This window comes from Salvia miltiorrhiza, chromosome 7 (genome assembly GCF_028751815.1).
Source record: "Salvia miltiorrhiza cultivar Shanhuang (shh) chromosome 7, IMPLAD_Smil_shh, whole genome shotgun sequence".
Classification (NCBI taxonomy): Eukaryota; Viridiplantae; Streptophyta; class Magnoliopsida; order Lamiales; family Lamiaceae; genus Salvia; species Salvia miltiorrhiza.
Genome location: NC_080393.1, coordinates 38,721,861 through 38,793,949, shown reverse-complemented (window position 1 = coordinate 38,793,949; position 72,089 = coordinate 38,721,861). Strand labels below are relative to the sequence as shown.

General features: G+C 38.4%; 2 protein-coding genes and 2 long non-coding RNA genes across 4 annotated transcripts; 2 read left to right on the top strand and 2 right to left on the bottom strand.

Annotated features, from left to right (window-relative positions):
• Positions 1 to 12,789: 12,789 nt before the first annotated feature.
• Positions 12,790 to 18,292, top strand: LOC130992915 (uncharacterized). The gene is made up of 3 exons (XR_009091475.1): positions 12,790 to 12,925; positions 17,184 to 17,244; positions 17,860 to 18,292. It is a non-coding gene; the product is annotated as an uncharacterized LOC130992915 (long non-coding RNA).
• Positions 18,293 to 25,282: 6,990 nt separating this feature from the next.
• LOC130992912 (uncharacterized) lies at positions 25,283 to 28,469 on the top strand. Its single transcript, XR_009091472.1, has 3 exons — positions 25,283 to 25,692; positions 27,057 to 27,117; positions 27,736 to 28,469. It is a non-coding gene; the product is annotated as an uncharacterized LOC130992912 (long non-coding RNA).
• An 11,001-nt stretch (positions 28,470 to 39,470) lies between these two features.
• Positions 39,471 to 41,752, bottom strand: LOC130994203 (uncharacterized). Its single transcript, XM_057919237.1, has 2 exons — positions 41,310 to 41,752; positions 39,471 to 39,837 (listed from the first exon to the last, which is right to left on the bottom strand). Exons 1-2 carry the CDS (start codon positions 41,750 to 41,752, stop codon positions 39,471 to 39,473), a joined length of 810 nt encoding a protein of 269 aa, XP_057775220.1.
• Positions 41,753 to 57,671: 15,919 nt separating this feature from the next.
• LOC130994202 (uncharacterized) lies at positions 57,672 to 59,318 on the bottom strand. Its single transcript, XM_057919236.1, has one exon. It carries the CDS (start codon positions 59,316 to 59,318, stop codon positions 57,672 to 57,674), a length of 1,647 nt encoding a protein of 548 aa, XP_057775219.1.
• Between the last annotated feature and the right edge of the window lie 12,771 nt (positions 59,319 to 72,089).

Here is a 72,089-nt window from a genome sequence, read left to right as displayed (position 1 = left end):
TTCTTCGAATAGATGAGAATATCATCTATGAAAATTAGGACCAATTTATCCAGTTATGGATGGAACACTCGATTCATGTGATCCATGAAAACTACTGGTGCCTTCGTCAAACCGAATGGCATAACTATGAACTCATAGTGCTCATACCTCGTTTCAAAAGCTGTCTTAGGTATATCCTCTTGTCAAAATTTCAACTGGTGGTAATCTGATCTCAAGTCAACTTTCGAGAAAAAGCTCGCTCCTTTTAATTGATCAAACAAGTCATCTATCCTCGGTAAAGGATATTTGTTCTTGAGTGTCAATTTATTCAGTTCTCAATAATCTATGCACATTCTCAACGTACCATCCTTCTTTTTGACAAAAAGGACTGGTGCTCCCCAAGGGTATACACTAGGTTTGATAAAACCTAGCTCCAACAGTTCTTGTAGCTGAATCTTCAGTTCTTGTAGCTCCTTAGGTGCCATTCTGTAGGGTACCATCGACACTGGTGCTGATCCATGTTCTAGATCGATAGTAACCTCCAACTGTCTGGTTGGTGGCAAACCTGGTAAGGCCTCGGGAAATACATCTCTATATTCCCTTACCACTGCTACATCCTCTAAGTTTTTACTTGATTCTCCTTCATCATTCAAGTAACTAGGTAAGCTTGTGCTCCTTTCTCCTTTACCAACTTCGATGCTTGGAGTGCCGAAAAGATTGGAACTCTCTTCTTTCTATCTATGCCGTGAAAACATGTCTGTTCCTTCCCAGGTGGTTGGAAAGTTATCTGTATCTTCTTACAATCAATCAGGGCAAAGTTTTCTGCTAACCAGTCCATCCCTAGAATAATGTCTACGTCCCACATAGGCATTAAGTGCAAGGTTCTTGCTTTCATCTTTAGTGGTCCTAACTCAAACTCTAAGTTAGAAATCATGTGAGAAACTGTAGTAGCTCTTCCTACAGGAGTGATTACTCTCAACTCGGGACTAGCTCGTTTTGGCTCGAGTTTGAAGGTATCTACTTCAAACAATTAAAGAATGCGAGGCTCCTGTATCAAACAGAATCCTGACTGGTACATCCTATAACTTGCCTATACCTTTCAGGTTTCCCTGATTTTTCTCTCAGGCTGCTTCTAATTTAGCGCAAAGGCTCTCTGATGCTGTGGCGGGTGTGGAAGTTGTTGCTGCTGCTGCTGCTATTTTTGTGGACATTGCGGTTGACGCTGCTGTTGGGGCGGTTGGGGATATCCCATGATGGCGCTCATGGGTTGAGCCGAATTCTGATTAGGGTTCCCTCCCACCATTCCTTGTTGTCTACTCGGGCAGTGTGACGAGTAGTGACCAGCTTGTCCACAGTTGACGCAACTATTAGTTCCAGCTTTGCAAAGCCCCAAGTTCATCTTGTTGCACTTGGCGCATGGCGACGTCCTCTGTTGTCCTGATGACTGTCCAGGATATTGTTGTTTACCCTGTTGTTGATGGACTTGTCCTTGCCACGGCTTTTTGTTGCCATGTGCTTTGTCCTCCCACTTTCTCTTTCCATTATGTCCTTGAGGTACAGTCTGTTGTCCTCTAGGTGTTTTTATCTGAGTCAACAGCAGTGTGGGTGACTGCAGTATTTTCTCTGGCTGTAAAGCCAACCCCATATCCAAGGCTCGATTCAAAGCCTCGGTGCATGACAATGCACTCTGACTTGCCAATACTACTTTAAAGTCTTGCCTTAAACTGGCACGTAAAACTCAGACATCTTCTCATCAGTATCCATCTTCTCATGAGCAAAATGTGATAGCTCACAGAATTCTTGGTTTATACTCTACAACCAATTTCTTTCCTTGCATCAAACTTCGATATTCAGCCCCTCGCTGCTCAGGTAACTCCTCGGTACATACTTCTCAAAAAAGAGTAGCCTTGAAACGTTCTCAAGTGTAGTTTACCAGTTGCTCGGGTGTCAGAGTCTTCTGACGTGCCTCTCACTAGTCTTATACATCAAAAGAATCTACTAGGATAACTCAAAAGTTGTAAGGGTTCAACCCTAGAATGACATCAAAACAAATTGTTGCAAACAAATTCGTTCAAGAGACTCAAAAGAATGACTAGAGGGTAGAATGAAGTAACTACCAGGTCGAACAAAATGACCTAGAGTAAGAACCCCTCTGACTTTTTCAACCGAAAGTTGAAACGAGTGGGTTTATAAACCCAAAGGACATCTACTGAGATTGGGATCATGTGGACTGGCCAGGTCCAACATAATCACTCCCCAGTCACACGGCGCAACAGCAAGCTAAAAGCTTCATCTTTGAGTCCTATGTTCTAGACTCGTGTTCCGAATGTTCAACATTATTCAACTCTCCTCTCATGTTACGGTAGTGGTGGCGGAGTATTATCCCGCCTATTCTTCACATCACACTCTTGATGACATCTTTGAGGCATTTTGAAATCACAAAAGGAAAACTCAACTCAACCAACGCTCTAAGCATCCTTGAAACTCAAGTTCAATTTACTAACTCAACTTTAAGGAAACCCTCACAGTCACCTTAACATTCATCTGTAAGGCAATAAGCACTCATGAATTGCTAATCATAAAGACCACTCTGGTCCACCAAATATATCCATCAGTAGAATGCCTCTTTTTTGAGGACTTTACATCAAGGGGTCATAATGACCCTACAAAAACCATAGTATCTATCGTAATGTCCCTTCTAAGCCGACACCATTAATAGTACTATGTCTCGGTCTAGACCTCCTACGGTAATTGCTACCAGCTAACTCATCTAGTTGCTACTTTAGCACACTAGGAACATCCATCTATCTAACATCAGTAGGGTACTATATTCATATGCTCATCTATCATCATGTCAAAAGCTCAAGTACCAGTATCTCCTAAGTAAGTTATATACATCGCAATGTAATTGATAACTAATCAAAAACAAGGGTGTACCGCTCATACTCTCAAGATCATCCTTAGCTCTAGCCTACATCGGCTCCTCTTCTCATCCTCATCAACTCTAGTCTTCCTCGGCTCCTTCTCATCATCCTTATCGTTCATCATTTTATCATCTTCGGTAACTGATACACAAGGATCGACTCGCTATTTACTACACTCTCCTGGAGCCCCTGGTAGAAAATAGGCATGCGGTCAGTAGATGTCGCAGCCCTATCCCGATGCTAGTGATAGCGGGGTACGAGTATCGTTACGACTATTTTAAAAGAATAAAAGATAAGAAGAATAGATTGAACATCAAGCAGAAGCTCGCATGAAAATGTGTTAAGGAAATCATCATAAATCAACTCCAGGGGTATAAACGTCAACATCGTCATAACTCCATAAATATCAGGAATTTCAAGATAAAAAACAAAGCATGTATAACTTATTTTTCATAAGGAAGCATAATATTCAGAGTATCGCAGCAAAAGGCGAACCGATTATATGTATGAAGACACATAACCATGAGTATATATTACTTGATTCAAAAGAAAGTAAAGTATTTCAATCATCAAGACTCTATCAATCATAAGGGCAAATCAAAACATGAACACATCGATTTAAACGTTCCTCTACCAGCACCAGACCAATCTCGCTCCTCGCTTAGCCTGCATATTTAGAAATACATGCAGGGCATGAGTACATAATACTCAGTGGGCAAATGCCGAAAAATAAGAAAGGTGCTCTTAGAGCTATAGGTTTGAAACTTGCCACATCTCAGCAATACACAGGAATAAATTTAGCGTAAATGAACCTGTGTAAGCAGTTTTAGTAAACATCATAAAGAAATGAACGAATGACAGCTGTCAAAGATCTCATCATGTATGCACCACATCTGCAACTCATCGTTACCAAAGGTACTGAGAAGTAGGCCTCCCTCTCAAGTACCGTGACTGGCCGACCCGAAGACGGCTCGCGGTCACCTCTGTGCACATTAGTCCTGGCAGGATAGCTATCAACTGCCCAGGACCCGAATTCGTCTTATCTCATCAGTAGAGGGTAACATACAAGCTCAACATCAGAAATTTGGCAAGTCAAACAATTCTCAAACATCATTTATCTCAAAGCATTTGATAAACTCATAACATCATCAAAGCATTTTAGAAAGCTCGTATGATATATGTATACTCAAAATATTGCCCACTTGAAGTCCTTCGCTCAACCTGGAAAGAAATCAGGCGACTTACTTCTTCGTCTCGCTCGGGCCTTCATATATCATCATCATTGTCATCGAAGGTTCATGTGATAAAACAAACCTTAGTCAGAAACTCATTTACTAAAACCAATCTCGTCTCAAACTATAATTTCTCACTCAACGTCTATTTACCCAAATACATCTCGATCCCTAGGTATACTCAACTTCTAAGGATTCACAAGTCCTACTCTTGACTTAACTCTCAACTCGGACCAAACTCGTAGGAAACAAGCACATAAACAAGCATAAACACATAAGCATATCAAAACACAAATACACAAGTTAAAAACAAACTTCACTCTGCACTGACTCGATTTCAAAACCTCACCAGACTCGGTACAGAACTCTACTGGAGTCATAACCTATACCAATTGAAACCTCTTTGAGTCTAGTTTCATTAAAAAAAAATAGATTAAAAAATCCAAGTAATTTAGGAGATATGACTGTTTTACTACAGTCTACCATATTCGGCAGTTTTTAGCAATCGAAAGCTTTGATTTTTGAAAAATATTAAACGTTGTCAAAAAGGTCTGAAATTTGGTGGGTACATAGCTAAGACACTCTTGTCTTAACAATAAAAATTTGGGTTCCAAAACGTTAGGGATAGATACTGAAAAAGGTGACTCTATTGGCTACTCACCGAACATTTCGGCAGAACGTAGCAGTTTTGGTTTTACATTTTATAAAAATAGTAAATGAAGTCCAAATTTTTATTAAACTAAACTCTCAAATATACTTACCATAAAATTTTCATGGTGTTTGGGTAACAATAACCCCTCGAAAACAGTAGGTCAGTGCGTCTCAAAAATGACTCCTAACTCAATCACACAAGCAAACATGCTTAACTCAACATTCCTTCAAAGAAAACTTATCAAAGTTCTTCTTAAACACTTATAGAACTAAAAAACATTCAAGCCCAACATAATACTCATCACAACTCAAATTGACTCTCCTCTTCCATCTCAAACTCAAATCTCAAGAAAACGTTTCAAGAACGCATCGCTTCAATACTCATCTCATTTTCATGCTCAAAATTTCTCAAATACTCATATATATATGACCTCATACATCATCTAACTCATTATACACACATAGACTCTCTTTAATCATGCAAACTAAACTCGAAGAAAAACTCACACATCAACGTAGACTCTTAATTAAAGCATGACAAACGTTCACATAATGATCATAAAGCAATTAGACCTCATTATACCAATCATCGACCTCTCAAAATATGAGAACTCAAAAACTTATATAAACTAAACTAAGTAAAAATTTTATTTAGTCAACAAAAGACCTAACCAAACATAATTAGACACTAATATCATGCTCAATTACATATATCCTAAGCCAATTCACTTATTAAACACATAGGCAAGAAAGTCCTAATTTTTATTAAACTAAACTCTTTGAAATTCTACAAACACACATGAAACATTAATCCAATCATGGATCTATCAATTATAACCATTTAATCACACATATAAACCATCAATTAACAAATTAGGGCATAGATACACATATCCCTAATTTTATCAAACTAATTCACATCAAAGTCATCAATTAATATCACATCCTCAATCTAATCCATCAATCATCATCTTAGACATCTCATAGACTCATTCTCATCATCAATTCATCATTTAAAACATCAACTCACAAATTCCCAATTTTTGGGTAAACTAAACTCATTCAATTTTCACATCTCAAGGCATAGCTTTTCAAAACACACATCAATCATCACCAACATATCATAGATCACATTTCTCACCCCAAATCAAGGAAAGAGAAAGAAAATTTTTTGAAGGGTAGGAACCCTCAATTTTCGAAAATTTCAAGAAAAGAAGAGGGGGTGATTTCTTGCTTCAATCTTCCATATATTCTCACATATAACATCATACAAGCTAGATCTATTAATTTAAAGATCACTTACCCAAGCTTACACCAAAAATCAAACTTTCTCTTTCTAACTTTGAAATCAAACTCTAAGGATTTTCTTGAATTCAAGGAAATAGAAGGTGTTTAAGTAAGATTTAGAAGTGGATTTGTGTTTTTGGTATGATTTTATGAAGCTCCGAAGGTTCTCATCAATGATTGTCAATGGAGAAAAAGTGAGAGATGAGGGAGAGAGAGAGAGATCGAAAATGGGGGAAGTGAGGAGTGAGAGAGATTTTGCAAGATATGAAATGATTTGGAGATCTTAGGGAATATTAGGCAAATCTTAGCAAATATTTGGCAATTAATACCTTGATCTCCCAATCTCTACATCCTTTAAAATAATACTCTAATCCACTTGGCAATTGGGTATTTAAGCACATGGTTGAGGGAATAAAATAATCATGTGAGAGAGAGTAGTAATTGAATAAATACACTAATAATCATGGAAATGTTACTCAATAATAAAATGCCATAGCATAATTATTCATGTGACCAAAATAAAATAATTATAGCACTAATATTAGTGCACTCACTCAATTATAATATTCCTCATCGTAGGAAAAATAATTTGAAAATATTATGCTTGGAATTTTTTTTCTATAAACCGGCATTCTTTGATTTCTCGGTAAAAATAAACCGCACTTGCTTTGGAAACTTAATTAAAATTCCAAGTGCTAAAGTTCTCAAATAAAAATCATAATAACTTGCTCATAATGACACACGTAACAAAAATCACATAATCAATCAGTCACGTAAATTCACATAATATCACGTCAAAGCAGTCGGCAAACACAGACAAACTAGACGTCTCTCTGACCGACTCTTTTCATCAAGGTTCTCACTCTTTCTTTCTCGACTCTATTTCCAACTCATTATTCCTATTTTCTTAATAGGATAGTCAACCTCTCTGACATCTCGGTATCCGGTAACTCTATTCCCGGTAGTCGGAAATAAAATAAAATCTCAACTCAATTCAATCAGCATCTCTAACTCAACTCAATTCTCAAATCTCTTCACTCTAACTCTATCATTGGTTTGTCCGCTCATATCTCTATTTAAAAGACAATCTGTCTTATTTGGTCATAAAAAAAAGTAGTCTCGCATCTCGACATCTCAGTACTCTCAATAGTGTTAAGACACTACCTCACAACATAAGGAAAAGTACGGGGTGTTACAGTAGATCCACATAGAAAATTTGGGTATCTGTAACAAATCCCATCTCCTGTGGGTCCAACGCTCAAGACGACACGTCCCATCATATTGTGAGGCTTTCTTCCTTGCTCAATCCTACCACTCGATTGGTAGCACAGGGACTAGGTGCACGATGTCATCCAGTCTAGTAACAACCATAAGGCTTTCATCATTTCATAGTCTATGGACATGTGTTTGAAAATCTGCTAGGGTATCTCTGTACCACATACTGTACGCCTCGTCCTCGTATCCGATCTTCCCTCAGTTCGATCTCACAGCAGTCCACTTTCGTGCAGTGCCAACAGTCCTGGCTAACCTATAAGGAGAACTTAGAGGTGACTCTAGGAACTAACTCTACTCGGCTCAAACAACAGAAATAAACAAAACATAACTTAGCAAAACTCCTACTAAGTAGTACTGTTCCCTTAAAACTCAAGCTCAAAACATCTAAATTCTCACCTCGTCCCATCTTTACATAGTAGGTAACCTCTCTGAACAATGATATTAGATCCCTTAATATAAATCATCGTGACTCAGTAAGACAACTCAAACAATTCTCTCTCAAAGCCATCTCCAAAGACTATGGCTCATGATACTTTTTCAAGTACCATTCAAGTTGCGTGCGCAAATAACTCGCGTCATAAAACATCTCAACATATCATACAATATCGCATTGCAGCATGCTAATAACTCATCATTAATCATGCTATTATACTCGAACTCATAACTCATAATTATGCATCCTCAATCATATAACATCATATGATATAAACTCTCTCATGATTCAGCATGTAACATCAACATCATACTCATGCAACATAATAACTCGTTATTAATCATGTTTTCATCCTCAAACTCAAAGCTATGCATCTTCAAAGTATAACATCATAACTTAACATATAACCTCAACATCATGCTCTTCAAAATTTAACGTCAAATAAACTTTAAAATTTTACATACCTCGTTGAGCCTGGTGTGATGGTGCGTTGAGCTCACGGTTGTTAATAACTATTAGTCTAGTGACTCATTCTAGACTAAACTCAAGACTTCTAATTCAGAGCTTTGGCATGCTCTGATACCACTCTGTCGCAGCCCGCCTTAACTAAGGATAGTTAAGCCGAGTGATCTACGACTAGGGATGGGGTTAAAGAATAAGGGGAAGAAAGGGGCGTCTTTTGGAATCGTAAAACTTGCTCAACTTAAGAAAACTCGTCGTAATTACTCATTAATACTCTTTTAAACAGTCTATGAAAGACAACATAAAACTTAATTAATATCATTAATCAAGTTGTACATCATATGAAACCATTCTCTTAAAACTCAAAGTATGACATAACATACTATGACATCAACAACATCTTGCAGCGGAAAGTAGCTAGACATATGTATGAAGACATATTCTAGTCAGGTTAACTTCATTTATTAACAACCCTGAAGACTCCACTCATTGCAGCACCATCACCACATCGGCTCAACCTGCACATTTAGAAAACATATGCAGGGCTGAGTACAAAAGCACTCAGTGAACACATGCCAAACATCTCATGCATATAAAGCTCTAAATATTGTCATTGTCGTTCTCATGCAAAACATAAGGGATTTATCTAAAAACCCTTATGTTCGCTAAACTCATTTTCATTTCTCAAAGTTGTCTGCGTAGACTTTTCTCATCAAGTAAGTATCGTATCTGTTAACTCATGTACTGAGAGGGAGGCCTTCCTCTGCAGTACTGTAATCGGCCAACCTGAAAGCTGACTCACGATTACTGTGTACACTAATTCTACCTCGCGTAGAACCGATATCATTTCTCATACAGAAAGATAACATACCGAAACATAAAAAATTTGGCAATACAATAACTTCAAAATATATTTTCAATTCAAGCTTTGAAAGGAAAATAAAACATCAATGCATTTAAAATCCGTTCAATCATACATCAATACATAAAACGCATAAACATCTTGATTTTAGCGTAGAAAAGCCCACCTCGTTGCATCTCATATAAACGGGGAATATCACTCTCTCCCCGCATCTTTACTTCCCAAAAGGACCTTCATCGCTATGAAGAATCGATGAGAAGAAAGGTCATTACAAAGGAAACTCATTTATTAACCCAAACTCAAATAAGGAATTAAAACTTAACATCATTAACTCTACTGCTCTGCCAGCGCTGGCTTGGCAGCCAGAGCTGACCATAGCTCGACAGAGCTGAAGAAAACTCGACAGAGATGAAAACTCATACGCCAGAGCTGACCACTCGGTAGAGCTGACTCGGCAGAGCTGACCACTCGCAGAGCTGACCCGACAGAGCTGACCACTCGCAGAGCTGACTCGGCAGAGCTGAACTCAGCAGCCAGAGCTGAGAACCCGACAGAGCTGACCAACCCGACAGAGCTGAACTCAACCGCCAGAGCTGACCAATCCGACAGAGCTGAACTCAACAGCCAGAGCTGACCAACCCGACAGAGCTGAACTCAACAGCTAGAGCTGAAGTTCAACAGCCAGAGCTGAACTCAACAGCCAGAGCTGAACTTAACAGCACTTCAACTGCCAGAGCTGACAAGCTCGGCAGAGCTGAAATCCACACGTCAGAGCTGAACAACCCGACAGAGTTGAATTCCGACACCAGAGCTGACTAGCTCGGCAGAGCTGGAATCCACATGCCAGAGTTGACCAACCCGTCAGAGCTGGATTCCGCCGCCAGAGCTGGAATTCACACACCAACTCAAAAAGCTCAACACTCACCACCCATGTGTTGGATTTGTATACTGAAAGTAAGAACCTTTTATGCCTGTATACAATGATTTCTACGTTCACTATTTAATCTCCTATCTGATTGTGTTCATGATTGCATATGTATGTTCCTTATCTCTATATAAGTAGGTTATATGGTGTGTTGTAGATCACAGAAGACCATATAATTGGAATAAGATATAAAATGATCACAACCGAAATGACTCTAGGACGAGTCATTGGTTTAGGCTGCAGTATAGATGAAAGGAGTTTGTCTTGACTACTTATCTATACTGGTACGTCATAACGTATTGATAGGATCACAGTGAGATGTATTCTTCTATCTGACATAAGTGAAGAATCAAGATCTCGGTGACTTAATAGAATCTTACTACTAATAAGTATTCAAATATATATGTTGATTCGTATATCACTTTGATTTACTATGGGTGAGAGTTATATAGTAACTTGAGTACTCTGTATCTTGGGTGATAGCGGTTAATATATGATATTTGATTATCTGTATTAGTACCCGTATCCGGTATAGGATAATAGCATCCCCTTAAGGAGCTCAATAAGGTTTATTGCATTAAACCCTGCAGGTTGATTAAGTTCAGACGCAATAATAAAGTTTGAGTGGTACTGCTTAAGGATTACAAAGATATTAATTAATTTAAGCTGTCAGAGCTCTAATTAATTAATGAATGTCGGATATTTTAAATACGGAGATTTAATAAGTCTAAATACAAGCCCCGACTCATCACCTGCAATAAAGGGTAAGTCAGTATTGATTCTCTAGTGGAATGAATTAATACTTATGAATTAATTATGATCTGGGCTGATCATAGAAATTAATTCATTGGAGGCCCATCTTTATTCCTTGTATCTGGTCCCTGGACTGGCCCAAAGTCTCCTTGCCCTAGCTGGAGAATTTCGCCCAGCACAGAATTAACGCCCCCAGCGCTGTATTTTTGTATTTAAATACAACTGTTTGCTCTCAGGAAACACACACAAAAATTATTTGAGAGCAGAACAGAGCGGCGCTAGCGTGCAGGACTGAATTCTCTCTTGGGACTTTCATAGCTCGTTGTCCATCCAACGATGAAAGCTGAGCAGGATATAGTTCAGAAGGTCAGAGCTGGAGTCGTTCAACTCGATCATCGACAGCCTTTGCATACAGTTTTCAAGTAAGTAATTCTAACTCCTATGTGCAGCACTTAAATTCATAGGAGCATGTTAGGGATTAATCGTTGTATGGCAAATTAAGATATCCAAGAAACGATCTCGTTGGGGCTAATAATCCTTCAATTGGTAATAGAGCCTGGATTGCTTTTCTTGGCTCTGTCAGTTAATTCGCGTACGATTAATAATATGCGTTGTTTTTATTTTGCTGCTGTTGTTCTTCGTGGTCTGATGATTTGTGGGATACGTCGTTTTGACGTTGTAATCATCTTTCCACCACGAGAAAATCCGTGGTAAGATTAGAATTTCAAGTTGTTTTTTGTTTTTCGGCTGTAATCTGTAATTATGGTAAAACGAGACGAGAACGACGATGACAGACAATGAACGGAGAACAGGTCGTAGGAGTGGAAGGCGGAATAGGGCTGTGCTGTTGCTCAAAACCTAGGTTTGCGCAGGGCAGCGCTCCGAGGCATAGCTGCGCTCAGCAGCGCTTCAGCGCAGGGCTGCGCTAAGAGGCGCTTCGGGGCAGAGCAGAGCATCGGGGCAGAGCACCGCTACGGATCAGAGCAGCGCTCTAGGGCAGAGCTGAACTCAGCAGCGCTTCGGCGTAGGGCTAGCCTCAGCTATGCTCGTGAGCATAGCTGCGCTGCGCTCCAGGGCAGAGCTGGACTCGGTTGCGCTTCGGCGCAGGGCTAGGCTCAGCTATGCTCCAGAGCAGAGCTGCGTTGCGCTCTAGGGCAGAGCTGGACTCAGCAGCGCTTCGGCCCAGGGCTGGGCTCAGCTATGCTCTAGAGCAGAGCTGCGCTGCGCTCTAGGGCAGAGCTGGACTCAGCAGCACTTCGGCGCAGGTGTAACACCCCGTGTTTTGAGAAGCTATTTGTGCCCTAGCTTGAATTTAAATTGAGTTTTAAATAGTAGCTAGAGGAATTATGCACGTGGGCGAATAAATGAGATAAGAAATTTTTAGAGTTTAATAGGAGGCGATATTATTTTCTCGAGTCTTATAAATTCTCTTATTGAGAAACCTATCTTCGCCGTATATTTTTATTAAAATGTCTGTGATATAAATATTTTACTTGGTAGAATATTCACATATAATTTATTGATGCATTGTTATTATGATATTAGTTATATCATAATTGAAATATATTTTTCCCACATACTAAATAAGAGTTATAATTATTCAAGTATATATATATATATAGAAAGATATATATATATATATATATATATATATATATATATATATATATATATATATATATATATACACCTCTCTCTCTTTCTCTCTCACTCTCTATCTCTCTCAAATCTCTCTCAATCTCTCTCACTCTTTCTCTCTCACTCTCTCACCCTCACGCAACACTCCCTCCCCACTCACCCACATTATTCTTCTCTTTCCCATAATCAACACTCCCTTCCCACTCTCCCACATTATTCTTCTCTTTCCCACACTTTAAGATCACATGCACCTAAAAGGCTAATCTACTAGCCAACACATCCCTACACACTTTAAGCTCACAAGCACATGCACACCTCTCCCTCATCTCCCTCCCTCTCTTCTTCTTCTTTATTTCGCAGCCCCTCCCCTCTTCACTTCACCTCACTTTCTTTTTATTCCACCAAATATAGTAAGAACTAAGGTTTCTTAAAGTGTTCATCTTCAAGCTCAAGCTCCAAGCATACTACGCATCATCCTCTACTCCACCTCCATTGATCTTGTTGGTAGCAACCTCAATCCTCCTCTTATGTTATATATATATATTTTTTCATGATATATAGGCATGTATATTGAAGCATATTGAAGCATGATAATTGTAACATCCCGATAATTTAGATTTATTTTATAAGTTTAATTAATAATATTTTCTTGTATAACTTTTTTTTAAATAATTACATGATACATATAGATATGCACCATTAATTTTAGCTAGACTATTATTATTATTATTATTATTATTAGTATTATTTTTTTGTTTCCTATTAGAACTAGAACTCTTTAAAGACTAGTATAAATTTGAAATCAATTTACAAACCCTAAAGGAGACATAGAAACTCGAAGCCAACAGTAAATTTTAGTCGGGTTTTGGAGAGCTGTGGGGCGCAGGAAACGTGAGGAGCTGGAGTCAGATTTTCGCAGGAAATCAAGTTCCGGCAGTTTCGGGAGAACGGCCATAACTTCCTCCACAGAACTCCGATTCAGGCGAAACAGGCGGCCACGGAAAGCTCTCTCGAAGACGAAGAAGTCGTATTTCTAGGAAAAATACGATTTGAGGACGTTTGAGGCTTCAAACGAAGGCTTGAAGCTGACTGGTCTGTTCAGCTGCGAGTTTGACGAAAACTTTAGAAATTTCATGAGTTCATATAGGAATGCGTTGGTAGAAATCACCAAAGGGAGTTATCAATTTCAAGAATTAGGTGAGGGATTATATGCTTGTTGTTATATTCATGTATGTTTGAATGTGTTTTTAGTTCATATTTGATTATGCTTGCTCAGATACATGTCTAGATTCATGTTCAGAATATCATGTTCAAGTACATGATCAGAAACGCAAAATATCATGTTCAAGTACATGATCAGAACGCAGAATATTATGTTCAAGTACATGATCAGAACGCAGAATATCATGTTCAAGTACATGATCAGAAACGCAGAATATCATGTTCAAGTACATGATCAGAAATTAGAATATCATGTTCAAGTACATGATCAGAAACACTCAGAATTTAGAATATGTGTATGACAATGTGAATTATTTGCATGTTTAAGCGTATGTGAATATGTGCATGATTCTTCACTGAGTATATTTTTAATATGCTCATCCCTTATCTTTTCAGTTTTGCAGTTTTGGAGTCGAGGTGGCCATGGAAGTCGAGAATGACTAGAGATTTAGTTTTCCCATAGAATTTAAGTTGAACTTGTTAAGTTTTAATTTATTGTTTTTTTTTTTTTTCATGTTACTACTTTAGTTTTAGCAAGTTGATTTTAAATTAGTTTAAATTTTGATAGTCAAGGAATTTTATTTTTATCTATTAGTTTTTCAAAGATTTTATATAGAAAAGTTTATGAAAATTGGGGTGTTACATAGTGGTATCAGAGCGGGTCTACGTTCCTGTAGACTCGTGCTTTAAAAAAAATGTTTTGCTTTTAAAAAGTTTAAGTAAGCTTAAAAGATTAAATAAGCCTAGTCATTCGAAACTCATGTGCTGCATCGACTCCAAGGTATGTGTTTTAATTGTTCAAGTATATGACCGTTATATGTTTTAGCTAGATTACATGTAATACATGATATTTTTTTTATGATGCTTTTATGTTCTAGTACTATTATGTTTAGCTTCATTAGAAATAGATGTAATTGTGAATTGTTTAGATGGCACGAATGAGGTATGATTAGAAATTTCGAGGACGAAAATTATTTTAAGTGGGGTAGGTTGTAACATCCCGATAATTTAGATTTATTTTATAAGTTTAATTAATAGTATTTTCTTGTATAACTTTTTTTTAAATAATTACATGATACATATAGATATGCACCATTAATTTTAGCTAGACTATTATTATTATTATTATTATTAGTATTATTTTTTTGTTTCCTATTAGAACTAGAACTCTTTAAAGACTAGTATAAATTTGAAATCAATTTACAAACCCTAAAGGAGACATAGAAACTCGAAGCCAACAGTAAATTTTAGTCGGGTTTTGGAGAGCTGTGGGGCGCAGGAAACGTGAGGAGCTGGAGTCAGATTTTCGCAGGAAATCAAGTTCCGGCAGTTTCGGGAGAACGGCCATAACTTCCTCCACAGAACTCCGATTCAGGCGAAACAGGCGGCCACGGAAAGCTCTCTCGAAGGCGAAGAAGTCGTATTTCTAGGAAAAATACGATTTGAGGACGTTTGAGACTTCAAACGAAGGCTTGAAGCTGACTGGTCTGTTCAGCTGCGAGTTTGACGAAAACTTTAGAAATTTCATGAGTTCATATAGGAATGCGTTGGTAGAAATCACCAAAGGGAGTTATCAATTTCAAGAATTAGGTGAGGGATTATATGCTTGTTGTTATATTCATGTATGTTTGAATGTGTTTTTAGTTCATATTTGATTATGCTTGCTCAGATACATGTCTAGATTCATGTTCAGAATATCATGTTCAAGTACATGATCAGAAACGCAAAATATCATGTTCAAGTACATGATCAGAACGCAGAATATTATGTTCAAGTACATGATCAGAACGCAGAATATCATGTTCAAGTACATGATCAGAAACGCAGAATATCATGTTCAAGTACATGATCAGAAATTAGAATATCATGTTCAAGTACATGATCAGAAACACTCAGAATTTAGAATATGTGTATGACAATGTGAATTATTTGCATGTTTAAGCGTATGTGAATATGTGCATGATTCTTCACTGAGTATATTTTTAATATGCTCATCCCTTATCTTTTCAATTTTGCAGTTTTGGAGTCGAGGTGGCCATGGAAGTCGAGAATGACTAGAGATTTAGTTTTCCCATAGAATTTAAGTTGAACTTGTTAAGTTTTAATTTATTGTTTTTTTTTTTTTTTTCATGTTACTACTTTAGTTTTAGCAAGTTGATTTTCAATTAGTTTAAATTTTGATAGTCAAGGAATTTTATTTTTATCTATTAGTTTTTCAAAGATTTTATATAGAAAAGTTTATGAAATTTGGGGTGTTACAATAGTCCCCTCTCTACTCTTGTGATTTTCGAAAATGTTGGTGAAAGAAAGTGTTATGAACTCCTTCAAAACTTTCACTACTTTTCATATGCTCATACCCTTCTTCATGTAGATGCATGAGAATGGAAGATAGTTCTTGAAAACCCTTGAGAGAGTTATATGTTATGATAATTGAAGCATGATGAGTATTAGTGTGAAAATGCATGAGAATGGTGATGAAAGTATAGATCTATGATGATATGTGTATATGTTGTTGTTTCAACCATTTTGAGAAGTTTTCTTACGTTCTGGACTGATCAGTCGACGAGGTTTCCCTCGTTCAAAAATCTTCAAACTTTTACAGTGTGTATATATATGAGTCTTGAGGACGCTGGTAAAATTTCAAGTCATTTGGACTTCGTTTTCTACCTTTTTAAAATATAAATCTTTTACTGCGCTTTTCCGCCGGAAAGATTGAAAGGCAGTCCCTAGAGTCACACTTTTCAGTGACTTTCAAAAATATTCAGCCTCCCAAATTTTTATGGGAGAAAGATACATGTGTTGTAAAGACGCATGTCAAATTTCAAAGCATTCGGACAACATTTACTATTTTTCAAAAATCCTAGCTTCCAGTCGTGCAAAACTGCCGAATCTGGTAGACTGTGGGAAAACATCCATATCTCTTAAACCACTTGGAGTTTTTCACTCTACTTTTTTTTAAACGAAACTAGACTCAAAGAGGTTTTCAACGGTGTAAGTTTCGAATCCAGGAGGTTCCTGATTTAAAGCAGTTTATTCGTTAAAGTTGAGACAGAACAGAATGTTAAACTGGAAGTGTCCGAAAATTTTACCTTGATTTTGTATTAAGAATTTTTAAAGAGTTTTGGTGGAATTATACACCATGATATGGCATGAAAATGCTACTAGAAAGTTTTATAAATATTTTTCAAGGCTTACATGAATATTTGAGAATTTCCCTACAAGGAAAAAGATTTCAAGTTCATAGAATGACTTTTAAGTCATTTGACTATTGAGATAATTTATATATTCTTATGTGGAATAATTGAGTAAATTGATGCATGAATGATTAAGTGATTTTTGAATGCTATTTACCTAGGATTGAGAGTCTTTAATTGGATAAGATATCCAATTAATTTGGGAAGTCCAATTGGGTAAATAGTAGAGAAGTTATAAGATGAGATTAAGCATTGATGCAAGTATAAGTATTAGATATTAGTTAGATTAAATTCTAACTAGAGTTTATTTTGTCACATGGCAATCTAAACCACGTGCGCCACCAAAGGTTCGAGTGACGGCCGGCGTTAGTACGATTCTGAGTATTACGTCATCGACCCCTGAGACAGGTGGGCTTTATTCTAACTCTATTATGGCTAGCTACCATGATAATGAGTTCAAATGCAAATTCTTATGAAAATGCATGTTGAAGCATTATTGATGAAACTTATGAAAATGAAGCATGTTGAAGCATTATTGATGAGTATTATGAAAATTGTCAACTTGCCATATTTATTATTGATGAGAATGAGATATGGTATGTTGCCTCTATGAAAGACATGATTATGATCATGATGCAAGATATCGGCCTTTGACTGATTTATATGACAGTAAAGGTTTTGTGCGCAGAGGTCATCGTGAGCCGTCTCTAGTCGGCCGGTCACGGTGATTTGAAGGAGGCCTCCTTCTCTTCACCTTATATATATATATTATATGAGTTCTCATAGTTGGCACATACCGTGAATATATAATGTCTGCAGACTAATGATATTATTATGATGAAGCAAATGAGTTTATGACAGAAAAATATGAACAGGTATTTTTAATCTCAGTTAAATCCTGTTGATGCATTGAAAAGGGCAAGATTGACATATAGCTCTAAGAGCAACATTTCAATTATTTGCGGCATGAGTCCACTGAGTGCTTTTTGGTACTCAGCCGTGCATGTATTTCTAAATGTGCAGGTCTGGCTTGGCGCGAGGATGGGTGAAGGCTGTTGGAATTGTCAGTTGGCTGTGTCTTTCCTATGTCTCATATTTATCTTTATAAGCTTTGACTCTATAAGAATTTGAACTCCCTGCTATATGTCTTCACACATATAGTAACGCATCTCGCTGCATAACTCTGATGAAACTCTTTATTTAATTTGCTTATGCCTGTAATATCCCATAAGGGGAAATACTTCTCAAACCCTTGCTAAGTTTCAATGGCTTAATTATGTTTACCCAAGCTAATAATTATTTTGGTCTTGAAATCCTTCTTTAAAAAGAGTAAAGTTTGCAATTGCTTCCGCTAAAACAAGATGTATTCCTATTTCTTTCACTATTTCTTTTATTAGTCGTACGATACTTGGTATACGCTATCACTGGCTATATCGGGCTGCGACAGAGTGGTATCAGAGCAGGTTGTCTGCTCTGAGTATAATCTCTTATAGAGTCTCTTCTTGATTGAGTCTAAGCTAGAGTCTTAGACTAAAAGAGCTATGTCACTGACAAGAGCCAACACCCCATCTCCGCCAGCTTGACGAGGTATGCAAGTTAAAGTTTAAAGATACTTATGAGCATGAGATATGCAATTGATAAGTTGATGATATTTATAAGTTGAGAAAGAAGCATGATTAGTACATGATGCAATATTATTGATATCTGGTTTTGATTGACTGGATAAGTAAGATGGTGGAAAATTTTTATTGGAATCAATATTAATACCGATGCACTACGAGAATCCTAGAGGAACACCGACAAACGAGTAAGTCATTATTGACTTAGTAAAACGAGTTGTTATTTTAGCATGGCAGACGGATTCGACATAGTACAGGCTTTCTATGACTGTACTTTGGAGCACCACGAGACTATTGGAGAGTTCTTAACCCGCTTCCACCACAGGTGGATTGACGCCGTAGAGCACGGGGTCACGGCTCAGCTGGCCATGCAGATACTGCCATATAGGATGCCACCCCACTGGCAGGCTTGGTGTCTTTTCATCGCCCCAGACTTCTATAGCCCGTTGGCACCGGGAGGTTTTGAGGCGCGATTCCCGGAGTACCTAACCATTCTGTTGAGCCGGTTCGTGATGTATGCGAACCCACCCTACTTTTACCTGACGGAGAGTGACACCCGAGAGGGTGAGGCAGAGAGTCAGCCTCAGGGTCTTCCTGAGACTGAGGATCATTTTATGGCATTGGGACTAGACCTCCTTAGCTCCCAGCCGATTGATGACCCTATTCCTTCACTTCCTCAGGGCACTCTGCCCGAGGAGGAGATTTCTCCTATTGATATCTTGGTTACCCCTATGACTATAGACACCACTGAGGCCATCGATACCACTGAGCAGCTGATGAGCCCCATCCGTGAGACCCTCCCTGTTCCTCCCCTCCCTACGGTTGGAGAGGGCGAGATTGCTATGGCTGATGTTGATCCATTCACACCAGGACCTTCACGACCCCAGGGGACAGCTAGAGACACGGAGGACGACACAAGATCAGTCCCGATTGTTGGGACTCTCATCTCACAGCCCTTGGATCTTCCTAACATGGGCCAGGCCTTCGAGACGGACGTCCCTCGAGGAGATCCGATTCGAGAGAGAGCCGCCTTTGACCCTTTTCACCGTGCCGACTCTGACAGTGAAGACGGTGTGCCATATGTGCCCCGATTGGGTGACGCTCGAGCAGATGTCGGTGATGATGCTACGGAGGATGGGAGTGACGATAGTAGCCGGGGTGATGGTAGAGGTCATGGGTGGATATTGTTTTGATATGATGGTATTGAGTAGAGATGTATATATATGGTAGCTTTGTTTAGATAGCCCATAGATTTGGCTGGTAATGGATAGTTCCATCCCAGACCAGGGCTTGTACTTATTTTAGGCCCCTATAGTACACGGGTAACGGATAGTATCTGTACCCAATTGTAGGGCTGCTTGTACATAGACGCAGTATTGATGCAGTAGCTAGGTCTTTAACAGAGTAGTACTTTGTACTGACCTATAGCAGTTTATAGATCATTTTGTACAAAAGAAGTCCTCGCTGAGGCAATTTTCACGGTATATACATGATGGGCCAAAGTGGCCATTTTTTACTAAATAAGAAATGTGATTACTTGTTTTGATGCATTGTTATGATGTAGTTGTCAATTTGTATACATTGATTGAGAACCGAGTACTTGATGCATTGAGTATACTCTATGTGATAATGTATGTATATACATATATATAGTATATATATATATATATATATATATATATGTAACGCATGGTATGTTGTGAATTACTCAGCTATAAGACTAGAGTAAGATGAGCCTTGTCACATAGAGGAACTTATCTTTTGACCTAAACTTGTAGATTGTCATAATGCCTCCACGAAGAAATATACCCGAGAATGAGGAAGAACCCAGAGAACCTACGCCGCCGCCTCCATCTCAAGATAGGAGAGTGGAAGAACTTTTCTTAAGACAGAACCCACCGACTTTCGCAGGCACGGGAGACCCTGCTGAAACGGAAGAATGGATTCGTGCTATGGAACGAATCTTTCGATTTTTGAGATGCAACGACGCACAACGTCTTATGTGCGTGTCTTACCAGCTGAAAGGAACCGCCGACTATTGGTGGGAAGCAAAGCAGAAAACTATGGCCCCGGAGCAGTTAGATGAACTCACTTGGGAGCTTTTTAAGACTGCTCTGTGTGAGAAGTTCATACCCAGAAGCTATAGGAAAAAGAAGGAGATGGAGTTTACCACCTTGAAGCAAGGGAATAAAACTGTAGTGGAGTACGATCGACTATTCTGCGATCTGGCCCGATATGCACCGTATAGAGTGGATACGGATGAGAAGATGTCCGAGTTGTTTTGCGCCGGACTGCGACAAGAGATAAGAGTTGTATTGGCAAGTCAAACGGCACTTTCCTACGCCGAGGCCTTGAACAGAGCTCTAGATATGGAGCTAGCAATGCAACCAGAGAAAGCAACACACGCACCAACGCCTCCATCAGCTCAATATACGCAAGTATCAAACACTCCCTACTCTAACCAAGGACAGAAAGGAAAACGCAAATGGGAAAATCGTGGAAATGAGGGTAAAAAGCCATGGCAAGGTCAGAATGTCCAGGCTCCATTCGTGAAAGGCGATAAATCATTTTATGGTGGACCAGCGACCTCACACCCCGGACACCAAGGGATACCCCCTTGTCCTAAGTGCAACAAGTTACACACAGGAGTGTGCAGAGCTGGAAACCCAAATTGTTTCACTTGTGGAAAACCAGGGCATTACTCGAGCCAGTGCCCCAACCGACAGCAGGGGATGAGTGGAGGAAGACCCAATCAGTTTCCAACCCCACAGCTCAGAGCAATGGAAGGAATTCTTCCTCTACCTCAACCACTACAGCAACAACCTTTTCGCCGTCCAAACCAGCCTCATAAGCAGCTACCTGCACCGCAAGCAGGAATACCACCGCAATATCAAAGGATGTATGCTATCAATCAGAAGAATCAGGATAAGAACCAAGGAAACTTAACAGGTATTGGGGAACTGAAAGGTGTACCCATTGTTATTCTCTTTGATACTGGAGCATCACATTCTTTCATCTCATATACCTGTGTGGATAAGTTAGAGCTGAATGTAGAACCAGCCCAGCTACACTTAAGGGTAGCCACCCCCTTAGGGAAAATCACCACCGTGACACATGTATGTCCTAACTTAGAATTCGAATTAGGACCTCTTAAGCTTAAGGCTAAGACGTTGAGACTTCTGCGCATGTGGACCACAGACATCATTTTGGGAATGGACTGGTTAGCAGAACACCATGCGGTGATACAATGCGAGCAGAGACGGATATCATTCCAGCCACCTGGCCTGGAACCTACATGTTTTTATGCCATCAATAGGAAATGGAAGAAGACACCTATCATCTCTGCAGTGCAAGAGAACAAGATACTAAAAGAAAAGGGCGCGACAGCATATTTAGTATACTTGAGCCAAGAAGAGGAAGCACAAATAAAGATTGAAGATGTACCTATAGTGCGGGAGTATCAAGACGTTTTCCCTGATATTCTACCAGGTCTACCCCCGAACCGACAATTGGAATTCACAATCGACTTGGAACCTGGAGCAGCACCAATATCCAAAGCACCATATAGGATGGCACCAGCAGAATTGCAAGAACTGAAGTTGCAACTACAAGAATTGTTGGACATGGGATTCATTCGACCCAGTGTTTCGCCTTGGGGAGCACCGGTCCTGTTTGTCAAAAAGAAAGACGGAAGTTTAAGATTGTGTATCGATTACCGGGAATTAAACAAGGTGACCCTAAAGAACAAGTATCCTTTGCCACGTATAGACGATTTGTTTGATCAACTTCGAGGAGCACGCGCTTTCTCAAAGATAGATTTAAGGACAGGGTATCACCAATTGAGGATACGACCTGAGGATATTCTAAAGACAGCATTTCGCACGAGATACGGACACTATGAGTTCATAGTGATGCCTTTTGGATTAACAAATGCCCCCGCCGTATTCATGGATCTCATGAATCGAGTGTTTCACGAATATTTGGATCAATTCGTGTTGGTATTCATAGACGACATCTTGATTTACTCGAAGAATGAGAAGGATCATGAAGAGCACCTTAGAACTGTGCTAGAGAAGCTAAGAGCTGAAAAGCTTTATGCTAAGTATAGCAAATGTGAGTTTTGGCTACGAGAAGTCAATTTCTTAGGCCACGTCATTTCAGCTGCAGGAATCAAAGTGGACCCTGCCAAAGTTCAAGCAGTGCAAGAATGGAGATCACCAACGACACCTCACGAGATTCGTAGCTTCCTAGGATTAGCAGGCTACTACCGTCGTTTTATACAAGATTTCTCCAAAATAGCCAAGCCTATAACTCATCTGCTCAAGAAAGAAGTCAAATTCTTGTGGACAGACGAATGCGAACAAAGTTTTCAAGAATTGAAGAAGAGGTTGACCACTGCCCCAGTACTAGCCGTTCCAGAAGCAAACAAGGAATACACTATCTATACGGACGCATCAAAGAAAGGACTAGGTTGTGTACTGATGCAAGAGGGAAAGGTAATAGCTTATGCCTCGCGACAGCTTAGGCCACACGAAGCAAATTACCCGACACATGACCTAGAGCTAGCAGCAGTAGTGCACGCATTGAAAATTTGGAGACATCACCTTTATGGAGTAAGGTGTGAAATTTACACCGACCATAAGAGTCTCAAATATTTCTTTGAACAGAAGGATCTGAATATGAGACAAAGAAGATGGCTAGAATTGGTCAAGAACTACGATTGTGGAATCAATTATCATCCAGGCAAAGCCAACGTCGTGGCAGATGCCTTGAGCAGAATGGAACGAGCCAAGTTAGGATGTATCCTAACCAAGGAGAATGACTTGGTTAGGGAATTCGAAAGGTTAAGGTTGGAAGTGGTATTTCCACCGCAAACCACAGATTTGATCATGGCGACACTCAGTGTTACCCCCGACCTAAGATCAAGGATTGTTAGTATGCAAAGAGAGGATGAGAAATTGGAAAGATTGCGAGTGAAAATCCGTACCGAGAAGCTTGAGTCATACCAAGAAGCAGCAGATAATGCATTGATGTTTGAGGGAAGAATCTGTGTACCCAATGATGAGAAATTAAGAAATGAAATCATGAGCGAAGCTCATGACACGCCTTACGCAGCACATCCGGGAGGTACGAAGATGTACCAAGATTTAAAAGCAAGATTTTGGTGGGAAGGCATGAAGCGAGACATAGCTTCGTTTGTAGAACGATGTTTAGCTTGTCAGCAAGTGAAGGCATTACACCAACGACCTTATGGCAAATTACAACCGTTAGAAATCCCAGAGTGGAAATGGGACCACATTGCCATGGACTTTGTCACTGCCTTGCCAAAGTCGAATAGAGGGAATACCGCCGTTTGGGTGATCATAGATAGATTGACGAAAAGTGCTCACTTCATACCGATTCCTGTCACAAGTGGTTCTGAAAAGTTAGCTCAAATATACATTCGTGAGATAGTACGTTTACACGGAGTTCCAATGACGATTACCTCCGATAGAGATACAAAATTCACCTCACGTTTTTGGATGAGCTTACACAGGGAATTGGGTACTAAGTTGAATTTTAGCACAGCTTTTCATCCACAGACGGATGGACAGTCTGAAAGAACTATACAAGTTTTGGAAGATATGATTCGGACTGTAGTGTTAGATAGAGGAGCTCAATGGGAACAAGTGTTACCCCTGATTGAATTTGCCTACAATAATAGTTTCCAAACGACTATTAACATGGCACCATATGAAGCCCTCTATGGAAGAAAATGTAGATCTCCGCTTTATTGGGATGAAGTAGGAGAAAGAAAAGTGTTAGGTCCTGACGCAGTGGAAGAAATGATCACAACTGTGAGACAAATTCGGCAACGAATTAAAGAAGCTCAAGATCGCCAAAAATCTTATGCCGACACTAGACGCACAGAGATTCAGTTTGAAGTGGGAAGTAAAGTCTTTTTGAAAGTTTCCCCTTCTCGAGGGATTCACCGATTTGGTATAAAAGGAAAGCTCAAGCCTAGATTTATAGGCCCATACGACATATTGGAAAAAGTAGGCCCTGTTGCCTATAGACTCGCGTTACCTCCAAATTTCGCGAATGTTCACAATGTCTTTCACGTGTCGCAGTTGAGAAAATACGTGTTTGACCCGAAGCATGTTATTCATCGAGAGGATATATCTCTTGAACCAGACCTGAAATATGAAGAAAGACCCGAAGCTGTGTTGGATAGAAAGATCCAACAATTGAGAAATAAGTCACTTGCCTTGGTCAAAATACAATGGAGACATCATGGGCAAGAAGAAGCGACTTGGGAATTGGAGGATAAAATGAAGGAAAAATATCCAGAATTGTTTCCCGAAGGTGAGATTTCAAATTTCGGGACGAAATTTTTTTTTAAGGGGGTAAGGATGTAACACCCCGTGTTTTGAGAAGCTATTTGTGCCCTAGCTTGAATTTAAATTGAGTTTTAAATAGTAGCTAGAGGAATTATGCACGTGGGCGAATAAATGAGATAAGAAATTTTTAGAGTTTAATAGGAGGCGATATTATTTTCTCGAGTCTTATAAATTCTCTTATTGAGAAACCTATCTTCGCCGTATATTTTTATTAAAATGTCTATGTGATATAAATATTTTACTTGGTAAAATATTCACATATGATTTATTGATGCATTGTTATTATGATATTAGTTATATCATAATTGAAATATATTTTTCCCACATACTAAATAAGAGTTATAATTATTCAAGTATATATATATATATAGAAAGATATATATATATATATATATATATACACACCTCTCTCTCTTTCTCTCTCACTCTCTATCTCTCTCAAATCTCTCTCAATCTCTCTCACTCTTTCTCTCTCACTCTCTCACCCTCACGCAACACTCCCTCCCCACTCACCCACATTATTCTTCTCTTTCCCATAATCAACACTCCCTTCCCACTCTCCCACATTATTCTTCTCTTTCCCACACTTTAAGATCACATGCACCTAAAAGGCTAATCTACTAGCCAACACATCCCTACACACTTTAAGCTCACAAGCACATGCACACCTCTCTCTCATCTCCCTCCCTCTCTTCTTCTTCTTTATTTCGCAGCCCCTCCCCTCTTCACTTCACCTCACTTTCTTTTTATTCCACCAAATATAGTAAGAACTAAGGTTTCTTAAAGTGTTCATCTTCAAGCTCAAGCTCCAAGCATACTACGCATCATCCTCTACTCCACCTCCATTGATCTTGTTGGTAGCAACCTCAATCCTCCTCTTATGTTATATATATATATTTTCATGATATATAGGCATGTATATTGAAGCATATTGAAGCATGATAGTCCCCTCTCTACTCTTGTGATTTTCGAAAATGTTGGTGAAAGAAAGTGTTATGAACTCCTTCAAAACTTTCACTACTTTTCATATGCTCATACCCTTCTTCATGTAGATGCATGAGAATGGAAGATAGTTCTTGAAAACCCTTGAGAGAGTTATATGTTATGATAATTGAAGCATGATGAGTATTAGTGTGAAAATGCATGAGAATGGTGATGAAAGTATAGATCTATGATGATATGTGTATATGTTGTTGTTTCAACCATTTTGAGAAGTTTTCTTACGTTCTGGACTGATCAGTCGACGAGGTTTCCCTCGTTCAAAAATCTTCAAACTTTTACAGTGTGTATATATATGAGTCTTGAGGACGCTGGTAAAATTTCAAGTCATTTGGACTTCGTTTGCTACCTTTTTAAAATATAAATCTTTTACTGCGCTTTTCCACCGGAAAGATTGAAAGGCAGTCCCTAGAGTCACACTTTGCAGTGACTTTCAAAACTATTCAGCCTCCCAAATTTTTATGGGAGAAAGATACATGTGTTGTAAAGACGCATGTCAAATTTCAAAGCATTCGGACAACATTTACTATTTTTCAAAAATCCTAGCTTCCAGTCGTGCAAAACTGCCGAATCTGGTAGACTGTGGGAAAACATCCATATCTCTTAAACCACTTGGAGTTTTTCACTCTACTTTTTTTAAACGAAACTAGACTCAAAGAGGTTTTCAACGGTGTAAGTTTCGAATCCAGGAGGTTCCTGATTTAAAGCAGTTTATTCGTTAAAGTTGAGACAGAACAGAATGTTAAACTGGAAGTGTCCGAAAATTTTACCTTGATTTTGTATTAAGAATTTTTAAAGAGTTTTGGTGGAATTATACACCATGATATGGCATGAAAATGCTACTAGAAAGTTTTATAAATATTTTTCAAGGCTTACATGAATATTTGAGAATTTCCCTACAAGGAAAAAGATTTCAAGTTCATAGAATGACTTTTAAGTCATTTGACTATTGAGATAATTTATATATTCTTATGTGGAATAATTGAGTAAATTGATGCATGAATGATTAAGTGATTTTTGAATGCTATTTACCTAGGATTGAGAGTCTTTAATTGGATAAGATATCCAATTAATTTGGGAAGTCCAATTGGGTAAATAGTAGAGAAGTTATAAGATGAGATTAAGCATTGATGCAAGTATAAGTATTAGATATTAGTTAGATTAAATTCTAACTAGAGTTTATTTTGTCACATGGCAATCTAAACCACGTGCGCCACCAAAGGTTCGAGTGACGGCCGGCGTTAGTACGATTCTGAGTATTACGTCATCGACCCCTGAGACAGGTGGGCTTTATTCTAACTCTATTATGGCTAGCTACCATGATAATGAGTTCAAATGCAAATTCTTATGAAAATGAAGCATGTTGAAGCATTATTGATGAAACTTATGAAAATGAAGCATGTTGAAGCATTATTGATGAGTATTATGAAAATTGTCAACTTGCCATATTTATTATTGATGAGAATGAGATATGGTATGTTGCCTCTATGAAAGACATGATTATGATCATGATGCAAGATATCGGCCTTTGACTGATTTATATGACAGTAAAGGTTTTGTGCGCAGAGGTCATCGTGAGCCGTCTCTAGTCGGCCGGTCACGGTGATTTGAAGGAGGCCTCCTTCTCTTCACCTTATATATATATATTATATGAGTTCTCATAGTTGGCACATACCGTGAATATATAATGTCTGCAGACTAATGATATTATTATGATGAAGCAAATGAGTTTATGACAGAAAAATATGAACAGGTATTTTTAATCTCAGTTAAATCCTGTTGATGCATTGAAAAGGGCAAGATTGACATATAGCTCTAAGAGCAACATTTCAATTATTTGCGGCATGAGTCCACTGAGTGCTTTTTGGTACTCAGCCGTGCATGTATTTCTAAATGTGCAGGTCTGGCTTGGCGCGAGGATGGGTGAAGGCTGTTGGAATTGTCAGTTGGCTGTGTCTTTCCTATGTCTCATATTTATCTTTATAAGCTTTGACTCTATAAGAATTTGAACTCCCTGCTATATGTCTTCACACATATAGTAACGCATCTCGCTGCATAACTCTGATGAAACTCTTTATTTAATTTGCTTATGCCTGTAATATCCCATAAGGGGAAATACTTCTCAAACCCTTGCTAAGTTTCAATGGCTTAATTATGTTTACCCAAGCTAATAATTATTTTGGTCTTGAAATCCTTCTTTAAAAAGAGTAAAGTTTGCAATTGCTTCCGCTAAAACAAGATGTATTCCTATTTCTTTCACTATTTCTTTTATTAGTCGTACGATACTTGGTATACGCTATCACTGGCTATATCGGGCTGCGACAGCAGGGCTGTGCCCAGCAACGCTCCAGAGCAGAGCTGCGCTGCGCTCCAAACAGGGCAGAGCTGCGATCCAGATCAGAGCTGTGCTCCCAGCAAGGCTGCGCTAGGCAGCGTGTCCGCGGCGGCGCATGGATTTCGAGGCAAACCCTAGCGGTTCCAAACCTTAGTTTATCAAAGATGGGCCTGACGGAGCTGCTTGGGCCGAGTTTTACGTTTTTGAGCTTTTCTTTTCTATTTTAAATGTAATAGATTAGAATTGGGATTCCACGAATGGGTCATGAAGAATTTTATTTATTTTATTATGTTCTTTGCATGTCGTGGTGATAATCCTTTATGCTCTTTGCATGCTTTTTTTGTCTTTGCTTGTTAATATGTGTTTATTAACTGCGCTTAGACAAGCATGCTAAGTTTATCATTTTCTTAAGCATGTTTTTAGAATACTGCGAGCATGTTTTACGTGTTGCATTCTAGAAGAGCATGTTTAGGATTATGTGTTGAGCATGATCAAACCTTTTGAAAGAAAAAGACTAAGCAGTTTTAATAATTTTTAAAGTGCTTAAAAAATTATTTTAGACCTCCACAAGCGGTCTCTAGACAAAGTGATTGTCGATGTGAGTAAACGTCCACCCGCGTGGCTTACTTCATATTTGTTCTTTCACAAGTTTGTCAGATGAGGTTTCTATAAAAATATTTAAATCCATTAAAGTAGTGGGAGTTATGCAGTAAATGTCCACCCGCGTGGCTTACTTGTATGATTTTTACGAGTACTTTGGAAAATAGAATTAAATAAGATAACCAAGAAATTAAATTGAAAACGGTATGGTCCGAGTGAGTATGCCAATTTTGAGAATTTAATTATCAAGGTTAAATTATGGTCATTGCTTAGATATCATATCAAGTACAATGTACAACTCCCCGTGGAGTCCCTTCTTGATAATGATATGGTCTAGTTAAAGTCCAACTATTAATTTCCTTTGTCAAATGGTTAAGTTGACATGGATGGAAATTAAATGATTAGGTAAATAGTCTGGTTGAGGAGTTCGTGTGTAAACGTCCACCCGCGTGGCTTGCATATGAGATTCCTTGAGCGGTTGGAGGTATCAATTAATATTGTTTTGTCAAAAGGTTACAATATTATTGTTACGAATTATGTGCTTCATGTTCTTACATGCTTTAATTGTTTACTTTCAGATATGTCTATGTCTCCTATCATCTCTATTATTGCAAACAATCCTCTCACCGGTCCGAACTATGTTGAATGAAAATGCCATCTAATGTATATTCTTGACGCTGAGGAGCACAGTTTTGTGCTTACTACTCCAAGTCCCGCGGCCCTTACTGATGAGTCGACTGATGCGGAACGTGAGGCGCATAGAAGGTGGCACAAGTCAAATAATATGACCAAGTGCTATATTATGACGACTATGTCACAAACTTTGCAACTCCAGCATCAGGTCATGAATGACGCGGCTGACATCATGTTAAACCTTACTGAGGTTTATGGGGAGTCCGAGAGATCTGCTCGATTTAACATAATGAGAGAAATCTTAGCATGTAAGATGAACGAGGGCAGTTCTGTACACGAGCATGTCATGCACATGATAAATCTTTTTGATAAGCTTTAGTTACTCGGAGGAGGTATCGAAAGGGATGTCAAAGTCGATATCATCCTGAATACTCTCCCCAAGACCTTTGAGAACTTCTGTCTCAATGCCATTATGAGCAAGGCCAACTATACTCTTAATGAGTTGTTGAATGCTCTAGTTATGGCAGAGGGAGTCTTGGGCAAGGGAAAAGAGGTTCTTGTCGCTGCCAAGGGATCTGCTTCTACGTCGAAAGGTGGGAAAAAGAAGTGGAAAGGTCCGAAGGGCAAGGGAGGTAAGGAAGCTAGTGGGAGTGGTAAAGGGGGCGGCCCTACAGGTGGCGTGAAGAAGCCAACGGGAAAGGGAAAGTGCTTCAAGTGCGGCAAGACTGGGCACTGGAAGAAAGATTGTCCGGTGCTCAAGGCAAAGGGACAAGGTACGTCACAAGTTCTAGTAACTGAGACATGTTTAGCTTCATCTACTCATTCTTGGGTAGTGGATACGGGGGTAACTTACCATGTTTGTTACACCTTGCAGGGCTTCAAGCCGACAAGGGAGCTGGAAAGTGATAAGATCACCATCTCCATGGGCAATGCGTCGAAGGTCACAGCTGTTGCTATTGGAGATTTATCTTTATGTTTTGATGATGACATTTTAGTTTTGAGAGATATTTTATATGTGCCGGAGTTTCGGCGGAAAATAATTTCTATTTCAAAATTATTTTTGGATGGATATTCTGTTACTTTTGATAGAGGTGTCTCTATCACAAAAAATAACATGACTATTTGCTCCGAAATTTTAAATAATTCTCTCTATACTATTACATGTCCAATTAATAACTCTGTCCATGTTGCATCTAAATCACAAATCTGTCCAAATCCAAATAAAAGGAAATATTTTTCTCATGAACAATATACACATGCTTGGCACCTAAGGTTAGGCCACATCAATCTAAGCAGGATCCAAAGGCTCGTGTCGAATGGAATTTTGAAAGACTTTCAAGTTGTTCCATTTAGAACCTGCGAATCCTGTATAGATGGAAAGATGACGGCAAGGCCTTTTAAGGCAAAGGGGAATAGGGCCTCGCATGTGTTAGAATTGATTCACTCTGACTTGTGTGGACCGATGTCCACAAAAGCTCGTGGAGGGTATGAGTATTTCATCACTTTCATTGACGATTACTCAAGATATGGGTATATTTACTTACTTCAACACAAGTCTGAATGCTTTGAGAAATTTAAGGAATTCAAGGCGGAAGTGGAGAAGAAATTGGGTAACTCTATCAAGTCATTGCGGTCTGATCGCGGTGGCGAATACCTCGGAAATGAGTTTAAGCAATACTTGTCAGATTTTGGGATTACATCCCAATTGACTGCACCAGGTACTCCCCAACAGAATGGTGAAATGAAGAGAAGAAACATAACTCTTTTGGAAATGGTACGATCAATGATGAGTTATGCATCGTTGCCTATTTCGTTTTGGGGATATGCGTTGGAAACAGCGGTCTACTTGCTGAATCTAGTACCGTCCAAATCGGTTCCTAAAACTCCTGTCGAGTTATGGTATGGGCGTCAGCCCAGTTTAAGCCTTATAAAGACATGGGGTTGTCCTGCATACGTGCTAGACAAGGAAGCGAAGAAACTGGTACCTAGATGCGAAGTAGTGTTGTTTGTAGGATATCCGAAGGGAACGAAAGGTGGTTATTTTTATAATCCTAAGGATCAGAAAGTGGTTGTTAGCACCAATGCACGATTCTTGGAACAGGATTATATAGATAAACACAAGTCTAAGTCCGAGATTGTCCTTCAAGAAATCGAAGGCAATGGACAGGCGATTCCATCACCCCAGCCAAGTGTGCAAGTGAATGCACCACAGGACACTGCACAAACCATTGTCACAGCTGTACCACCACCGCTTCGTCGTAGTGGGAGGGTTATCGTCCAACCCGATCAATTTATGTTCTTGGGTGAATTTTCGGATCTTCTTCCTGTTGATGAACAAAAGGATATCGACCCTGATAACTTTAGACAAGCGATGGAAGATTTAGATGCAGATTCTTGGTACGACGCCATGGTTTCTGAAATAGAATCCATGACTGCTATGGATGTATACGAGAAAACTGAATTACCAGATGGCTTCTTGGCCATAGGTAGTAGGTGGGTATACAAGAGAAAAAGAGATTCGGATGGCGAAGTCACTGCTTTTGAAGCTAGACTGGTGGCGAAAGGTTATACCCAGGAACAGGGTATAGATTATGATGAAACCTTTTCGCTGGTTGCCATGCTTAAGTCCATTCGAATACTCCTTGCCATAGCAGCCCACATGAACCTTGAGGTTTAGCAAATGGATGTCAAGACCGCTTTCTTAAACGATTTCCTTGAAGAAGGAAGGGACATCTATATGCAGCAACCCGAAAGCTTTGTGAAGAAGGGCGAAGAGCATCTTGTATGGAAGCTGAAGAAGTCCATTTATGGACTTAAGCAAGCTTCGAGGTCATGGAACAAACGTTTCGACGAGGTCATTAAATCCTATGAATTTACTCATTGTGAGAACGAAAGTTGCGTGTACCGTTTAGATGCCAATGGTGACGTGGTTTTTCTTGCACTTTATGTAGATGATATTCTCCTCGTTGGCAACAATGTGGCGCTATTATCAGACATAAAGAAGTGGTTATCCGAACAGTTTCAAATGAAGGACTTAGGAGATGCAGCGTACATCCTGGGGATCAAGGTTGTCCGTGATCGCCAGAAGAGGATGTTGAGCTTATATCAAGCGTCCTACATTGATACTTTGATTGCTTGTTTTAGCATGCAAACTGCCAAGAAAGGATTGCTACCTTTCAGACATGGCATTCCTCTCTAGAAGGACATGTGTCCTAAGACGCCTAGTGAGGTTGAGGAAATGAGGAAGGTACCATATGCTTCCGCTGTAGGTAGCCTCATGTATGCAATGCTTTGCACGAGACCTGATATTTGCTATGTCGTTGGCATGGTTGCGAGATATCAGTCAAACCCTGGACCAGGACACTGGACTGCGGTAAAGCATATTCTCAAGTACCTGAAAAGGACTCGAGACTATAGGCTAGTTTACCAGTCAAACAGTCTAACTCCTTTGGGTTATACCGATTCGGATTTCCAGGCTGACCGGGATGAGAAGAGATCTACATCTGGTTATGTGTTTACCTTGGGAGGTGGAGCCGTATCATGACGGAGTGCAAAGCAAAAAAGCATTGCAGACTCCACCATGGAAGTCGAGTATGTAGCTGCTTCCAAAGCTACTAAAGAGGCTGTATGGTTCCGGAATTACCTCTTGGATCTAGGAGTGGTACCTAATTTGCCTAAGAGTATCATAATTTATTATGATAACTCGGGTGCAGTGGCAAATTCTAAGGAACCCAGGACCCACAAGGCGACCAAACACATAGAGAGAGTACCACATCATATGAGAAATCGTAAACAGAGGAGATGTGCTGGTTGAGAAGATCAATATCTTGGAGAACTTAGCTGACCCTTTTCACAAAGAGTTTACCGCAGAAGGCCTACGAGAAGCATGCTCGAGGGATGGGATTGCGGTTGATGCCACCCACTTAGGAAAACTTTCAGTAAAAGTGGGAGAAGTGATAGTGTTGTAATAGCTAGTATTTAGACACATTGTATACTAAAAGTTTGCTTTAGTATAAGTGGGAGATTGTTGGATTTGTATACTGAAAGCAAGAACCTTTTATGCCTGTATACAATGATTCCTACGTTCACTATTTAATCTCTATCTGATTGTGTTCATGATTGCATATGTATGTTCATTATCTCTATATAAGTAGGTTATATGGTGTGTTGTAGATCACAGAAGACCATATAATTGGAATAACCTTAAAGAGATATAAAATGGTCACAGCCGAAATGACTCTAGGAGGAGTCATTGGTTTAGGCTGCAGTATAGATGGACGGAGTTTGTCTTGACTACTTGTCTATACTGGTACGTCATAACGTATTGATAGGATCACAGTGAGATGTATTATTCTATCTTACATAAGTGAAGAACCAAGATCTCGGTGACTTAATAGAATCTTAATACTAATAAGTATTCAAATATATATGTTGATTCGTATATCACTTTGATTTACTATGGGTGAGAGTTATATAGTAACTTGAGTACTCTGTATCTTGGGTGATAGCGGTTAATATATGATATTTGATTATCTGTATTAGTACTCGTATCCGGTATAGGATAATGACATTCCCTTAAGGAGCTTAATAAGGTTTATTGCGTTAAACCCTGCAGGTTGATTAAGTTCAGACGCAATAATAAAGTTTGAGTGGTACTGCTTAAGGATTATAAAGATGTTAATTAATTTAAGCTGTCAGAGCTCTAATTAATTAATGGATGTCGGATATTTTAAATACGGAGATTTAATAAGTCTAAATACAAGCCCCGACTCATCACCAGCAATAAAGGAGCAAGTCAGTATTGATTCTCTAGTGGAATGAATTAATACTTATGAATTAATTATGATCTGGCTGATCATAGAAATTAATTCATTGGAGGCCCATCTTTATTCCTTGTATCTGGTCCCTGGACTGGCCCAAAGTCTCCTTGCCCTAGCTGGAGAATTTCGCCCAGCACAGAATTAGCGCCCCCAGCGCTGTATTTTTGTATTTAAATACAACTGTCTGCTCTCAAGAAACGCACACAAAAATTAGGGTTTTGAGAGCAGAACAGAGCGGCGCTAGCATGCAGGACTGAATTCTCTCTTGGGACTTTCATAGCTCGTTGTCCATCCAACGGTGAAAGCTGAGCGGGATGCAGTTCAGAAGGTCAGAGCTGGAGTCGTTCAACTCGATCATCGACAGCCTTTGCATATAGTTTTCAAGTAAGTAATTCTAACTCCTATGTGCAGCACTTAAATTCATAAGAGCATGTTAGGGATTAATCGTTGTATGGCAAATTAAGATATCCAAGAAACGATCTTGTTGGGGCTAATAATCCTTCATCATGGTCATCAACTAAACGGTTCTCATGCTTCTCTCTTCTAACATTCCTCAAAACTTAAAACTTAATCTATCATGCTCAACTTCCATCTTAGAACACAACAATATACAAACATTCTTCATGCAACGCTCATAACTCACGACACAAAACAGCCATGCACGTACATAACTCACGACTATCATGCTTGGAAAAAATATAAATTTAACATACAATAAACCTAGCATGGTCCTAAGCACATATATCAAGTCACAACGATTAAATAAAAAATCGAAGGACGAGCTATGACGACGAACATAGACGGGCTACCCTCATGGGTTTCTTAGCTAGGGTTCGAACCGTCCTTGACTCTTTCATTAAACATGCTCAACGATTACCCAAGAATAACATATTAAAAATTCACAACGATCCGACGTCGTTTCAAAATAAAGTCGAGAAATCGACGTTTTTCGACGTCGACAAATCTCAAAAATCTAACCATCATAACGTAGGTAGAGATGACTCTTACCTAGATATGTGTTCGAAAAGATGATCGGGGCTCGTCTCGGCACTCAAATTGGAGCTCAAAAGCTCAAGCTCCAAGCTTTAATGGAAAAGGTGCGTGAGTGTGTGTGTGAGTAAAGGTGTGCTGCGTGAGTTGTCTTTGTTTGGCTGATAACAGCCAAGATATTTAAGGGTGGGGGCTGTTGGGCGGTTGGGGGGTGGTTAAGCGTAGGGTAGGTAGATATTTTAGGATATTTAAACCTTTAATCGTAAAATATCTCGTTTCGTCTCGTCTCGTCTCGTTTTAACGACTAACTACCCTTACTCTTCGTTACTCGCCCTCTCAACCTCTACTCACTTTCATTACACTCGTAATTCTATATAAATATAGAAAACAATAGCTCGTTCTTGAAATTCTGATAAACGAGCTTGATTCGTTTATCGAGAAATTCTGGTTCACTATTCACTCGTCGTCCAAAAATAAAAACTTTCATTATTGGACTCGTATCGAAAAACTAAGAATATTTCTCGACGATGTGCACATAAGATTTTGAAAGTCGACAAAGAGACGAAATAACAGTATTTTACTATTCATTGTCAAAAGTCAAAAATTTCAAAAACGTATTAACGAACTCAGATCTCACTTCCGAGTTCATCGTTCTCATTCAAATAATTATCTCGAATTATTCAAATACTCAAACGCAAATACGGATATAAAATCCCACATCATCCACACATCATCAAAAGAACTTCTCAACATCTTAAAAAAATAATACGAAAACTCCAAATAACTCCTCATCTCTACACAAAGTAATCAAACAAGGGATCTAAACCTTAATTACTCAAACTCAAGCAATTAAACAAGTCATCAAAAGCCCGGGTATTACAATCTTCCACCCTTGTACTGGTGAACTGTGACCCGTTGTCCGAGACAAGTACCCTAGGAGAGCCATATCTGCAGCAAATGTTCTTCCACGGGAACTTCTCGATTGCACAATCATCGATCTTGACTATGGCTTCAGCCTCTACCCATTTAGAAAAGTAATCCACTGCTACGATCAGAAAATATTTACCACCCGGTGCACTGGGGAGTTTGCCCACGATGTCGATGCCCCACTTATCGAACGGGCAGGTAGAGTACATGACTCCCATAGTTTCTCCTGGTGTACTTATTCTGGGTGCATACTTCTAGCACGTGGCGCATTTCTTAACGAACTTTTGTGCGTCCTTCCCCATCTCTGGCCAATAGAAACCGGCCCTGATGATTTTTCTCATGAAATCCTTATATCCAGCGTGGTTACCGCAACAGCCCTGGTGAATTTCTTCAAGGGCATACTTCGCTTTTTCAGGTGATAGACATTTTAGCAACGGGTGAGTGAAGGACCATTTATATAATTGATCATTGAGTAAGCAATATCGCTGATAAAGACAGTGCTGAGACACAGCAGGATTCAAGCATTCGCCTGTTTTAAGAATATAAATGATGGGAGCCTGCCAGTCCTCCCTGGTTTCTATCGACAGGACCTGCTGTTGTTCCAGATGACTGGGTTCATATAGTAGGGTAATTTTATTGTTCCAACTCTGTTCTACTGCGCTAGCCATTCTAGCCAAGAGATCGGCTTTGTGATTTTGTTCTCGCGGGATGTGCTCTAAGCGACATTCAGGGAACTTGGAGATTAGCTCTTTGATCCACTCGTTGTAAATTGCCATCTTGTCCTTCTTCACCTCATATTCACCTGATACTTGTTGCACTACTAGCTGTGACTCGGACTTGATGAGTATATGCTCTACTCCCAGCTCAGCCAAGAATTTTAATGCCTTCTCTACAGCCTCGTACTCGACTTCGTTGTTGGATAATTTTGCTCATATTTGATGGCAAATTGGAGATCATCCTTTTGAGGGGTAGTGATGTGTATCCGTACACCACAGCCTTCTCTGGTCACAGAGCCATCTACATGAGCTATCCACGGCTTTGGAATGTCAGCCCGGGTTGTTTCTTCAATGGAATCTACTAAGGTCTGTGCCTTGATGGCTGCTCTGGGCTCGAAGTCCACGTCGTATTCCCCCAGTTCTAAGACCCACTTCATCATGCGTCCTGATAAATCAGCTCTGCCGAGAATTTGCTTAAACGGCAACGATGTGCGTACGATGACCTTGTGGGAGAAGAAGTATGGCCTCAATTTTCTTGCGGTGACAAGTACGGCCAGTGCTGCTTTCTCCACCTCTGAATAATTCAGCTCTGGGCCCTGTATGATTTTGCTCACGAAGTATACTGGTCATTGGTATCCTTGTTGTTCTCTGATCAAAACTGAGCTGATTGATTCTTTGCCCACCGCAATATATAGATAAAGAGTTTCTCCATGTACTGGCTTAGTGAGGACCAGAAGCTCTGCCAAATAATTTTTTAGATGCTCGAAGGCCTACTGGCATTCTATTGTCCAATCGAATTTGGTCCCCTTTCTCAAGATTTTGGAAAAAGGTAGGCTTTTATCTGCCGACCTGGATATGAATCGTCCCAGGGCTGTGATCCTTCCATTGAGGGCTTGTACTTCTTTGAAGTATCACGGATGTGTAATGTTTACAATGGCCTTCATCTTGTCCTTATTCACCTCTATTACCTGTGGAGTAACTTGGTAACCCAGAAACTTGCCCGTGGTGACCCCGAATATACATTTGTTGGGATTCAGCATTAATTGGTTTTGTCGGATCACGACAAAGACCTTCTCTAGATCTCGAGGGTGGGATGCGGCTGCTCTGCTCTGTACCATCATGTCATCCACGTACACGGACATGATGCGTCCAATTTGTTTCTGAAAGATGGTATCCGTCATACACTGATAAGTGGCTCCCGTGTTCTTCAGTCCGAAAGGCATCCATGTCCACCCGAAAACCCCACAACATACAGCGAACGCAGTCTTAGCAATGTCGTCCGAATGCATGCTGATCTGGTAGTAGACTTGGAAGGCATCCATCATGGAAAGCAATTCACACTTAGCCGTGGAGTCAGCTAGTTGATCAATTCTCGGCAAATGATAACAATCTTTAGGGCATGCCGCGTTTAAAAATCTGTAGTCCACACACATGTACCACATTTTCTCTTTCTTTTCTACCATGACAACATTGGATAACCAGACGGGATATTGTACTTCCACAATATGTCCAACTCTGAGTAGGGCCTGAACTTGTTCTCTGATGGCCGCATCCTTCTCTGGGCCGAAATGCCTTGTTCTCTGGATCACGGGCTTGATGTTCGGATCTACGTTCAAACGGTGTTCAGCGAGGTCCTTATTGATTCCTTTTAGATCAACGGTAGAAAAAACGGATACATCTGCGTTTCGACGTAAGCATTCTATCATTTCTTTTTCCAGAGCGGATTCCATTTTTGTGCCAATCTTGGTGGTGAAGCTTGTTTTCCCTGGGAAAAGTTCAATCAACATGCAATGATCATTGGTAGACATAGAAGGCTTCTTGTCAGGGTCTTGACTGGACTTTTTGATCTCTGCACGTTCACTCGGGTTACAAGAACTTCCCTCTTTTGTGAATGACTTGGTTCTCTTCTCTGATGAATGACTTGTCCCCTCCAGAGGCCTCTTTTGTGAATTTTGGGACGTTAGACTTCTGACATGGCACTTTTTGGACGCCACTTGATCCCTGCATACTTTCCCCACTCTACCTTCTTCCAGAGGAAATTTCCTTTTCAAGTGATGCATAGAGATAACTGCTTGGAAAGCATCCAGAGTTGGCTGACCAACAATGATGTTGTAGCTAGGTTGTGGGAAATCCACAACCAGGAAACGGACGATTTTCGTGCAAGAAGCTCTTGGTTTGTCCCATGTCATCAGCAAATCTAGTGGTCCCAGTGGGGTGATAGATTCTCCAGTGAACCCATATAACGTGGTTCCTACCGGTGTCAAATGTTCTTTCAGAGCCATGGCTGTCATGCAATCTTTATACATGATGTTCATTGCACTGCCCGTATCCACGAAGATTTTTTTGATTGTACAATTGACTACCAGGGCAGAGAACACCAGAGCATCGCTGTGTGGCCGGATGAGGTCCCTACGGTCTGCTGCTCCAAAAGATATTTCCAAGTCTGGCTCAATGCGGGAGACGGACATAATTTGTGGCACATAAGCACCAGCTTTGGCTGTACGGATAGCTTACTTTCTTGCTCTGTTCGAAGTGGGGCCACCTTCCTCTCCAATGATCATGTGTACTATCATTTTATTATCTGACAGAGCATCGTCTGCTCTGTACTCCTCCCTTCAGCCTTGCTGATGGCCTCCTCTGTCCTGTCTTCCCTGATCGGTGTCTTGGTGGTGCGGTGGGGGCATCTGCTTAACAGACCTATCAAGTTTTCCTTGCCGCACCAGGACCTCAATATGTCGTTTAAGGTTGACGTAATATTGTGTTGGATGCCCATAAGCGTTGTGGTAGTGGCAGAGGAGCTTGTTAGGTCCCTGCCTTGGTGGGCCCTGTACGTAACTTGTTGGTGCGTGGAACCAAGGCTCATCCTTAATCATTTGGAAGATTTCCTCTTGTGGCGTGTTCAATGGAGTATAATCGGTGAACTGATTTACAGAATGTACCATCCGAGGTTGTTTCTGTGCTCTCTTCAGAGGCTCGGGAGCTCTGTGAAGGAATATTAAACTGAATTAATACTCTAATTGCCCGAAGATCGTTTCTTGAATTATTATTAATTTATCATACAACGATTAATTCTAACATGCTCCTATGAATTTAATTGTTGCACGTTGGAGATAGAAATATTTACTTGAAAAGCGTATGCAGAGGCTGTCGATGATTGAATCGAACGACTCCAGTTCTGACCTTCTGAACTGTATACCGCTCAGCTTTCACCGTTGGATGGACAACGTTCTATGAAAGTCCCAAGGGAGAAACTGCCTACACGTTTCTGGCGCCTCTCTGCTCTCTCAAAAACCCTAATTAATTAATGTGTATTTTTCCTGAGAGCATACAGATGTATTTAAATAAAATAAAATACGTATGGGACGCCAGATTCTCAGTGATAGGCGTCCTCTCCTCTTTCTAGGGCTAGGAGACTTTCGACCAGTCCAGGGACCAGATACAAGGAATAAAGATGGGCCTCAAATAAATTAATTCTCCATGGTCAGCCCAGACCATAATTAATTTATAAATATTAGTTCATTCCACTAGAGAACCAATACTGACTTACCCTTTTATTGCCGGTGATGAGTCGGGGCTTGTATTTACACTTATTAAATCTCTGTATTTAAAATATCCGACATCCATTAATTAATTATAGCTCTGACAGCTTAAATTAATTAATCTCTTTGTAATCCTTAAGTAGTACCACTCAAACCTTATTATTGCGCCTGAACTTAATCAACCTGCAGGGTTTGACGCAATAAACCTTATTGAGTTCTTTAAGGGGTTGTCATTATCCTATACCGGATACAGGTACTAATACAGATAACCAAATATCATATATTGATCGCTATCACCCAAGATACAGAGTACTCAAGTTACTATATAACTCTCACCCATAGTAAGTCAAAGTGATATACGAACCAACATATATATTTGAAATCTTATTAGTATTAAGATTATATTAAGTCACCGAGATCTTTGATTCTTCACTTAAGTCAGATAGAAGAATACATCTCACTTTGGTCCTATCAATACGTTATGACGTACCAGTATAGACAAGCAGTTAAGACAAACTACTTCCATCTATACCGCAGCCTAAACCAATGACTCGTCCTGAAGTCATCTCGGCTGTGATCATTTTTATATCTCTTAAGGTTATTCCAATTATATGATCTTCTGTGATCTACAACACACCATATAATCTACTTATAAAGAGATAAGGGACATACATGTGCAATCATGAACACAATCAGATAGGAGATAAAAAGTGGTAACAGGAAACATTGTATACAAGCATAAAATGTTCTTGCTTTACAGTATACAAATCCAACACTCTGGGAGGTAACCCTCTGAAGGGAACTCGACTACCTTGTCTATTATCGTCCCAATCTGATCGAAATTCAGCTTTCTTTGCTTTATTGCGTTAATGCTCTGCTCTGCGGGCGACTTTTACTTTTTCTAACTGAATATACCCGGGTAATCTCCTCATTATATCGTCAAAGGTGTGTGGGGGATTGATCTGTAGATCGTCGAAGAGAGGTCCCGGCTTTAGCCCTCTAGTGAATGCATATACCTTTATCTGAGATTCAGCTTTGGGCACTGCTAGAGAAGCCATGTTGAATCTAGTTACATATTCCTTCAGAGTTTCGTTTGATTCTTGCCACATTTCCATTAAGGACATGGCGGTTTTGGTTGTCTGTCTAGAGCTGGAAAACTGGCACATGAACATGTCATGAAGGTCTTCGAAGGAATGGATGGAACCCGGGTCCAAAGTTCGGAACCACTGTTGCGCCAGCCCTGTCAGTGTGGTGGAGAAGATACGGCACTTAATGCCCTCAGAGTATTGATGTAGCATGACCAGAGTTTCAAATCTTGCCATATGCACCTCCGGGTACTCAGATCCATCGTAATCCATGGTGATAGGTTTGTAGTGGTTAGGCAGGACATCTGCCAAGATCTCCTCTGAAAATAGGCTATTGCGCAATCGCGGAATGTGTGCTTGACTCACAATAGTGCATCGATTCCTCCTCTGTTTGGTATGTGTGGAATGGGTGGTACCTCTACTCTTGCTTGGTCGAGAAGAGTTAACTTGTTCCTCTTCCTCCCTTCTGTGTTCTTCCTCCTTCTCTGCTCTTTCCTCTTCTCTCCGCGCTCGGCTTAGAGATCTCTGTCTTTGTTATGGGGAAAACTATCTTTTCCGCAAAGGAGCAGCTCTACTTCGTCCCAGATCTTGTTCTCTTTCTGGGGGATTAGGGACATACTCTTTCTCAACCACCATTACTTCTAGTTCTCGTAGTTGTCTTCTCATGTCAGAGATCTTGTCTCTAAGAAGAGCTAGATCGTCAGCGCGAGGTCTCTCACCCCATAGTTCTGTTCTGTAAGTGGCCTTGCTGGACGTCTCCCCCACATCCTCTATATTATCCATATCTCCTGGGTACAGAGGTCCCGTTTGGTGAATTCTTGGCAGATTATTATTCCTATTCGGTGGGGCTCCCGGGAGAGCTGGTGGCACGGTGCCAGTATCGATAAGAAAAGGGGTCTGCAGGGCTGGCATAGATGTGCCTCCCATAGTAGGATGGGCAAATGGTATTCCCATCATTTGTCGCATACAAGCATAATTAAATAGCGACAACATGTGCTCTGACATTGTGACATTGATTAGTCCTGAACTCGAAGGAGAAAACCCCACTAATGGCGCTTCTGCTCTTGCCGGGGTTAAGATAGGAGGCTCCATTGCTCTGTTCACCACCGGCTTAGCGGCCGGGGTATTCTGTTCTGCGTGACCATGAGTTTCCTGATCATACTCCTCCTCCAGATTTCGTGTTATGCTTTTGTTTTCCATACCCTATTCGTTCATATCGTTAGTCAGTGAAAACAACATGATTATTTATTCAGAAAATAACAATAATCTTGATTTTGCAAATGACATAGGCCTAAAATATCATGCTCTTATGCCATAATAGCGACGTCAACATCAACGATTATTCTACCAGAAAACAGAATCAAAGCATGTTCTTATACGCATTGAAAAACATATCCTACAATCTATCCTACGTTTATAAACAAATCTAGCCCATCGATAACAACACAAAATCATGGTAACCCATTTGTTGAAAAAAGAGGAGCAGAGCTTCTGGAAACAGAATATCCTTCAACATAATCGTAAATCCCTCAAGCAAAATGGAAGAAAACCACGGGAAAATGTTCTTTTCGATTGTGATGGCCTATTTAGCACAGAACACTCCGCTCGAAGAGGAGGACTTCGGCAAATGTTCCGGCGGGTCAATTTCTCATGTCTTAAGCCTTAGCTTCCCACAGACAGCGCTAGTTGATGAGTTCTAAATTAAATGATCGATCATGGACGGTGTGTGATTAGTGTAGGTTTCACCTATTCGTTCATAGCATTGAAGAAACTTAGTAATTTTGCCGGGAGAGACAATATTGAAAAGAGTATAGAAATCGTGAATCTTTTATTGAAAGCTGAGAAGAGTTATTTATAGTTACATGGGGGGAGGGGCATTTTGGTCATTTCATATAATAGCACGTGGGACGGACGCATTCTAGATTACAGGCTATGACTGACTTTCTACCTGCTGTCGGCTCTTCTCTGGTGTAGCCAGCGCTGCCATGTGACTGACTCCAGAGATGTGTTGAGCTGGGCCTTGTACTTGGAAGTTATATCAGAGCTGGAGTGTATGTCGTCAATTCTCTTCCATGGCCAGAGCTGGTGTATCCTTCTCTGGTCACTCTAGTCTCTATATAAGGTGCCACGTGTTCGCATCCTAGCCATTACATATTTCACCCCTCATCAAGGTGGTCCTCACCTTAGAGCCCCCCTCTCTCTGATGCATTGACTCTATAAAAGGTGCTATAATCTTTATTTTCATTTAATCCCATCTTTACTCTTCTATTTTGAAATTCAGCATTTCATTAAATTTAAAATCAAACATTACATTAATTAAAATAAAATACAATAATTAAAATTAAAATTACAGTAATTTTCTTATTATTCAATCAGACCAAAACGAGATTAAATGTGCTCCTTCAAATCTGAGGTGAGCCAAGCGTGAAGGTTGCGGTCTCACGTAGAGGATTGTCGAGCCACATACACTTGAAATTCAGGTGCGAGGACGAGATGCAGCTGAGCTACTTGAAGCTTCTTCAGTGACCTCTTCTTCCCATGATGATGCGTAGTTGCCTTCGTCTTGGATGATTTGTGCAAAATGATGTACGTGAACATGATGTCGCTCAACTCCTCATTCTTCCAAAGGCGAGTTGGTCCTTTGATGATTGCCCAACGAGCTTGAAGCACGCCAAAAGCTCGTTCAATGTCCTTGCAAGCCGCTTTCTGTATCAACTTAAATCTCCTACTCTTTTTGTCCGATGAAAATGAATGACTTCACGAAAGTGGGCCAATCAGGGTAGATGTTGTCGGTCAAGTAGTACCTTCTCGTGTAATAAGAGCCATTAACTTGAAATGTGATCGGTGGAGCCCTTTCTTCCAATCGTTCGTTCAATGACGATGATGTGTTGAGCACGTTGACATGCCACCGGATAATTATTCCACGACTAATGCATGCAATCTAGGCTCCCTTGAATCCTTGGGAGCCCGTGTTTTTCCTTGTGCAGTGCAAGAAGCCTTTTGACAGTCAGATGATGTAGGCCTCCTCAAGTATTTCGCGCTAAAGAGTTGGACAATGACTCTACAGAATTTCTTAAGCACTTCAACAATTTAGACTCTGCAATCCGCAGGTACTTATTAGTCAGTTGCATCTCAATTTGCAAGTTACTGAATAGCAACTGCGCATTTATGCAGCGATGTGAAGTCGGGTCTGCCAAGTTTTTCCGAACGTTGTTGTAAGAAAGGATTGGACTGCACCGCGCTAACGATGCGCAAAGAAACGGGCGACGCATACGGAAATGGCGCCAAAAAATGAAATCGGCATAGATCGGATTAGGGGCAAAATAATCATCGTAGAGACGTTGTGCTCTGGCTTCACGACCAATCGAATTAACAACTAGCGTTAATCTTAGTTGTCAATTCAAGCTTTAAAACTCGAATTCACAACTGAATAGCTAATGTTGGTTGTGAATTCGAGTTTTAAAGTTTGAATTCACAACTAAAAATAGTGTTAGTCGTGGATTCAAGTTTTAAAGCATGAATTCATGACTATAAATAATGTTAGTCGTGAATCCAAGGTTTAAAGCGTGAATTCACAACTAAAAATATTGTTAGTCGTGAATTCAAACTTTAAAACTCAAATTCACGACTACCACTATTTCTAGCTGTGAATTCAAACTTTAAAATTTGAATTTACAACTAGCAATAGCGTTGGTTGTGAATTCGAGCTTTAAAACTAGAATTCACAACCAATTTGATTAATTCACAACCAATGAATTGCTAGTGTTAGTTGTGAATTCAGCGAGCTGGTTGTGAATTTATAGATCTTGTCGTGAATCCAAGAAAATTAAGTTGTGAACTCATAGATCTGGTCGTGAATTCAAGAACATTAATCAATTATCCAAAATCTATTTCTCTTTAATTGATCAAATCTCTCCAATAAAATTCACAAATCATCACTACAAAAAAAAATATTTTTAAACAACATAGTAGGTGAGCTGCATCCCAATCTCTTTCGGCTTCAGCGAAATACATAAGAAAAGCACAAAATGCTAGAGAAGACTTCGACTAGTTCGAGCACCACTGCCAGAGCTCCGGCGAAAGATTTGTTCCGTTCGATGGAAGAATCATCACGAATTAAACCATGTGTGAGACAAAATTGACCAAATTTGGAATAAAACCATGAGGAAAAATATAAATTTTTCGAATCATCATGAGTCAGACCAAAACCATCTATATAAATTAAAAATCCATTATTGCGCCATAAAAATTGAGATTGGGCCTCAACTGTGTGTAAAAAATAGAAATTAATACACAAACTCCAAAACAAGTGAAAATTATTTTTGATTTGGGAAATGGTGAAAATCTGCAATCAAATGCTCCATATATGAAGTACGTATTTAATTTTTCTGAGCGGTATCTATATAGAATGCGTAGAGAGAGAAAGAGAGAAGTAGATGATGATGTGAGGGAGGGAAGAGAGTGGCCAATTTTTTTAATTTTAATGTTAGGGATAATTTTGTACTCTTACACAAAAAGTGACCAATTTTTAAATTTTTTACTTGATAGGCTAATTTTAAAATTTACTATATGAAAGTGGCTAATTTCATATATTAACTCATTCTTTTTGCAATTTATACTATTTGTGATTAACGTTTATAAATTTTAAACGAGTTCTGGTAATTAATAAGGTTTACAACATGTAAGGAAGTCTATCTTTGAAATGAAAGACTCAACGTAGTAACCCCTCATATTCCCAAGAAAGAAGGACTACGTCGTCTAAAGGACAATATAAATTCAATTCGGATTACACATGTCTTTGTCTTTCAACACTAATAATAATGATCAGATCTAATAAGCCTTCATGTTTGCTAGTATATTTTCACATATGACTTTTATCTTTAAGGCTTCCTTTCTTCAAGTCCGACTTTTTATCTTCTTTAAGTATGATCTTCAGTCTTTGTCAGCTTTTTCTATTCGTAGTTCTCAGCTCTGGCGAGTTTGAATACCTTGTTGCTTCAGATCTGCTAAGTGTGGTTCTAAAGAGAGGGAACACATTAAGCGAGAGGCGGACACGCTGGTCGGGAGCTGATGTTGTTTCCCTAATGAGCCTTGGCAGGGCGAAACCAACTGCTGCCAATGATTGCCCCAAGTATGGGATAACCCTAACGAGAATGGGGAACTTGCAGGCATTGTCTGTGACAATTGGTATCAAAGCAGACCGACGGGGCAAGCCGTTCCGTATAGGTAGAATGAGATGCTTCCCGTTAGGCGGTCTTTGGGCAAGGGGGTCTCTCAGGTGCTTCGAGAATCCCTGGTGCCCGGGAGCAAGGTGTTAGGTGCTGCCCTGCTATCGTGCTCGGTGCGACCACAAGGGCCATGCGCATGCCCGACGAAGAAGCTTATCAGCTCGGCGAAGAAGGAAGAGACCCTTATACCAGGTCCACGTCATATTCAGGGATGTCCACAAATCAAGTGGGGAAGACTAGTGGCACATGATGCCCTTTCCATTGTCACATGGGGCTCTTTTCACCATCGCATGCTCGTTTCCATTTAAGGGCAAGCCGTGGCGAGGATCAAACGTGGACTAACGCATACAGACTCACGGGGTGGATGCTTGAGCGCACTCTGAAGAGAGGCACAACTTAGTTCTGCCTATCTCTAAAGGGATGGAACACATTAAGTGAGGGACGAACGTCCGAGAGGCGACAAGCTGGTCGGGAGCTGATGTCGTTCCCCTAATGTACCTAGGCAGGGCGAAACCAGTTCTTGCCTATGATTGCCCCAAGTATGGGAACACCCCAACGAAAATGGGAAAGTTGCAAGCGTCGTCCGTGATAGTGTTTTGCTGTGTGACAGGATCTAGGGTTATGTTTTTTCTCCAGAATATTTTGTAGTAGCGTATTGCTGTGTGAGCGAAGCTTTCAACTCTGTGACCCTCTTCTAGGGATTTTGTTCATTCAATCAAGTGGTTCTTATATTTCTATTACCTTAACTCTATTAAATGTGGAAGGTAAAAGCCGTTCGTAAGGCTGAGGGTGAAATTTCAAAAAAAATGAATAACATAATAGTTACAGATATATACAAGGAAGGGAGGAGAGGGAAGGCGTAGTAGACCAGCATTTACTTGATGTTCCCATAATAGAATGATGGTTTTCTTAATGCTACTGGGGTCTCTTTCGATTTCGATTGTAAATAAAATTTAAGATTATCTATGAGGCCCCTAAAACGTTTCTCTAATTTTTTCATCTCCTCATAAGTCATGGTAGAATCGAGGATACCATAGGACAATATTTTTATCACTACGCTATACAAACTTTAGACCACTAAAAGTGAGGAAAAACAAAGCAAACGTGAAGAAGAAGAGTTAAAATACCTAGCGAGTACGAGATCGGAGAAAGGGGTTGGAGAAGGACACTGGAATAAACGCTGAATTCGCCGAAAAATGTTGGAATCTCATAAAGCTCGGAGGAACTTTAATGGTGGAAGAAGTAGAGTGGGAAATAACGGGAGAAGAAAAAAATAGTTTGGAGAGAAGAGGTGACGACGGGACAGTTTCTACCTAGGGATAGGAGCCGCATTATCGAAAAGAATAATTGGAAGGTAGAGATCCAACATGATTCAATGTTTGTGATGAATGGACAAAATTTTTACGGATATGAGACGTCTACCTACAGTACCAATGCAAAGATAATTACTAGGTTGTAGATCAGTGATGAATATAATAATTATTCTTTCGGTTGAACATAACAAAAGTTAAGTTCAACCGATCTTGGGGGGCTGCGAGTAGTTGATGATGAGTAATATATGTGATAACCTTGATGATAACTCGCGTGTAACTAATCAAAGACTGTTCACAGACAGTACAAGAATAGCTTCCTTACCAAACTGGGCCCTTTTACAAGCAGGGTATCTTATGGGGTAATGAATCCTAATATATTAAAATATTATGCAGCGCTGGACTCTGCGATCAAAATGCACGGTCAGGTTTCACAACTATGAGTCTAGGTAATAAATCATACCCCTGTATTTCTTAACAGCCCTGTCACAAGAAGACAAAAGGCGAAATTGACGGAAATGTGCATCTGACTCTATAACTCACGAATAGGGATGGCAATCTACCCGCGGGTAACGGATATCCGCGAAAATCCGAACCTATTAGGGTGGGTTTGAGAGACATTTGATATCCACGGATAGTTTTGTGGTTGCAATTCACTATCCATTTAGTTCGTGGGTATGGGTTTGGATACTTACTATCCATACCCGCGAACCCGATTACCCGCGAAAAATACCTGTCAATTACCCGTCATATATCCATAAAATACCCACAAAATATATTTAAAATATGGACTTTAGATTTACATATTAGATATGGGCCACCACATTTTAGATTTAAAATATGTTTGAACTATGTTATTTGTGTTGATTTTTTTTGTATTAAATTTGTTATAAATTTATATTTAAATTCTATATCGCGGGTATCCGACGGATAGCGGGCGACGGATACCCGCCGGATAGCTGGTTCGCGGATACCCGACGGGTAGCAGGTATCCGCGGGTGGCGGGTTTGGATACCATTTGATATCCATGAATAGTTTTGTAGTTAAAAATCACTATCCATTTAGTTCGTGGGTATGGATATGGATAGTCACTATCCATACCCGTCGTACCCGATTGCCATCCCTACTCACGAACGTATGCTGTCCACGCAAATTATAGAAAATGACGAGAATGCCTCTAGAGTAGTATAAATAGCTCATCATTGTATGTTGTAGAAACTACGTGCAATATATTTGAGCAATTCATTCTTTCTCTTAAGCATTCTTCATCTGTTTCTACCATTTTTATGAGAATGTGTTAACAGGTGATGATTTGTTATTGATCTCACTGAACTATTTTGAATCTCCATTTCATAAACTCAACTTATAAAAATAATTTATAAGAAAATTTATGGGTAGCATACTCCAAACAAAATATTTAAAAAATTATTTTTGAGACCGCATTTATCAATTATGCGAACCCTCATTAGTATTTTATGTGAGCGCATTTTTCCATTAAGCAAAATAAAATCGAGCGCATTTAACAATTATGCAAGCAAATTTTTCCATTATTCAAGCGCATTTTGTATTATACCGAACGTCTTTTGCAAAAATTGTCAAGCTCATTTTCCATTTGATGTAGCATTTTATACATGGGCGCATACTTATTCATAGCCACATAAGCAAATAAACAAATTTGAGCGCATACTTAATTCTTAATTCGAGGCACACGTTACAATCTATAATTTTCAAATTCACATATGGTAATTCCACTAAAACAATTCAAGCGCATAGATGGAGCGCATACATGAGTTCGAGCACATAGTAAAGTTGTACTTTACATAATTCGAGCATATATATAACTAAAGATTAAACGTATAATTGGAGGGCATACTTATCTACCTGAAGCACATCCTTATAAAATATAACCAAAACAAAATCTAATTAGGGGCGCAATTATAATTATCTAATTAATTGTATTGCACATACAGGTCAACAAATGTTTAAAATAAGCATATGCAGATAATTATTACCTTGTCCTTTATATTCCCTAATATAGTATGCTCAACAAATATAATGTATAAGAGTAGTGATAAATTTACATAATATGTATATACATAATTGGGGTAAATTTGTCAATTTATAATCTAATTAAAAAATCGATAATTAATGCAATTAGCAGTTTACATAACTAGCCTTAGCAATAATGAAGGAAAAGATATATTGAAATTTTGAAATTTGATTTTATAATATTCTCCTAATAACAGAAGATTCTTCTTTTTTATATATATAATTAACCTTACGTATTTTTTTTACGATTTTTGATGGAACATTAACAAATCCAAATATTTTATTATTTAAAACTTAATTAACAAACAAATTAATCAATATAAACATGAATAATCAAATTAGTTCAGCAAGTGACACGGAGCCACCTTTGGGCCTCCTAATTTTTTTAAATTTTTTTTTTTAAATTTTAGTAATGTTATTTTATTATATATACAGTATATATATAAGTGCAAAAAGTAGGAGGATTTGTTGTTAAAAAATTCCACATAAAATTTATATGTATTTCAGATTTTTTTAATGGAAAAATTGCACCTAAATACACAAACTTTGACAAAAATCCATATTTGACACGAAGTTAGGATTTTACATTTTAATACACCAATTTTCGATGTTGTCCAAATTTGACACGACTTAATAATTTATATGTAATAATTTTATATTTCAAATATTATTTTTGAAAAAAATCACATATACTTCAATTTGAATTTTTTAAATAAATAAAGTAATCCACATCAATTACTCAATAAAGAACTTGACTCTGAAAAACATAAATTTTTAATTTTATATAAAATGTAATGATAACTATTGTTATTAAACAATTTAAATATTTTATAAACAATATTCAGATAAATACAGTAAAATTATATTTAAATGTTAACCAGATATAATACTTAGGTGTTATATTTATACGTTCAATATTTACGTGACTTCAAATCACTTAGTTTTTATGAAAAATATGTACGGTAAAGATTTTCATAATGGCATAACATAGTTGAGTTATGATTTTTTTCTTTCTAAAGTATCATTTTTAATTTTTCTCCTATATGAAGAAAACCCTTTTTTTTCATAAATAATAGAAGAAACACATCATTAATGTTGAAGGGGATGAGTAAAAACATGTTCAAATTAAAATATGTCCTTTTAAAAAAATTGAACTAATCGTGCATAAAATTATTTTTTCTAAGACTAGCTCATTACTTAACTATGTTTTCTTATTAGTGAAGTTTAAATTGGCCAGTAGGAAAACAAATCATATTATTACAACTTTTAAAAATACTAATAAAAAATAAAGTAAGTGTTATATACCGAAAAATGAACTCCAACAAAATTAGAATAAAATATTTAGATTAATTTAAGTGTTATCCTGAAACATACTTATTTAATTACGTATATAATTTTAATTTTTCCCTAAAAAATCAAATTTTATAAAATTTAATTGAATATAATTTTGAATATGTAAACATATATTTATCATTATCTGTGAAATATAAAAATTATTTGATAATGACGATTAATACAAATTTTACTATCAAATATTATTTTTTTAAAATCTAAAGATTTATAAAATGAACCAATATAAACACACAAAACTCAATATCTAATTATTTTTCTTTTGAAAAACACAAAAATCAAAAGTAGATAAAAATATAGAAAAAACAATAAAATTTATAAATAACGATTTTACTACTGTTCTCATAACAAAAATGTACAGCGATACATGTTAACTATCCAAATGTATCTATATATAAAAATATAAATTATCAAAATAATTGATTATCCGTCTCAATGGAGACTCGAAAATTACATATCAAATATTTTATTAACTAAAGTGCACGATTTTTAGGAAAGAAAAAAAAGATAAGAAAAAGAAAAAGAAAAGGGAAAAAAATTGGTTAAATGAAAAGAAAGAGAGTATTGATTTGATTTATATTGTAAACTTCACATTATACATTTTTTCAAAAGTGAATATGCATTCAAATAACTATATTGAGCAATGAAGTTGAATTGTCGGTCACCTATCTAAAAAACATAATTTATGACCATTTTTATAATTTTGGTCCAAAATATCATTGACCCCGCAGATCCTACTCTACCCAGTCCAACCACGTACATGTGATTCTCTCTCCCCCTGCTCTTGGCACAAATTAGTGTAATTGTGTCAAATGTACCTAATGAATGACACAATTGGCACGAATTTACCCATTTGTACCAAATGTGTCATCAGTTAATCTTCAGTCACATTTGACATAAATGTGCGTAATTGTGTCTAGTGTACTTAATGAATGACACAATTGGCCTGAATTTACCCATTTGTACCAACTGTACCATCATAATATGCGTGCCCAACTCGAAGCCCAACCCACACGCAAATCGGAATTCAGTCCGCTCTAACTAAGGGCAAAATAGTCCTAAAAGACAAAAGCAGAAAAGGGAGAGAGCGGAAGGGAAAGTTTCCAGAACTCCGGCCTAACCATCGTCCCCAAACAAACCCGGCTCTCCACCCAAGAAAACAAAACAAAGGCCAAAGGCCGGTTAAACGCCGTCGCCTAAAGGCCAACAAAAAACAAACACAAAACAAAAAGACCAAGAAACACAGCCGGTTAGACGCCGTCGCCGTGAAACCAACCAAAAAACCCACACTACAAAGCGGAGCTACACGGCCGGTTAGATGCCGTCGCCGTGAGCTCACAAAGAGGCAGCGCCTTACCGAAAAGCAAGACCGAAAAGGCCGGTTATATGCCGTCGCCGTGGTCTCACAAGGAAAGAACGCACCATACCAAAAAGAGCAACACGGCCGGTTATATGCCGTCGCCATGAGCTCATGAAACGGAAGCACGCTATCCAACAAGTAGTAGCCATACGGCCGGTTAGATGCCGTCGCCGCTGGCTTCCAAGAAGGTAACGCGCCACCATCCCAAAGGACTCCATATCTGCGAAGGATGGAGACGGGGTTTCCATTGCCGCGTTGAGCAGCAGCCCAGCAGACCGCAGCTCGGCAGAAAGCGTGGAACAGCAAATAGCAGTCCCCAACCGCCCAGAGCAGACGCCAAGTGCTCGATGAAAGGCCCCCTTCACAATCGCCGAACACCAGCAGGCAAAACGGCAGAACAAGAAGACCAGCGCCACCCAACCTCAAGGAGAAAAGCCCAAAGCTCGCCAAAAACAGAAAAGTTGACCTCACAAAACTAGCGAGATCAAAGATCTGCTCCATTAAAGTGACAAAAACAGTGGAAATGCTCACGAAAAACAAATTCACCACCTGTTTGTTAAAAGTTCTGCTCCACTTGTTTATCAAAATACCGAAAACAACGAACACCATCTGTTTGCTAAAAGGCCTGCTCCAGTTTCTCATCAAAATGCCAAACATCCAGCAACAACAAAAGCTCGGCAAAAAAGGAAACAAAGGCCCCTTTTTCCGAGTCACACGCCCGTCAGAAGTGCTACAAAACGCTGAACCAAAACCCAAATTAATACTTAATCCGGACTCGACTGTGAGTCGACATATCAGTTGCAACAACATATTTAATCTCTTCAATGGCATGGGGCCACCATCCCTCCGAACGGGCCTGGTTTGCCATGATATCAGCTGCCGAGTTTCCTTCCCTATAAATATGGGAAATTTGTAAGCGAAAGTCCAAAAGCAACCGAAGGGTACTTTTCCAAGTAGCTAAAAAACGCCACGGAACATCTTCGGATCGAGAGTGAAGAAGGTTAACAATATAAGAAGAATCCGATTCGATCCAAAGGAAGATCCATCCTCTGCTGTGGGCAATAGCAACTGCATACATGACCGCTAAGAGTTCAGCTTCGAAGGCGAAACCAACACCACCTTTGTAATGAAAGCAACCGCGAACCCATCCCCATTTATCACGAAAAACCCCACCAGCGGCAATCGTTCCAGGTGCTCCTAAGGCTGACCCATCTGTATTAACTTTTATCCATTGGCCAACAGGTGGCCACCAATGAACCTCGATCATGATGGGAGGGGGAGCCGCCCTAGACGCCACTCCAATACTACGCATGGCCAGATAGTCCGACCAGGAGTTAGACGTGTTGCCAAGCTTTTTAAAATTCAAATCCATTTCCTTAAACATGACTTTAAGGAACCCCGTAATCATCTGACTAAGAAAACTCTTCTCATTGAAAATGATATTGTTGCGACAGTCCCAGATCTTCCAAATTAAATTAATGATGCCAGCTTTCCAAAAAGAAAGAACTTGTGAGCTAAAATTCTCATTCCAAGCAGCGACAAGAACGCAATGAATATCAAGAAAATGAGAATAATCTTTGTTAAACCAAGCCATGAACTCTCTCCAAATAGGTTGAATAGAACCACATTCCCAAAACAGATGGTTTATGCTTTCCTCCGCCACACCACAAACAGCACATCTATTCGGCCCCATCATACCTCTCGTCATCAAACAATCAACAGTTGGCAGTCGTCTGTGAATAAGACGCCAGCAAAGCAGCGAGCGCCGTTCCGGGATGAACTTCTCCCAAATCCAACTTCCCCATCTTACCTTAGGAAAATGATGTCCTTGAGTAGCGTAGGCAAGGGCCGCCGTGACATTACCATTGACCGAGGACTTCCACAATCTACAATCTCCCTCCTCACCGATAGGGAGTAAAAGAATGTCCACCACCACGTCCGGAAAGTTAATAACAAACTCCGCCGTGAAATGCCAAATACCATCATAGTAATAATCTTCCACAGCTTGATTCAAAAAATCATGAATAAACGGTGGAATTCGAAGCTTATCAATCAACCTGTAACCCAACCAATCATCTTTCCAGAAATACATATTCATACCCGTCCCAATGTAAGCAAACGAGTTATCCACCAGATCATCAACATGTTGCTTGACGCTTGTCCAGAACGGCAAAGAGGCCAGATGATTTTTAGCATAGCCAAACTTGGTCAGGTATCGAGTTTTTAAAATTGAAGGACCATACTCCTGACCATGAATGATCCTCCAGGCCATCTTCATAAGGAAACTGCTATTCATAGCAGAAAAGGAACGAACTCCAAGACCACCCTCCACACGAGGAGCACAAACTCGCGTCCAGTTCACCGAACAGGAAGGTATAATATCCACACTACCTGACCAAATAAAGTTACGGCAACATTTATCCAGGTTATAAATCAAGGATTTCGGCCAACGGTAAATCATCATAGAGTGAGTCACGGAACTTTGTATTACCGAACGAACCAAGCAAATGCGCCCAGCCATAGAGAGATGCATACCTTTCCAACGGGAGAATTTATTCACAATTTTATCATGTATAGCGGCAAAATAAGAGGCACGAATGCGGCCAGTGAATAACGGAACACCAAGATACAAAACCGGGAGCGTGCCCATGGGAAACCCAAGTTCACGCCTAATACCCACTCGCATGTTGTTGACGACTCCGTTAGAAAAAAAAATATTGGACTTTAAAGTATTACAATTCTGCCCAGAAATCTCACCGTACAGATCCAAAATTTCCTTTATTTTACGAGCATTCCTGATGGTGGCTTTGCAGAAGATCAAGATGTCATCGGCATAAAAAAGATGAGTGGGAAAATGAGCACCACGGCTGAAATCCATAGGAGCAAGATGTCGAGAATTGACACAATTTATAAAAAGGTGGCTGAGCACGTCCTCCGCAATGCCAAAAAGATTTGGCGAGAGAGGATCCCCTTGTCTCACACCTCTCGAGCAAGCGAAATAACCACTCAACTGCCCATTATAAAAAATGGAGATACGGGCGGACTGAAAGATAATAGTGATCCAGTTAATAAACTTCTCATGATAACCGTTAACACGGAGCACCTGAGTAATAAAACTCCAACTCATAGTGTCAAACGCCTTGCTGATGTCAATTTTGCAGGCCATGTTGGATTTACGACCCGTGCGATTCATGCAATTAAAACCCTCCGACCCCAGCATAATACAATCATGAATTGACCGACCTCCAATGAAACCGAACTGGTTACCCGAGACAGTTGCCGCCGCCACCAAACCAAGCCGAGTGGCGAGAATCTTCGAAATAATCTTAAAGAGGAAGTTAGAGAGATTAATTGGACGCAGATCCGCCACAGTATCAACAGACTCTTTCTTCGGAATAAGGATCAACGTACTGGAGTTACAACCATTCGGCAAATACGAGTTCAAGAAGAAAGCTTTAACCGCAGAAATAACATCCACTTTAACAATATTCCAGCAGCTATGAAAGAATTTCCCAGAGAAGCCATCCGGACCCGGAGCACTGTTAGAATCCATCCCAAAAACCGCAGCAGTAATCTCATCGTCATTCGGGGTACAAATAAGACGGTTATTCTGTTCCGTAGTGACACACTCATCAATGATGGCTTCCAACAGGGTGCGGTCGACATGATTCTGACCATCCTGTTTGAAAAGATTCGAAAAGAAGTCAATTATATGCTGTTGGATCACATCCGAATCATAAGTCATCACACCATTAATTCTCAAATGTGCAATGCGATGGTTCTGTTTCCGAAAACGAATCATACGGTGGAAGAAGGCAGAATTTCTATCCCCATCCATTAACCAATTGGCTCGACTTTTCTGCTGAAGGAGCATGTTCTTTCTTGTCAGAGTGACATTGAGATTAGCTTGGGCCGCAATTTCCTCGTCAAAAAGATCTGCAGTGTAACCTATGTCAGAAATCTTTTGCTGCACATCCATCAGATTTCGCTGACCCTCCTGAATTTGCGTGTCAACATTACCAAAAGTCGTCTTATTCCAGCTGCGGATGTCACCACGAAGCCTCCGAAGTTTGAACATGACTCTAAAAATCGGGCAACGAATATCAACACTAGCAGACCAAGAATCCTTCACCATATCAAGAAAACTCGGATGAGACACCCACATGTTAAGGAATTTAAAAGGTCTTCGAGCAGTAGTATTATTCGAGCTGCACTTAAAGATCAAAGGGGAATGATCCGAAGTCACACGAGGCAAAGCATGGGAAACAATTTCCGGCCAAATCTCAGCAAATCCTATAGAGAAAAGAGCTCGATCAAGCCTAGACTCGACATGTCTAGGCAGAAGACGTCGACCAGACCAAGTAAAATAAAGACCAGACGTGGGAGATTCAATGAAATTAGTAGCTTCGATAAAATCACAGAAATCCTTGCAAGCACTCCTCGAAGGCATAGCCGTGCTCAATCTCTCATGAACACCCTTGACAGCATTAAAATCCCCAATGAACACCGTGTTCCCCTGAGTAAAAGAAAGCAACTCCTCCCACAAATTCCGGCGAGTCATCTGGTCATTGGCTCCGTGAATAACAGCTACACGAAAATTAGCATTTTGCCAACTGCACTCGGCGATGATAGCCTGCTCCGAAGAATGGATGATTCTCGTAGCAACAGAGGGGTGAGCTAAAAACCAGATGTTGGAACGACGCGTAGCCTTGGAGTTTTGATGACGAGGAACCATGTTAATAGAATGCCAAAAGCTCTGCCTCACTTTATGAAATCTGACCTTGGGTTCAATCAAGCCCACAATAATAGGCGAAAAGGAGTTACAATGCTCCTTAAGAAGCCGTTTGGACTCGTCCGTAAGACCACGGACATTCCAAACAAGCATATTCATCGAATTAGAGAGAATTCCTGGGCTGGGCTTCCCCCAGCTCCACTTCATCAGCCCAACTCTTGGTAGCAATGTTATCCATTGTACTAAAATTATCCGTATTACTATAATCTATGATATAGTCTCTCGGTTTAAGTCCCGACTCCACCGACTTTCTAAGCCTGCTTTTGATATTTTCTTGCTGCTGTAGCAAGGCTTTATTGTGATTGCGGGCAGCTTGATCTTGTTTGGAAGGCCTTCCCCGACCACGTTTCGGCAAATCGGAATGTTCCTGAGTCGCCTGCATCGAAACCGTTTGATCCTTAGCTTTCAACCTCTGCACTTTCTGGTTCTCCAGATCGATGAAATTAGTATTAGTATCCAAGAGCACCTGCTGTGTCTCTTCTTTCTGATTCAAAGAAGGTGTCGCCCGTTCCTCCGTCAACTGTTTGTTAGGGGCGTCTTGCTGTTTCGGACCTCTGACTTCATCCAGGTCCGACGTCTGTTTTTCCTTGTCCATGTTATCCAAAGAGTCATTGCCGCCCATGCACTCATTAGTCTGATCAACATCCTCCGACCTCTGCAAAATTTGCGCAGGCGAAGTAATTTTATCTTGAATCATCATAGTAATATCCAATCTCTTCCCTGAGTTGCTGGGTGATGAGCCAATCCCCTTTACCGTAGATATGGTTTCCTGAGTCTCCAAATTCTCCAAAACCTCAAAACGGTTATCAGTTTGATGATCTCCTTTTTTAGTGAAATCAGGACCAGACAGATCCTTGTGTGTAGCACCCTGATCATCAGATTTTTGTTTCGCAGTTCTTATGCTTGTCGCCCCATGTTTGATTGGATGCCATTCCGGCTCTTTAATGATTGGCACCTCCTCGGTCGGTTGCTTTTCCTTTCTTCCCTTACGACATTTATCCGCCGAATGTCCGGTAATTTTGCATCTGGTACAAAAAAGAGGAAGATATTCATAACTAAAATCAATCTTAAAAGCATAATCCCCATCATCAATAGTGAGATTCTCCGGTAACTTCTTAGCCAGGTCAATTTCCACCAGAATGCGAGCGAAATGAGCAACTTCATCATCCAACGAGTTGCCGTCTATTTTCAGCGGTTGCCCAAGCCAATGACCAATCCCTGTGAGAACTTCCGGATGCCAAAATTCGACTGGAAGTTCATAAATTCTCACCCAAACTTGAGCAAGAGATGACGATTCCTTATAAGGGTTAAAATAACGAACCCAGTCACGCAGGCGTATGGAACCAGCCTTCAAATCCCATATGACGTGAGCTTTCGCTGTGGCTTTGTCCTCTGGAGTGGTGAATTTTAACGTATAATAGCCTTTTCCCATAGGCATTAAAAACCAAGGAGATTTAATCGCCCAAAGAGATTGAAGTTCAGATTTGAGATCACGCGTGGTTCTCGGTTTCTCTCCTTTATTCAACAATAAACGTCCTATAATGGCATGCTGGAACTTGTTGGCTTGGAAAAGTTGCAGATCACGTGGAACTTTGAGAACTCCATTATCACCAATATTGATCGGACGGAGCGCCTGAAATTTATGCGCAGGGATATCAGGTTTTTTGGTACGTTGTGGAGCCGTGATCCTTGCATAGGAGTCTTTAGGCGTCGTAGTCTTGTCAACGGCCGCAGTAGTTTCCGAAGACATATTCGGAACAGTAGTTTCCTTTCTTAACGAAGCACTAGCGGTAGCAACTGACGAGGGTTGAAAGTTATTCGACACCGGCGGGAGGTTAAGCCCCCCCCTTATCTGCCGGAGAGGTTCGAGGCGAGGCAGACATCGCCGGAGAACGAAGGACGGCGCAGCAGGAACTAGGGTTAGGATTTCGCGTAGAGAGGAGAGGTCATGCTTTTTTTCCGTTCACATATTTATAATGTATAGTAAAAGTACTATAGGATTAAAAATAATAATAATTTACAGAGAAATATTGTAATGTATAGTAAAATATACTCCCTCCGTCCCAAACGAAATGTCCTATTTATTTTTGGCACGGAGATTAAGAAATGTGTATAAAGTAGATAAAGTGAGTTGGTGGAAATTATTTAAATATCTTTATATATATAAAAAGCAAAGTAAATGTAATTTTATTCAATTGCAATGATATAATTGGAAATTAAGGGAAAAAATTAAACAAAAACCACCAGCCAATATTCCTTAAAAATCGCAGCAAATTAGTTGTTTAAGCACATCTATCTATTATATAATAGGATTAAGCCTTAACCTATGTGGCATATCTAAAATCTCACCATTTCAAAATTTACCATATATAATCTTCATCATTTATTAATTAATTAACTATTACATTCTATATAAAGATTCATTAATCATAATAAATATAATTAATAACACCTATATATATATAATAATATTAACATTACATATAATCTAAATTAATAAATTTTATTATTTATTTTTTCTACATAAAAATTAGATTTACATGTCTGATAAGAAAAAAATTATAATCTATATACGATAAATTATTTTAATTGAATGTTAGTGATTAGATGTATATTTGTTATTAATTTTATATTTCTCAATAGCGTACATATTATATGTATATGTTGCAATATATTATATTGTATGAATATATATATATATATATATATATATATATAATATTTATATTCTTAATTTTCAATAAAATTAATTTTGAATTAAGTTTGAATTGAGACATGCACGTATATGTAATTATAAACGGGTCCGGTCATTGATTTATATGTTTGCATAATAAGGCACAAATTCTATAAACTGATTACTTTAAAACAAAATCTTATTATATGTCTATCAAAATAATTAAAATTTTATTTTTATTTTTTATAAAATAAATCCATACATTTTATTTATATAGGGAAGAAAAATATATTTTTCATTTCTGCAAACTTTATTTATTTCTGTTCGTCCATTACTACAACAACAACAACAACAACAACAACAACAACAACAACAACAATAATAATAATAATAATAATAATAATAATAATAATAATAATAATAATAATAATAATAATATCTATTCTATAATACGATTAGGCCTTAGGCTACGTGGCATGCCTCAAATTCTTTCTTTTCAATCTCAATCTCCAATGTGGCATTTGAGAATCCAAACTATATATTCTCATTCTCACTTTTAAAACAAAAGTCAGGCCTCCCTTTTCCTCACGCCTCCCTTTTCCTCACCCCATCGCCGACGTCCCTGAATCAGGTCGGCGTCGTCTCCCCCTTCACTGTCTTTCTCTTCTCTCAATCATTTTTTCTCTCTGAAGTCGATTGCACACTCAAATTGAGCCCTAATTCCCCCCTTAAACTACCCGCCTCTCTCTCCCTCTAAATTCAGGCGTCGCCGCCGTCCTAAGGGCGGCGTTGCTCCGCCTCATCTCTGACTCCCTCTTTCATTCCTTAATTAGTTCGATTCTGTTTCCACTTCTTAAACCCATGAGAATTCTCCATTCGAAGCAATTAATACAAGAGCCCTAAGATTTCTTTTTCCTATAACCAGTTGCCGTTCCTTATTCTAGACTCCGGCGAAATAGTCATCGCTGAGGTTGCGGTTCGTCCGCCGCCGAGTCACCGCTGAGTTGAGATGCCAGAGCAGAGCTACCAGAGCAGAGATGCCAGAGCCAGAGCAGAGATGTCAGAGCCAGAGCAGAGATGTCAGAGCCAGAGCTAACCAGAGCAGAGCTGCCAGAGCAGAGTTGCCAGAGCAGAGCTTCCAGAGCAAAGCTGCCAGAGCCAGAGCTAACCAGAGCCAAGTTGCCAGAGCAGAGCTGCCAGAGCTAAGTCATTAAAGTCAGAGCCAGAGCCAAGTCGCCAGATCCAGAGTCAGAGCTAAGTCGTTAGAGTCAGAGCCAGAGCCAGAGTCAAATCGCCAGATCCAGAGTCAGAGCTAAGCTATTGGAGCCAGAGCGCGGAGCCACACACCAGAGACAATTCGCAGAAGGTGGAGCTACTTAGCAGAGCGGAGCCAAAGAGTAAAAGTCTGCCCTAAGGAAGGAAATCCAGAGCTACTAGACAGAGCGGGATGATGAGGACAGAATCCAGCTCTGTAATTAGGGGACAACGACCTGACAAGTTATAATCTAATAATAGCCTTAATTAGTTTAATGGCGAGCATGCGGAATAGATGACCAAACGAATTTACTACTTTACCCCGACTGTAATGCCTATAAATACCTACGATGATGAAATAAAGCACACGCTCTCTCTTTTACTGCTTTAAGAACTCTTCTTTTTCCTTTCTCTCTAGAGTTTGAACTAATAAAATTACATATATAAATAAAATATCTAAATTGTTAGAGTTATGTTTGTTAGATAGTTGACAATTGGAGTCATGGTTGAATATAATTTCATATTTGATGATGCTCTCTCAAACTCTAGATGAGATGATGCTCAAAACTCCAGACGAGATGATGCTCTTTCAAGTTTTAGACGAGATGATTCTCTTTCAAGTTTCAGACAAGATGATGCTCAGAAGTTAGAGATGATCTGTCAAGTTTGCGACGAGATGATGCCCACAATTTGGTTGGTCTTAAAACTCCAAATGATACGATGTTCGATAAATCAGTTATGGTCTTTTAAATATCAGGCGAGATTATTTTCATAATTAGTTATGCTTTTAGAAGTTCGGAATTATATGATACTCACAATTCAATTATAATTTTTCAAACTCCATATAAAATTATGGTCAAAAGGCAAAATAAAAAAAATTGAACAAAATTAATAAATCTTGTAACAACAAATGCAACAAATCAATCCACCATCATACCTATGTCAAATTTATATGTATTTCTACTTTTTTTTTTCTTACGCGTTAACTTTTTATAAAATTTCATATGAAAACTAATGGGTATTTTTATGATCTCAACAAAATTAATAATATAATTGCTAAAAGTTGTTGAGATTAATATAATTTAAAATGTATTACTAATTTAATTTAATTAATTATATAAATAATTTACATAAAAAATTATTTTATATAATTATCATAAGAATAACATAAAATATATAAATTACAAGAAAATATGTACCCGTCGAATTTCGACGGGTAATACACTAGTAATATTTAAATGCACAATGGTCAAGGACAATTGGGTTCCAAACGGTTTTTATTTTTCATTTTTTGTTTAAGCACATAATATTTAAATGTTACAAATCAATTAATTCTCCCAATACGGTGGTACTATGTTTGCAAAATTAATTTTAAATTTTAATTTGAATAAATTGTAATTGCCTTTTCTTTCCCTTTCTTTTATTTTTATTTTTATTTTCTCTATTCTATTGTTACATTCTTCCTAAAATTTTTATTATTATGTTCATTGTTATATGTAATTTTAGTGGATGCTCGATTGAATAAAATCAGTTCTAAAAACTTCAAAAAAAATGTCGATTGGAAAATCTATATCTATATATATATAGAGATAAATATATGTATATATATATTTATTATTTTATTCTATATAAAAATAGAATAATGAATAATTTGTTTTTAAAATAATTAATATTCTAAAATAACCATGAATGCTTTACTTAAAAAATTAAGTTTTGAAGAAAAAAAATCTATTCTTTTTGTTACTTGTGGACAATTATATGTCTTAATTTATTATGTTTTTCTCTTAAGTGCAATTGTTTTTTCTATTTCTATATAATTTTCATTGAGATAAAATATGCAATATGTAATTATAGGGGAGGGCTAGAATAAAAACACTCTTAAGTGTATAAAATATAAATGATTTTCAGCCCTTAGATCATCAAGATCTACGGTTGATTCGTAACCCTGTTGGATGAATTCGTTGTCCTGAGTTCGAATCCCAAAGGTAACAAAAAATTATTTTTTGCAATTCGTAACCATGTTGGATGAATTCGTAACCCTGTTGGATAAAATTCGTACATTAAAAAACGTTTATATTTTATACACTTAAGAGTGTTTTTATTCTAGCTCACCCCTGTAATTATATATCTTAAACAAAAGGTCATAAAAACTTTTTAATTTGATAGTATAAATCAATTTAAAATAAGCAAGTTTTGATTATTAATAATTTATCTCTCTATGTATAATTTCTCAACGAAACCTTTATATATATATATATATATATTAGGGTTTTTCTTTATTTTTAAAATTAATCAAATTCTTGAAAGTTGATAATATTGATCCACTTAAGCATCTTTTTAACATTTTGTAATTTTTCTCATTGTTATCTTTTATTTATTTATATTTATTTATGACATTTCGATTTTTCGTATTATGTAGTCCTATTTATTTTATACTGAAAATTTGTTAATACGATATAATATTACTATTATAAAAAGATAAATACTCCCTCCGTCACCAAAAATGGCGCACAATTACTATATTCGACGTCCATGAAAAATGGGGCACTTTCCTTTTGAGTACATGGGCCCACCTATTTTCCTTATATTCTATTCTTACAAATACATTTTATTAATAAAAAAATCAATTTTAATTAATTCAATCTCAACCACTCATTTCATATACATTTTCTCCGCGAACCACTCACTTTATTAAAACTTGTGCCCAAATAATGTGCTCCATTTTTTATGAAGGAAGGGAGTATTATATATGTGCAGCTCATGCAAGTCTTGAATCATAATCACCGCGCATCGCGCGGGAGGTACGCTAGTTAAGTATAGAGAGAGAGTGTATTGCCAAAAAAGGAAACAGGACATTTCGTTTGGGACAGCCCGAAAAGGAAAACAGGACATTTCGTTTGGGACGGAGGGAGTAATACAGAGAAATTGAACAAAATTGATAATTTACATTACATAATACAAAATTGATAATTTACATTACATTCAAAAGTATTGTATTGAATAGATGAGCCTATTTAAGCTCATATATATTTATTCTTCATATGCGTCACAACAAAAATAAGTTATAGTATAAAAAAATGAGCCACAAAAAAATAACACATCTAAACAGAAAAAAAAAAAAGTGTTCTACTAATTTATTTTATTGAGTTTTGAAAGAAATAAATAAATTTAAAGTTTTTAGAAATTAAAAAGTTATTCCTTAGCTTCATCAATAAAATCCTTAATTAAACTCAAGCAAATTGGATTCAAACTATTCCCTTTGTTGGCCTCAAACGAATTGGGCTACCCAATTGGCCTCAAGAAAATTGGGCTATTATGTAATTATATTAAATAAATAATAATTATACTATTATGTAAATTTTATTTTTTCTTGCGATATTCATAAATAGATATGAGTATTCTATATCTATGTTATAACTTAGTTACCGTGACCAATTCTATCCAATATCTTAAAAAATTAATTACATTTAACAAACAATAATTTTAGATAACAAACAAAAATAAATAAACAATACTCCCCCCGTCCCTGAAATAAGTTCATCTTTTTCCATTTTGGGACGTCCCCAAATAAGTTCCTCTTTCTTTCTTTCTATTTTTGGACAACTACCACACCACTAATAATACTTTATTTATTCTTACTTTTCACTTTTTCACCACTCCCAATACTAATTATACCACTTTTTCACCTTTTCACCACTCCCAATACTAATTATAACATATTTTTCTCCACTATCAATACATTTTACCATTTTCCTTAAAACCCGTGCCGTCCCCAAAGAGGAACTTATTTTGGGGACGGAGGGAGTATTATAAAATAGGCTGTTTGAGCAACCTTAATTTTATTTCAAAATCAGCATCACTTCACATATTTCTAATTTCTTCATCAACGTCACTTATTTTATTTCTTCATCAGTAATGTTTCCTCTTCCCTCTACTTTTTTTTACTGTATTTATTGAATCTAACCAAAAATATATAACTTGACAAACACACCTTTAGTAACAATAGATCGCCCGAATTACAGATTACATTCATAGGCAGATTTGTGAATATCTGCACACTTCAAACAAAAATATCTTCATTTTTTCGTAGATTAGTTTTTCATTTGTTTTGTGTTTATGGCATTATTTTTGGTAGATCTTTTTTTTTTTTTTGAATAGGTAGATATCTATTTTTAAAACAGAAGTGCTGAGCGCTCGCTGGGACGCAGCGAGCGCTGGGTGTCCAACGCACGCTGGGACTCAGCGAGTGCTGGGTGTCCGGCGTTGGCTTCTTCAGCCGCGTCCGCTGCTACCCAGCCAGCAATGGAAACAATGAAAATTTCATAAATCTGATATTTATAGGCTAAAGTGATCTGCAAATCGACTCCAGATTTGGCAGATTTCAAAATTCAAAAGCTTTTTTATCTTCTTATTTTTTGGTTTTATTTATTTCCAAAATTATAAAATTCTACTAATTATAAAAATATTTAATTTCCATATCAAATTAATGATCACGATAAAAGCTTTTATTTGATATATTTTATGTAAATATTTGATTTAAAATGTAAAAATTATATTTTAAATATTTTTAAAAAATATATCTCCTCCTCTCATCCTTTTTTTTGAATAATTCTATTTTTTAATTTTGTTTTTATTTTTTTAACTTTTTTTTTTGCCTTTTCATTATGTCAATTTTTATTATTATGAATTCTTAATTATTTTTTGCTTTTTTTTAATATTCAGCCCAAATATATTTAGTTGAATTTAATTTTTCAGTATACTTATAAATATGATAATTGAGTTAGTGTCAATTTTCTGAAACTATATATATAAAAAAAAATTCTCGTGCATAGCATGACGTGCAAATGGTAGTTTAGATATAATATGTAATTTGGATCTTATAAAATAATTAATTTCATAGAAAATTTTAAGTAATAGTACTTTTTAGGCAAAAAAATTTACGTAATACTCCCTCCGTCCGCCAAAAGTATTCCACAATTACTATATTTCGTAAAAAGTATTCCACTTTCCTTTTTAAGCCATGGTCCCACCATCCACCTTAATATTTTATCCTTACAAACACTCTTTATTTACAAAAAACCCACCCCAAATTCAATCTCAACCACAAATCTCATAAAGTGGTGGGGCTCTTTCTCCACTACATCAATATCATCATACATTTTATTAAACTCCGTGCCCGGCCAAAGTGGAATAGTTTTGGCGGACGGAGGGAGTATATTAATCGTTGATCAATAAGTGATAAAAAATAAAAAACTTAATCAAGTTTATATATAGAGTATTCAAACTAACCGAATTGAGCCCAAACTATATTATATATAGAACTAAAAAAACAACTCAAACCATACTAAAAGTCAAAGTAATTGGAATTGCCGTCAAAGTGCATGTGTTCCTTCAAGATTGGCTCAACACTCAGCACACTGTTAGATATATTAACATTTATGGAGGTTCATGGTGGTACGAATCTCCCAATTAAATTTCACTAAAATGCTTAATCTATTAGAGGAAGTATGGGTACATATTCAATCATAATTAGTATCTACTCCTACAAGATTGTTATTAAATAGAAAATCAAATACCTTGAGGTTGGTTCAAATTTAAATTTATATAAGTTTTCTTTCGAGACTGAAAGATATTTGTTGATCAATATTTCTAATTTGCAAAAAGTTAATAGTTTCTTGTCACTGAAACTCCAATTGAAACAACTTTTTTGCTAAAGTTGTAACCCTCATCCTAGATAATAGATCACTTTCATAATACGAGAATCAATAATTAATCTTATAATTTATAAATGATGTTAACAATTTAATCTTATTATGCAATATAATCTTATAATTCAACAATTTAATCCTAAAGTTGTATTATACGATGTTAACAATTTAATCTTAGTTATAGTTTATTATGTAAATTATTTAGAATCAATGATTAATCTTAATTTTCATGTTAATGTAAAATTTGCAACACAAAGAAGCATCAGTCGAAATCATGGAAATTTTGAACATTTTAATCAAATTGAAAGTGGCAATCACATTTGCAAAAAACGATTACATCTTAAAAATTAATCACATCCCAAGCCCATGAACTCTTACACAAAGAAAGCCCAATTATGCATACTATAAATACCTCAACTCACTCATTCTAGGGTTTTTACTCACAAACACATCAGCGGCGCCCAACCTCTCCAAACCTAAATCTTCAGATCTTCTTCCTCCACCATCAATTTCAAACTTCTCCTCCGTCGCCCAAGATGAATCCACTAACCCACACCGCACAGCGCCCTGCCAAACCCACTGCCATCTAACCACCGCGCCTTGTCTCCGCAGTTGCACACCCTTCTCGAAACCATAGATATTCTGCTGCCGTCTGGTGCCGCTGCTGTCATCACCTGAGACGCTGACGTTCGACGCCATCGTTGGCTCGCCGACATTAACAACTCGCTAGTGCCGCCTTGCTCAGAGCTACCGCCACCGTTGGCAGCAGGACCTCGGCTGCCGCAACAACCCCAAAAACGTTGTGGTTCTACTTCAGAATTGGCGAAGAACGACAGGGATACCTGCTGCCAAAACAATTGGTTTTTGTAAGATGAGTCTTTGTTATGGTTTTTTTAAATAAATAAAATTTTTTATCGTTTTTTAAATAAGTAAAATATTATTTCAAGTTGGGATGATGTACTTTGCTCATTTTAGTGCAGATTTAGAGAGTTACATATAAGTATTCTCATATGTGCATCAATATTTGTCTGCTTCTGTTTTCTTCATATTTTGTTTGCTTACTTCAAGATCTGTTTTTCCTGCATTTGTATAAGGATTTTAATTGATTCTTGGGATTTTCTTTTTTCTTCCCATGATGCTTGAAAATTCGAAATTATCTTGCAACAAATCACTGTTTTAGCTCATCCTGAAATGTTATTTTACCCTCTGCAATAAATTGCATTTTGATGCAATTTATTATTTACATATCTTTTTTCTCGTTTAATGATTATGCTTAAAAATCTGAAATTATTTTTAAGCAAAAACCCACTTTTTCGCAGCTAGCCAGCTCATATTGATGTCTTTTGATAAGCTTAAGAAAAAGAACAAAAAAACCATTTCTTTTTTTAATAGTTCAGAATAAAACTGTTGTTTTGGTAGTTAGATTGCTCATTTTCAATGTCTTTTGATAAGCAAAAGAAATAGAACAGAAAAAAAAATGACAATGGTTGATACTTTAACATATGTGCATATGCATCTAATAACATGCTATTTGTTGCTTTTGCAGATTCAGAGGTTCCCATGCTCGAGATTCAAGCCTTCATCTATAGAGAAAATTCAGAAATATTAGCTATTAATATTAGATTTAGAGTTTATGCATCAAATAGAAACAAATATTGTACATTGAGTTGTAAATAGCCAAAAAAACTAAACAAAATTAAAATGAAAGTGCCACAGAAGAACATAAAACCGTAAAAAGAGTTCAAAAGATTTAGAACAAGAGAGAAATTACAACAAAGATAGAAAAAGTTACAACAGAGAGAAAACAAAGATAGAGAGAGAAAGTCAGCATAGTGAAAATGTTGTGAAAATTAGCAGTTAATGAGGCACTATTTATAGAAGATAATTCACACTTATCAGCACACAATTTGGGCTCCAAAAATTTAAATTTGAATTTTGGGCTCCACTTTTTGGAGCCAAAACCAGCTGAACTGCAAGGCCCAACAGTCAATCAGCAACAAAAATTGCACAATGGATAAAACAGAGATGCGCATTGGCGGGAAACCATGCAGCCCAAACTTGTGCTTTTATATAATTATAGATTTGTGCGAGTATGTTTTATTAATTTGTGCGACAATGTTTTAATTTGTGTCGCCTGTTTGCAGTAAAAATTAAAATACTAAAAAAAAAATAAGCAAAAGAAAGACACAAAAACACCTCCTTCATTGAAGTACTAAAGCTTTATAATTATTATAAATTTTATTTATAAAATATATATAAAAAGGAAAGAAATAACGCATGAAAAAATATCATGAAAAAAAAAACAAATTTGTGCGAGAATGTTTTAGTTTCAATAGTTTGTTAATTCATGTGATCGAAAAATAAAAGTTTGTTAATTCATATATTTTCTATAGTTTGTCAGCAGATTTAATTTCTCAAAAGATATGCGCTAATTTGATAGAAGCTTAAATGAATTTATATTTCCTAAAATTTACAATGTATAAATGGAATGAAATTATACAATGATATCACTTCCAAAAATATATAATAAGGGCAAATTAGTAATCACATAATTTAATTAATAAAAAACCGGTTTTTTAAAAAAACCGATCCGATCCGGTTCAAAATTGGAGGGTATTACGTATATACATATTATGTACGAAAATCTTTTCCTAGTCTATAAAAGACCATTCTTTTTTAAGATGAATTTTAGAAGATTTGTCTTAATTTTTTCAGACATATATAAATTGTGTTGCGATTTGTTTAATTACATCCTCCAATATATACAGCCATCCATCTAAATTTGCCTGTGAATTTACTCTATTGAAATAACAATTCATTCACATGAAAGTTTTTAAAATGATTCATCAGGAAAGCATACACATGTGGGGCATATAATTGAATAATACAAAAAGAAACATAAAAATAATAAGAAAAGGTTTTAATTATGGCCGCATACATTAATAACAATTGGACTGGCGCATAATTCATAATATTGAATGGAACAAAAGAGCACAAAGTTCCTATTATCCGCGCATATGGGACGGGCGCATAAGTCCACATGAAACAAAAAAAAAACCTGTAATACAATATAAAATACTAAATTCACTATTCCATACAATAATTTGAAGAATCATTGTACTTATTAAAATACGATTTTATTGAAAGAAGAAAAAACCTAAAAAAAACCCTTGAGAGCACAAGAAACGCAGACTAAGGGCCGAGCCTCGTTAAAACCTTTTTACGGAAACCAGAGAGAAAAACCGTAGAAAGGAAAAAGAGCACCCGTCTAGAAAACGAAAAGAGAAGGAGGAGAGAGCGGAGGGGTGAGTTTCCGGAACTCCGGCCTAACCATCGTCCCCAAACCCACCCGGCTCTCACCCCGCAAAGAAGACCGAACAGGGACAAATGGCCGGTGATACGCCGTCGCCAAGTATCCCAGAAAGAAAAGCTAAACGGTCGGTTAGACGCCGTCGCCGTTAGCTCGAACGAAAGAAACAAGCAAAAGTAAGGAAAGCTATACAGCCGGTTAGACTCCGTCGCCGTAAGCTTGAACGAAAAAAACAAGCAAAAGTAAGCACCACAGCCGGTAAGATGCCGTCGCTGTGAACTTACCACAAAGCCAAGAACAGAGCCAAAAAGGTAAAACACAACGTGAGAAAGCCAAAGAAAACTCCAGCCCTCTTGATGCAGCCAATCTTCCACGCCAAGAACCCCCTCCAACTGTTCGATCGAAAGCCCAGAAGGCTGCCAGTTCCTTCCACCCGCGGTGCTGCCAGAGACCAAGAAGATGAACTTCCTCCTGCCCAAAAACGTCACAAACCCCGGCCCAAAAACGACCGAGCACCACGCAGCCATAGTAGCGAAACCACTTCCATCCCAGTCAGAGAAATAACAGCGGAGACGCTCAAAAAGCCGAGCATCAACGAGCCCACTCCAGCATCTTCCCTCGCCCAGAACACTGACCACGCCAACCCTGCACTCAGCGCCGAAATTTCCCTCACAAATCTCACCCAGCGAGCTAGCACTGCAGTAGCCGCCAAGTACCCTCCAGGTGTTCGTAGAAAAGCCTGAGTCAGAACTAACCAGCCAAAAGAGCCCAACCCGGCCCAAATCATTCCAGTAACCCAAACAAAGCAACCAGAAACGTGAGAAACAGCCAAACTCGAACAGAATTTTATCTTTGACGCACATGGCTATGAACAGATAAATCGCGTATGACTGCATCCTTAATTAAATCAATATTGTGATTCCAATAACCAATCGGAGTATGTGGACTAGCCATGATGTCCGCAGGGGTGTTTCCTTCTCTAAAAATATGCGTGATTCTAAACTCCATCATGTTCAGCAGCTCAAGAGCACGTCCCCAAACAGCCGCAAAGCGCCAAGGAATGCAGCTCGATTTGGTGGATAACATATGAACCACATAAGAAGAATCCGCCTCAAACCAGACTTTTTTCCAACCGTTCTTAAAAGCATATTCAATAGCTGAGATAATGCCTAGGAGCTCGGCTTCAAAAGCGAAACCAATCCCTCCATCGACATGAAAGCAACCACGCACAAAACCCTTCCAATCCCTGAAAACCCCACCAGCGAAAATACGTCCCGGGGCACCAACCGCAGAGCCATCCGTGTTCGCTTTCAACCATCCAAAAGCCGGTGGAGACCAATAAACCGAATCAAACTTAGGAGGTGGCCTCTCTCTGACCCGAATCCCAAGCCGTCGGACAACCAGATAGTCAGCCCATTGGTTGTTAATAAAACCCATATTCCCAAACGAAGTATCAACCTCTAAGAAGGAAGAACGTAGGAAAGCAAGCACTGCATTATGCTGCATGTAAGTCCCCTCAAAGTGGCTCTTATTGCGAGCCGTCCAGAGCGTCCAAATAAGAGTAATCACTCCAAG

Bases quoted from the DNA above. Each gene is read 5' to 3' on its own strand.
- LOC130994202 (XM_057919236.1), bottom strand. From the start codon at position 59,318: ATGTCTTCGGAAACTACTGCGGCCGTTGACAAGACTACGACGCCTAAA.
- LOC130994203 (XM_057919237.1), bottom strand. From the start codon at position 41,752: ATGGATTACGATGGATCTGAGTACCCGGAGGTGCATATGGCAAGATTT. The intron at 39,838-41,309 runs GTATATTCAGTT...ATTCCTTCACAG, and splicing joins ATAATGAGGAGATTACCCGG to AGCTCCCGAGCCTCTGAAGA.